This window comes from Benincasa hispida, chromosome 7 (genome assembly GCF_027475165.1).
Source record: "Benincasa hispida cultivar pf3 chromosome 7, pf3_genome.v1.1, whole genome shotgun sequence".
Taxonomy (NCBI): Eukaryota; Viridiplantae; Streptophyta; class Magnoliopsida; order Cucurbitales; family Cucurbitaceae; genus Benincasa; species Benincasa hispida.
Genome location: NC_143484.1, coordinates 51,760,375 through 51,831,810, shown reverse-complemented (window position 1 = coordinate 51,831,810; position 71,436 = coordinate 51,760,375). Strand labels below are relative to the sequence as shown.

At 32.4% G+C, this 71,436-nt stretch overlaps 5 protein-coding genes, 1 long non-coding RNA gene and 1 other non-coding gene across 29 annotated transcripts; 4 read left to right on the top strand and 3 right to left on the bottom strand.

Moving 5' to 3' along the window:
- Nucleotides 1–6,991: 6,991 nt before the first annotated feature.
- On the bottom strand, nt 6,992–19,697 carry LOC120081553 (uncharacterized). Of its 2 annotated transcripts, XR_016530915.1 has the most exons (4): nt 19,557–19,697; nt 19,320–19,388; nt 17,688–17,752; nt 6,992–7,109 (listed from the first exon to the last, which is right to left on the bottom strand). It is a non-coding gene; the product is annotated as an uncharacterized LOC120081553 (long non-coding RNA). The 2 variants fall into 2 exon arrangements; XR_016530914.1 differs by lacking the exon at nt 6,992–7,109 and having other exon boundaries at nt 17,619–17,752.
- On the top strand, nt 19,292–26,783 carry LOC120081552 (Phosphoribulokinase / Uridine kinase family). 3 transcript variants are annotated; one of them, XM_039036537.2, is made up of 12 exons: nt 19,292–19,631; nt 20,836–21,221; nt 21,902–22,016; nt 22,350–22,545; nt 22,616–22,729; nt 22,843–23,016; nt 24,039–24,233; nt 24,772–24,894; nt 24,961–25,082; nt 25,634–25,748; nt 25,861–26,133; nt 26,223–26,783. In XM_039036537.2, exons 2-12 carry the CDS (start codon nt 20,885–20,887, stop codon nt 26,445–26,447), a joined length of 1,989 nt encoding a protein of 662 aa, XP_038892465.1. In that variant the 5' UTR covers nt 19,292–19,631; nt 20,836–20,884; the 3' UTR covers nt 26,448–26,783. The 3 variants fall into 3 exon arrangements, with proteins under 3 accessions (XP_038892465.1, XP_038892467.1, XP_038892466.1); XM_039036539.2 differs by having other exon boundaries at nt 19,318–19,660; XM_039036538.2 differs by lacking the exon at nt 19,292–19,631 and adding an exon at nt 20,269–20,507.
- A 4,376-nt stretch (nt 26,784–31,159) lies between these two features.
- On the top strand, nt 31,160–33,230 carry LOC120081698 (F-box/RNI-like superfamily protein). Its single transcript, XM_039036789.2, has 4 exons — nt 31,160–31,378; nt 31,667–32,490; nt 32,616–32,774; nt 32,904–33,230. The coding sequence occupies exons 2-4, from the start codon at nt 31,687–31,689 to the stop codon at nt 33,195–33,197; spliced, it is 1,257 nt and encodes a 418-aa protein (XP_038892717.1). The 5' UTR covers nt 31,160–31,378; nt 31,667–31,686; the 3' UTR covers nt 33,198–33,230.
- Nucleotides 33,231–33,762: 532 nt separating this feature from the next.
- On the bottom strand, nt 33,763–37,435 carry LOC120081697 (protein CLAVATA3 INSENSITIVE RECEPTOR KINASE 5-like). 8 transcript variants are annotated; one of them, XM_039036787.2, is made up of 11 exons: nt 36,944–37,435; nt 36,730–36,859; nt 36,573–36,644; nt 36,311–36,454; nt 36,033–36,104; nt 35,867–35,926; nt 35,682–35,776; nt 35,298–35,447; nt 34,883–35,224; nt 34,419–34,798; nt 33,763–34,284 (listed from the first exon to the last, which is right to left on the bottom strand). In XM_039036787.2, the coding sequence occupies exons 1-11, from the start codon at nt 37,053–37,055 to the stop codon at nt 33,964–33,966; spliced, it is 1,878 nt and encodes a 625-aa protein (XP_038892715.1). In that variant the 5' UTR covers nt 37,056–37,435; the 3' UTR covers nt 33,763–33,963. The 8 variants fall into 8 exon arrangements, with proteins under 8 accessions (XP_038892715.1, XP_090171676.1, XP_090171678.1 ...); XM_090315550.1 differs by having other exon boundaries at nt 34,883–35,230; nt 35,867–35,941; nt 36,944–37,424; XM_090315552.1 differs by having other exon boundaries at nt 35,867–35,941; nt 36,944–37,424.
- Nucleotides 37,436–53,551: 16,116 nt separating this feature from the next.
- TRNAH-GUG (transfer RNA histidin (anticodon GUG)) lies at nt 53,552–53,623 on the bottom strand. The gene has a single exon. It is a non-coding gene; the product is annotated as a tRNA-His (tRNA).
- Nucleotides 53,624–53,696: 73 nt separating this feature from the next.
- LOC120081637 (choline/ethanolaminephosphotransferase 1-like) lies at nt 53,697–59,529 on the top strand. 13 transcript variants are annotated; one of them, XR_005482918.2, is made up of 21 exons: nt 53,708–53,825; nt 54,184–54,328; nt 54,656–54,665; nt 54,753–54,803; nt 55,093–55,170; nt 55,258–55,333; nt 55,438–55,460; nt 55,569–55,669; nt 55,932–56,026; nt 56,124–56,192; nt 56,604–56,673; nt 56,869–56,932; nt 57,050–57,090; nt 57,179–57,263; nt 57,567–57,629; nt 57,859–57,917; nt 58,020–58,072; nt 58,302–58,374; nt 58,757–58,801; nt 58,925–58,975; nt 59,242–59,529. XR_005482918.2 is itself a non-coding variant. In XM_039036675.2 (20 exons), exons 2-19 carry the CDS (start codon nt 54,192–54,194, stop codon nt 58,776–58,778), a joined length of 1,170 nt encoding a protein of 389 aa, XP_038892603.1. In that variant the 5' UTR covers nt 53,697–53,825; nt 54,150–54,191; the 3' UTR covers nt 58,779–58,801; nt 58,925–59,223. The 13 variants fall into 13 exon arrangements, 6 of the variants coding, with proteins under 6 accessions (XP_038892603.1, XP_038892602.1, XP_038892607.1 ...); XR_005482917.2 differs by having other exon boundaries at nt 59,221–59,529; XR_005482916.2 differs by having other exon boundaries at nt 58,925–59,053.
- A 9,731-nt stretch (nt 59,530–69,260) lies between these two features.
- LOC120081636 (micronuclear linker histone polyprotein-like protein) lies at nt 69,261–71,184 on the top strand. Its single transcript, XM_090315543.1, has 2 exons — nt 69,261–69,395; nt 69,623–71,184. Exon 2 carries the CDS (start codon nt 69,657–69,659, stop codon nt 70,815–70,817), a length of 1,161 nt encoding a protein of 386 aa, XP_090171669.1. The 5' UTR covers nt 69,261–69,395; nt 69,623–69,656; the 3' UTR covers nt 70,818–71,184.
- The last annotated feature ends 252 nt before the right edge of the window (nt 71,185–71,436 follow it).

The window sequence follows — 71,436 nt, the reverse complement described above, 5'->3', positions numbered from 1 at the left end:
GAGATTCCAATCTTTTAGGATTAGCCTCAAGCACATATGCTAGACAACCCCAGATTCTGAAATGACGTAAACTAGCTTTACGACCATTCCATAACTCCAAAAGTGTTTTGGTAACACTCTTGGATGGAACACAGTTCAAAATATATGCTACAGTCTCTACTGCATAACCCAAAAATGTGTCAAGTAAGGAAGCGTAACTCTTCACAGACCAAATCATGTCCAACAGGGTTTAATTTCTTCTTTCTGATACATCATTCTGCCGAGGTGTACCAAATGCTAAGAATTGGGATACAATTTCACGTTCTATCAAATAGTTTTGGAATGACAGATCCATAAACTCTTCACCTTGATCAAATCAAAATGTCTTTATTGTTTTACTTAATGCATTTTCAACTTCAACCTTGAATTCTTTGAATTTTTCAAAAGATTCAGGCTTATGTCACATTAAATAAATGTACCCATATCTTGAATAATCATCAGTAAAAATGATGAAATATTCATAACCTGTCACACCCCGCTCCAGATTACCCTTTTAACCTGGATGGAGGGGTGACTGCAGCAGTTACCAACCCTTTTGCTAGCACTTACTGCCTATCTAACCTATTAGATTTGCTTAAACTCTGAATACGTACATTTCATCAATATATTGAACAAATTAACTTAGAACTTAACACATTTACATTACAGGGTTTCATAGCATTGTTCATACATGAATATTACAACTTAGTGAGCTCTAGCTAGAATACTAGTCCCTATATAACAAACACATATGTACTAACTAATACAGGTCTTCAATTAAGCTTCCTTCAACCTGACTCTTTAAGTGGCAGAGTAGCAGCAGAGAAGTCTTTTGGGAACTGACCGCTACCTGAAAGGAAAACATTTGAAAACATGAGCTAGAAGTCCAGTGAGTGACTAACATATAAAGCATAACTTTCATACATAAATCTGATAGTAAAACTGAAAACATAAACTTGGCAACTATTATTCATGTTATCATTAACATCACATAACACTATTTTATGCTTTGCTGGACTCTGCCTTAGTCTATTAGTCTAGAGTAGCCCTTTTGCTCACTCTTTCATGCTTAACTGCATTACTACTAACTGAAAAGGAACCCTTTTATTCACTTCCTAAAAACATAATTTGCGTCCTTATTTGAGTTTACTCAATTCCTCAACGTCAATCCATAGTTAGTGTGGAGTGATCTCAACACTACCAATAACAACTTTTCTTACATACATGTGATTCTAGTTTAAGTACCGCCATACCTTAGGTACTACTGCTCAGATACCTTCTTTGTGTCCTTTGGTATCGAGTTGCTCGGATACCTTCTCCGTGTCCTTCAGTATCAAGCTATTCAAATCTAAGACTGAACTTCAGTACCTTCTCATTTAGTCCTTTAGTACTGAGCTACTCATGTTGAATTTGCATATTCCTTTCTCTTAATGACTTAGTTACCCAAAATAATATTGTACTAACGCATCCTCATGTTTATTAAAATCATAGCATAAACATAACATTAATGTGAGATGCGTTGCTTGGAAACTATTTGAGAATAGTTGTCATAAATAGCTTTCAGTAAACATGCATTGCTAAACATTCATAAGCATTAGCAGTTTACTTAAAACATTTAAAGCATTTAAAGTCACTCACAGTCTTTGGCAATCTTCTTCATGTACTTCTCCTTTTGATATCGAATCTTTCAATGTTGTGCTCACTGTGCATTGAACACTTAGCCAAATTCTTAGGCCTTAACTTGACTAGGCAACAACTTCTTCACTATGCATCCATGCCTTGCTTTAGGCATTCAAACCTCTTATGCGGCCAAGCTTTCAGCCCATGCCTACTACCCATCGCATGGCCCATCACATAGCAACCTTTGCACCCATCGTTTAGCTCATGCGCCCGTCTTATGGCACATCAACGCATGCCCCATGCGTTCGTCTGGTCACGCCCATAAACTTCAACGCAACCTTGCGTCTAATACCTTGTGTGCCTTCCTGCAGGATCCAACGCTCACATAGCACTTGCGCTTACAGCTTCAATATGCATTGCATGGTCTAATGCTTCTCATTGCGTCCTTGCGCCAATTCAGTCTCCGACGCATGCGCTCAGCATCATCGTCAAGCCCTTCAAGCTGCTTGCCTGTTCAACTCAAGCAGCTGCCTGCTTGTCCAAGATTCTAGATTTAACTTACAATTTAAATAACTATTTTTCCAGGCCTTTTCTAAAGAAAATTCCTTCTACAAACATTCTCTAAAATGTCTTAGCAAGCTTAACTTAAAATTTCAGCTTAGAATTCCTCATGGTTGAGCCAAAATCCTCATATTATCAAGACTAGCCCAAACTTAGCCAAGAATTCGACCTTCAATCGGATTCTTCATTCTCCAGCTCAATTTCGCTAGAATCTCCTCGACATTTCAACCTCAGTAACTAGAGGGTTTTAATGGCTCTGTAATTACTCCATTTTCTCGAGTGAATTTCTCAAACCCTCTCTTTGAAGTCGAGCTTCCCTTTTAAACTAGCAGCTGCATATTCTCCTTTTAACATCAAGCTGCCACCTCATCCTTAAACCTGAGTATGACAGCTGGCTTAGCTGATCAATCACTAAGATGATCCTTTCCTCTTGGGTAAAGATGCAAGGGTCAGCTCCCAAGCCAACACTTGCAACCACATGGCCGCATGCCTCTTCCACAATGCATTGCCCAATCTGGCTAACGCATAGCTCACTTAGAGACTATTGCGTCCCTCCTTTGATCACATACTCCTAAGCCAACGCATGTCCTAGCCCACGCATAGCTTAATCTTATCATATCAACCAAGCGTTAGACCTTCTTCGCTTCATAGCATAACTTCAGCGTGTATCGAGTTTCAACGCCTTGCGCACATCGCATACTCCATCATCTAGCACCCGGCGCCTATCGTGCAGCTCATCGTCTAGTGCCGATGCCGATCGTGCAGTGCTAATGCCCCATCACTTAACGCTATCGTCCAACGCATAGTGCTATCACTTAACTTCCACGCATTTGCTACACGATCGCCTACCTCATCGTGTAGTGCTGCTCATTTGCTTCACGATGGTTCAGTGCACGCATCTTCAACGCCTAGCGCCCATGATCGTGCACACTTGAGGCTGTTGCATGCTCACATAGCTTTTCTCTTGGCCACACTTTGGCTTTCTTCAACGCCTAAATAACCTCGTAGGCCCTTTGGCTACCACAACCTTATCAACGCATCATGCCTTTCAACTCATGCATTCATCCTTAGTTCCAACGCATAGTTTACCCTTATCTCCAACACTTAGCCTCTATAAGCCTTGGTTGCTACACACACAATCTCATGTGTTCACACTTCTCCATCAACGCATAGTTTACCCTTATCTCCAACACTCCTCAATAAGCCTTGGTTGCTACACACACAACCTCATGCGTTCACACTTCTCGATCAACGCATGCCTACACTTGGCTTCCATACTTAGCCAACTTTCACTTGTTATACTATCTAAAACTCACCCATGACTAAGTATTTCTAACACAGAATTTCCTTCCTCTATCTTCCTACTTTCTTTACCTCCTTTCACAATTTTACTTAACGTGCTTATTACTCACTTATGTAGGAAAAATGGAGTACGGGGTCTACATAACCTCTCCTAGCTTTTACACTCATCGGGCCATAGAGGTCTGAATGTACCAATCTAGAAGTTCTTTGGCCCTATGACCTTTTCCAATAAAAGGTCTTTTAATCATCTTACTTTCAAGGTGACTCATACACAGGTAAAGAATTTTCTTCCAACTCGCTTAGAAATCCATTTTTCACCAACCTCTCAATCCTATTGAGATTGATCTGTTTTAGTCTTAGGTGTCAAAGTTGGGCATTTTCTTTAGAAGAAATTTCAAGTCTTTTATATGAAGTTATCGCAGATTTAAACATTTCGGTGTTATGGAGTGCCTTAGTTGCTAACGGTCTTAGCATATAAAGGTTGTTTTCCAGTTTCGCAGAAAAAATATGAACACCATTTTTGGAAATAAACAATTTATTTACATTAAAGTTGATACTATAAGACCGTTCAAACAAACACTTTATAGAAATTAGGTTTCTTTTTAAACCAGGAACAATATATACCTTTTTTAGTAAAATGATTTTATTATGTAAAGTCAATTAGAGACCTTTCACTGCAACAACCGAGATAACGTGCCCAATTTCAACCCGCGTCATCATCTCACCAGCATCAAGTTGCCGCCAGAAATTAATTCCCTGAAATGAAGAACAAACGTGGTTAGTGGTGCCAGAATCTATAATCCAAGCAAAATCATCATTCTCCACTAAACATGTTTCCAAAACAAGTAAATCACATTTACCTTGCTTGGCTTTCTTCTTTTCTGCCAAGTACTTGGGATAGTTCTTCTTCCACTGTCCCTCTTGGTTGCAATGGAAACAGATTCCTTTACAACTTTGGCACTCTTTTAAGCAGTTGCTAGTGGGTTAGCTTTCCTCTTTCCACCTTTCTTCTTCTTCCACTTTTTTGGTGCTGGAGGAAGAAGGTACAGACTTTGTCCCAAAAGTTGAACCTCTGTGGAACTTCTTAGAGGATGAAGCAATAGTTGTTTTACCCTTCTGTCCCTTGCTTTTCATCAAGGACTGAAAGGTCTATAGCTTGTTGAGGAGGGTGGTTAGGTTGTACTTAATCCTGTTCAAAACAACATTGCTACTTCCAGGAAACTTTCAGGTAAAGATTCCAAAATGAAGCTAACCTAGTTGGCTTCATCGATGACGGGCTCATTCATCTTCGCCACATTGAAGTGGACTATCATGTTGAGAACATGTTTTCAACAGATGCCCCTTCTTACATACGGGCATTGAAGATGTCTTTGAGAGCATCATGCCTGATCTGTGTGGATGGTTGTCTGAACATTCCCTTCAGGGACTCCATGATCTCACGTGCTATGAGCATAGGCTCATGCTTCTTGGCCAATACTTTGGAAAAACTCGCCAAGATATACACTCGGGCCTTTTCGTTTGCTCGTGTCTAACACTCGTATGCTTCTCGAATATTTCGAGCAGTATTGGAGTTGGAATGGGAGGACAATCCTCCATCAGGACAAAACGAAGGTCATCAATTATAAGTATTATGTTGATCATGTTTTTCCAAGAAGCATAATTTCCGCCCGTTAATTTTTCAACAGGGAGTAGATTTAAAGTAGCGGTAGCCATTGAAATAAATTTGCTAAAAACATACAAATTATTTATATTAGTCTATTTGCATTAAGTCACTAAGACAACCAATCATTTTTAGCAAAACAGTCTAATGTACCCTAAATTACATCTATTTTGCAATGATTTTTTAGTGAGGCAGGACAAAAGTCATCGTAGGATGATCAAGTGTCCCTTTACTGAAATGACACATTCTCTTCCAATAGACAGAACAACAACTTGTTACTGTAACTATCAATCACCATTGTTCGGACCAGAATTTGTTAAACTTGCTTAACAATTTTTGTAAGTATAACCCTTCATTTTAGGTCCTAGAGCTCTGTCCCAATGAGCCAACCGTAGGAAAAAATTGATTGGAATATGAAACTAAAGCAACCCTATCCATGACTGGAGTTTGAATAATCCTTTAGGGGGACACCTACGGTGCCATGAGGCCATGCATGAAACTTTACTTTAAACTAATGAGAGAGACCGACGGATGTGTTGTCACATGTCCCACCCCCACTTACTATAAACACTCTCTCCATTCATCTTGATATTGATCTATACAAATGTCACCCGTAGGGGGACACCCATGGTGTCTTGAGGCCGAGTATAAATCTCACGGTGTGAATTTTAAGGAGAAACGTGAAGAAGATAAAATGAAGTATCATATACTACATTTTCCTCTCATTGAGTATTTTACCTAGGATTAATTAATTTAGGAAAATTCGGCTACTGATTTTAACTAAGTAATTTTTTAATTTGTCCAAAAACAAGATTTGTCTTTGAATAGTTAAACAATTTTGATTAATGTCTATTAAACTCTTTAATAAATTTTAATCAAACTTCATGCATGTAACAAATCTATTTAATTCACCTTTCCAGGTAAGTTCCCAGGTAAGGATGTTACGTTTCCGTCGACTTAAATACCCCAGCCTAGACAAAACTCGCCTTAGACAAAAGGTCCCTTATAGGTATATTTGTTACATTGTTAATCTTTTATGAAGATCAATTTATTCCTACTAAACCGATTAAAATATTAAACTTAAATCTCTAATCTCATTAGAAAAGTGATCTTAGATCTATGTGAATCATATTTTAAAACAATTTTAAAAGATGATTATTTACGTAAGGTTTGCATGCAACTCTTAATTATTGATTTTAATTATAATTTCATTTTGTTATAACAATTATAAACAAATGAAACAATTAAAACCAAACATTGTATGCTTTGACATTCTTTAGTAAATTAAAACATTTATAAATTTAACTTAAAGTGGTGTCATGCATCATGCAATGTCATTTCATTACTAACACATATATAACATTTATATAATAAAGTAATGAAACAAACAATAGCATACATTCATACATACATTGAACCATATATTATAATAATTATAATATAAATGATGTGTGAATATGGTATTAATGCATGCATGCATATATTATAACATTTATACTATATGATGCACGAGCATGCTATATTAATTAAATCATGCATATACATATGTTATAACACTTATAAATGATGCATGAAATTAAATGCATAACCTATGGTGGAATTTTATACTATATGACATACAATATGACATATATATATAAGATTAAATCATATATCACATGTATAAAATAAAAGCAATTAACAGACCGAGATTGGACTCCTAAAAACATAAATAAAAAACTACAAATAAATATCCATCCAGTTCGATATATGTGAACTGGGCCTTGAAATGCTCGAACTAGACTAGAAACTGGTCCAAATGAACCTAAAATGAACCGAACTTAACTAGTAAACCTCGAACCATGCGCGAACCGAAGCTGAATCGCATGCAATTTTCGTCTCATTTTCTCCATAATTTGGCCACGAAGCAATACGAATGACTCCAAAACTTTGAATACATACTTGATAGCTAAAAAAATTACACCAAAACATGGGCCTTTACAGATCAAAATTCACAACAGAAAGCCATAAATTCTAAACAGTCCAATCCCGAAATTATCCATTAACATAAACATTCATCATACGAACAGAATGCATCAAAAAATAAAATCTCACTAGTGCACTGTAAAAAAAAATCTGAAAAATTAAGAAAAAATTGGGATCAAAACCTAGATGCTCTGATACCAATTGAAGGTTCCTTGAGCGGAAATGAAGAATCGTCCCAATATTCCCAATTTTACAGAAATAGAAAGAACATATGCATTTAACCCAAAAAAATACAGCATGCATTAATAAAATTGTAGAAAATGTATTAGGATTATTGGAACCTTTACCTTTTGAAGAACGTTTCTTCTTCTCTATGAAAAACCCGTACGTAATCAAAATGGGCCAAAAGGACACAACCACTTTGGAACCTCAGTATTCTCAGGCAGAGAACCCAAGAGGAGAGGACTCTGACTATTTTGGATTTTTGTGAGGGAAGGGAAAAGGATTGAGAGAAGAGAGAAGAATGAGCAAGAGAATTTTTTCTTCTAAGAACACGAACTTTTTTGTGTTGCAAGAAGAACAAGAAGAAAACACCTAACTCCCACTCCCTTTGGAGATTATATATAAAAAATAACTAATTTATTATACATATATACATAACTATATGTTATATTACATATAACATATAACTTATAGTTTTTATGTTGTATCAAATACAATATAGCTTATAGTTTCAATCTTCTCTCACCAATGACTTTTGATATAAATCACATTTACATTAAATTTAATTATATGAATCCAATTCATATAATTAATACTTGAATCATATTCAAATATTTATTTCCTCTCATAATACTTAATATTATAATGTATCAAATACATTATAGTAATTATATCACATATAATTAAAATCTAATTAATTATATCATATATAATTAATTCCCTTAATTAATTTGAACAATTCAAATCAATCCAAAAACTGATTCTCATTTAATCTCGTTGAGCTACTGAGGGGACCTCATGGACCTGTAGTTTGAAGCTCAACCGATACGTAAATAACTAATTAAACTCTTTAATTAAATTATTCACCATTCGTTAACTGTCGGACACTCCACTAAAGACCGACAGTTGCACTCTTCACACTACATATATATTTTTGTGTTCATTGGATATAACCAATCACTAATACGATGACCCTTCACAAATTGCTCGTAAGTACAGCTGAGCCAAAATTACCGTTTTGCCCCTATAGTTACATCTAACTCCTTAAGTACCACTGATCCCTCTGATGAACAATAAATCATAGTTCAACTATGATCAAACCCTTCTCGGGCAAAGAGAAGGTGTTGTGCCACATTGTTCAAGCCACAGAATCAATCCTTAAAGGAGCAATTTATCTACTTGCCCCGACATTGGGGAATGAGTGAATTTCTTCTTGTGTGTGTTCCGAACTCCCTAATCAGACGAATCCCCAAAGTGGTAGGCTTGTTGAGTCGGTGATCTGGCCACTCTCACTCATACAAATCAAAGGAACGTCCTCATAGGCAGGAGTTCACAACTCACTCAAGATTCAGGTCATGTTACCTATGGTCATCTTAGTGAAATGTGAGTCTCTATTATGAACAACGTTATATAATGAGACTAAAAATTTCATGGTCCAGTCTTATACAAATTCCTTTATATAGAATATCCCCACTTACATGTCTCCACATGAATGATCAGGATCAGATCATTTGTAGCACTTTACAATAATTGTAACACCTACAAAGCGGGTCATACTTGTAGTATCACCAGAATAAGGTATCCAACTTTATCCATCTACTACAGATCATTTAGATTATCACTTAAACATGATCCACCCGTATGTCTCTACATGCATGTTTAAGCTACAAGATAACCTTGCATATTAGTTTATTGGTTTGTGGTTAATGCAACAAATTTTGAAATAAAACATCACATATTTTATTACATAAATAAAATGTTTATATATTACAATTACAAACTATAGGATCCTACAAGATTTAGGGCATCAATCCCAACACCTTATCGTACTATTTTTCCTATGAAATCTTTGTTTCCTATTGCTCCTAAGATCTTTGGTTGTGTTTGTTTTGTTCGAGATATTCGTCCAAGTCGTACCAAATCAGATCTGAAATCTTTAAAATGCATTTTCTTAGGTTATTCACGTGTTCAAAAGGGTTATCATTGTTATTGTCCTACTCTAAACAGGTTTATCATATCTTCTAATATTACATTTTTCGAGGATATACCTTTTAGCCCATCACCGTTGAGTCTGTGCCAAAGGGAGGATGATGATCTTTTATCTATGAGACTACATCTTCCACATCATCCTCTCCTCCACCTTCCTTTATGTCTCTTTCTTCTGACCCTTCGGTTACTCGAGTCTACTCTAGGCATCCTTTACAGCCACCTTTAGACCCATGTCCTCCACCACTGGCTTCTTCGACATCTGATCCGGACCGAGTGATGATCTTGCCATTGCCCTTTGAAAAGGTAAACACACTTGTACTTACCCTATTTCTTCGTTTGTTTCGTATAACTAGTTGTCTTCCCCCACTTATTCCTTTATTACATCTCTTGATTCCACCTCTATGCTTAACACTTTAATGAAGCTTTATCTCATCCCAGGTGGCGTAGTACAATGATTGAGGATGACTGTTTTAGATGATAATGGTACTTGGGATCTCGTTTCGCGTCCAGCTGGAAAGAAGGCTATTGGGTGTAAATGGGTGTTCGCTATAAAGGTCAACCCTGATGGAACAGTGGCTCGGTTGAAAGCTCATATTGTTGCCAAAGATTATGCCCAAATCTATGGGACTAATTATTTTGATACATTTTCTCTTATTGCTAAATTAATTTCCATTCGACTATTTATATCGATGGCTGCTCACAATTGGCATTTACATCAACTTGACATTAAGAATACTTTTCTTCATGGTGATCTTCAAGAAGAAGTCTATTTAGTGCAACCACCTGGGTTTGTTGCTCAAGGGGAGAATGATAACGTGTGTCGCCTTAAAAAATCTTTGTATGGACTAAAACAAAGTCCTCATGCATGGTTTGATAAGTTTAGTCAAGCACTCGAATGTTTTGGTATGAAAAAAAGTATGTCCGATCATTCTGTTTTCTATCGACGATCTGACAATAGTATTACTTTTTTTGTTGTCTATGTTGATGATGTCGTTATCAATGGAAATGATGTATTAGGTATATCCTCTCTCAAGACTTTTCTCCAGGGTCAATTTCATATCAAAGATTTGGGGTCATTGAAGTATTTCTTACGTATTGAAGTAATGAGAAGCAAGAAAGGTATTTACCTATCCCAACGAAAATACGTACTTGATTTGTTGTCTGAAACAGGTAAATTAGGAGTCAAACAATGTAGTACTCCATGTTGGGGTTAATGCCCTAAATCTTATAGGGTTCTATAGTTTGTATTTGTAATATACAAACATTTTATTTATATAATAAAATATGTGATATTTGATTTCATTTTTAGTTGCATTAACCACAAACGAATAAACTAAGATCCAAGGTTATCTTGTAGCTTAAATATGTATGTAGAGACATACGAGTGGATCATGTCTTAAGTGTTAACCTAAATGGTCTGTAGTAGATTGATAAGGCTGGATACCTTATCCTAGTGACACTACGAGTATGGCCCGCTTTATAGGTGTTACAATTGTTGTAAAGTGCTACAAATGATCTGATCTGGATTATTCATGTGGAGACATGTGAGCGAGGATATTTTATACAAAGGAGTATGTATAAGACCGAACCACGAAATGTTTAGTCTCATTATATAACGTCGTTCATAATTAGGACTTATATTTCACCAAGATGACTATAGGTAACAGACCTAAATCCTCAATGAGTTGTGAACTCCTACCTATAAAGGTGATCCTTTGATTTGTATGAGTGTGAGTGGCCAGATTGTTAACTCAACAAGCCTACCATTTTGGGGATTCGTCTAATTGGGGAGTTAGGAACACAGCTACACAAGAAGGAATTCACTCCTTCTCCGATGTCGGGATAAGTAGATAAATTGCTCCCTTAAGGGTTGATTCCGAGGCTTGAACGATGTGGCGCCATAGCCTCTCCTGACTCAAGAGAGGTTTAGTCATAGTTGAACTATGATTTATTGTTCATTAGAGGGTTAGTGGTACTTAAGGAGTTAAATGTAACTACTGGGAAAAAACGGTAATTTTGGCTCAGCTGTACTTACGAGCAATTTGTGAAGGGTCATTGTACTGTTGATTGGTTATATCTAATGGGCACAGAAATATATATGTAGTGCGAAGAGTGCAGCTGATGGTCTTTAGTGGAGTGTCCGTCAGTTAACGGATGGTGAATATTTTAATTGAAGGGTTTAATTAATTATTCACGTACCGTTGGAGCTTCAAGCATGTCCATGAGGTCCCCTCAGTAGCTTAACGAGAATAAATGAGAATCAGTTTTTGGGTTAATTTAAATTGTTCAAATTAATTGAGGAAATTAATTACATATGATATAATTAATTTAATTTTAATTATATATGATATAATTACTATAATGTATTTGATACATTATATTATTAAGTATATACGAGAGGAAATAAATATTTGAATATGATTCAAATATTAATTGTATGAATTGGATTTATATGTTAAATTTAATATAAATGTGATTTATATTAAAAGTCGTTGGTGAGAGAAAAGAAACTATAGGTTGGTTATATTGTATATGATACATTATTAAAACTATAGGTTATATGTTATATTTAATATAACATATAGTTTAATATATATATATATTATATGATAAAATAGTTATCATATGAATATATATTAAATTATTTATTTATTTATTTAATTAATTAATTAAATTTATTTGTTTATTTTGATTTTGAAAATTATTTTTGGGAGGGAGCTAACTCCCTCCCCCGTCTTTCTCTCCATAACATAAGGGGGATTGCATTTAGTTTTTTTAGGGAGGTCTTCTTCCTTTATCCAAAAAAACACATAATATTTCTCTGCTTTCTCCCTGCTCTCTCATATCTCTAAAATTTCTTCCATCACCAAAATAGCCAGAGCTCCACTCCTCCTAGATTCTCATCCAGAGAATATCAAGGTAGTCATTCGTGGTGGTGTTGTTCGAGGGAGTTTCACGTGAAGATTAGATCTTCAAAGGTTAGGGTTCTGAACCTTTCTTCTTTCTCTTTTTTATTTTTCCTAGCATGCTGCATTTTATTTGTTAGACGCATAACTTTGTTTATGTTTGCTGTATGTTTAATGGTCTGTGAAATTTGGGAAAATTAGGACGATCCGCTTCCGCTCAAAGACCCTTTATTGGATCCTTCACTCTAATGATACCAAATTTGCAATTTGCTAAGGAAGGATAATTGTTTAAAGATCCTGAGAGATATAGAAGATTAGTTGAAAAGTTGAACTATAACAGTGACACGACCTGGCATTGCTTATTTTATGAGTATTGTGAGTTAGTTTATGTCTTCCTTGACTATGGATCATTGGGCTGCAGTTGAACAAATCCTATGTTATCTTAAAGCTGCACCTGGACGTGAGATCGTATATAAAGATCATGGTCTACAAGAGTTGAATGTTTTTCACATGCTGATTGGGTTAGATCTCGAGAAGATAGGAGATCGACCTCTGGATTTTGTGTTTTTGTAGGAGGAAACTTGGTGTCGTGGAAAAGTAAGAAACAAAATGTAGTTTTTCGTTCGAGTGCTGAGTCAGAATATAGAGCTATGGCACAATCCGTATGTGAAATAGTGTGGATACATCAACTTTTGTCTGAGATGGACTTCGGTGTTACTATGTCAGCTAAATTATGGTGTGATAATCAAGCTACTCTCCATATTACATCCAACCCAATATTTTATGAACGAACTAAACATATTGAAGTGGACTGTCATTTTATTCACAAGAAAATACAAGAAGGGTGGATATCTATAGGATATGTAAAGACTAGAGAATAATTGGGAGATATCCTTACTAAAGCAGTAAACGGAGCAAGAATAAGCTATTTGTGCAACAAGTTGGGCATGATTGACATATTTGCTCCAGCTTGAGGGGGAGTGTTATAATATGTATTTATATTGTAATTATAATTAGTTGTCCTTTATTGTAATTTTATATCACTTACATTATGGTTTCTTAGTTGTCTATATATATATACGTATATATATACATATATACGTATATGTATATATATATATATATGTATGTATATATTTAGCCTGATTAATTGAATAAGATCATTAAGTGTCGAGATAGATGTTTCTCCCAACGGTAAAAAGTGGCGCGGGGAAAAAGTAGCTTTTCTTGACTCTTTTGAAAGCGATGGGAAAATTTTTGTCAGGAAAACGAAATTTCTTGTAGTGGTTGTATGTCCCTGTATTCGACCTCGGACATCTCCAAGACTATTCTATTTAGACTTGCACTTGGGTCTAAATAGGAAAACATTGCATTTAAAATAAACTATTCATCTCATTTAGAATTCAAAGCACACCATAAGGTTATCATTCATCGCATCAACTTGGAACGCAACATAGAGGCAGTCGGATCTGAGTGGGGACAATAACATTAGGAAGAAAGACAACTATCAAAACCCTTAGTTTATACCAATCATTTTAAAGAGTTTGATGCCCATAAATACATTGTCTATGCAAAGTAAAAACAAGCAACACACCTAGAAGGTACAAACAATATGTGTATTTGTAAGAGAGACGTTTATATTTTCTTTTGTTTGTTGGGGAGGAGATGGAGGAGAATGTGAAAGGGTTTGAGATGTCGGTTTAATTTATGGATTTGGGGTCATTGTGTGTGAAGATAGTGTAATTAAGTATAATTTGAAATGTTTTCATGTGTCTTCGTAATCCTAGAAAGTTTTTCATATTTTTCTAATTCATGGGTGGCAGAAAATCTTTGTTAATATTATTGCTTCACGTGTCTTCAAAATCCTAAATAAATGCTTGTTCGTTATTTGACCTCCAAAAGTACTAAATTACCATATGTTCTTCTTGTAGTTTTTTGGTCTCTAATTTTATTCCATATTCTATGTATTTGTTACTTTCATAGAGCAATATTTTATTTTTAAAATTTTGTATCTTGTGTATTTGTTACTGTCATAGAGAAGTGGAATGAGAGGGTGATTAATGTAGATTTGGGTGATGAACGCATGCTAATTCTTATTTTGGTTTTAAATTATCAGTACTGGGACTTATACCATAATTATTAATGTATTACATTGTATTTGTTGGATAGAGTTTTATTTTTATTTTTATTTTCATATTGACTAAATCTGTTTCTTCCCGGACATTGTATTTGGATAAACACGGTTTAGGGACAGTTTTTCGCTTTTATACAAAAATTTTCTTTTTCTTTTTTATAATTTTCAATTGGTTTTAAATTTAATATTTAGGGTAATTTTGAATTTCGATCACACATTTTCATTTTAGATATAGTTTAATTTTCTTGAATCTTAAGAAGGGTATGTCTGTCAATGTTTTAAAATAATTATCTTATATTTAAATTTATTTTTTAAAATGTTTAGACATTTTTAGTATAGAAACTTTATTAGATAATTTTTAAAATTTTATTTACAAATTAGATATTTATCGAGATGATCCAATATAATAAAGTAAAATTTAGATGACTTACCAAGCAAGTCCAAGTATTTGTCATTTAAACATTTTGTTATTTTTGTATTCTTAGATTGGAATAGGAAAACTGCGCCAAGTCAAATTTAATATTGCATGGAAAGTCAAAGTTTAATGAATATCTGAAGCTTGATGATGTTAAATGTTGTTTGACTTACATTAGTTTGGATTTGGAACAAAATTAAAATCAACATTTTCAACTTGAAAATTCAAAGCAAAAAAAATGGAAGTGGGGATATTTTAGTCCATGTTGCCTATGATTTTCTTTCATTTCTCTTTCTGAATCAGTAAAAACTCATTATAGCTTGGATGAAAATTCAACCTAAACAACCCCTCTAGTACCATCCATATTTCAAAAGAAGTTCAACCATCTGAAACTTTTAAACACCAACATACGTTAACAAGAATTATCCTAAGACTATAATAACTATTCTTACTATATTAAATACTATTTTGTAATCTCTAATTAGATACCGTTAACACTATTTCAAAACTCCCATTTGTTACAGCATTTACTATTTACTATGTTTTTACTATTTTATATTCATCATCTTTTTATTTTTTGTAACACTATTTACTATTTCATTCTCAAATTAAAATAGTTTACACCTCAAACACATACTATTATAACCCAAACACAAACTATTATATCCAAACTATAACCTAGAATTATAATAATCTAACTCCTTGCTCCAAACACACTAAGGAGCCTTTGGGGTAAGGACTATCCTAAAACTATAATAATCACCTCTTTCTACTATAAATATTATTTTATAGTCTCCAATTACCTACAGAAAACATTAGTTCAAAACTCTCATTTGCCACAATATTTACTATTTGCTACACTTTTTATTATTTTACATTCATCAACTTTTTATTCTTTGCTAAAGCGTTTACTATTTCCTTCTCAAACTAAAATGATTTATACCTCAAGCACATACTATTATAATCCAAACTAAAATAATCTATCTCAAACACAAACTATTATAACCTAACTATAATAACTTAGGACTATAATAACCATCTCCTTGTCCCAAACGCCCCTAATAAACTAGTTTAGCTTGATGATAGAGAGACTAAAACAAAATTGTTTGTTTTTTGTAAAGGACAAAATCGCTTTTAAATGGCGAAAATAAGGAAAATAAATACCATATATGAATTAAAATTTTTATTATTCGAGTACAATAATAGAGTAGGAGAGAATTTGAACCTTCGACTCAAAAAGAATTAATTTCTCATTAATTATTTGAAAATTTTTTCTTTCATTTAATAATCAATAGGTTTTGAATGCATACAACTTTTCTTTGAATAGAATAATGCTACTTATAATTAAATTAATCAAACAGTACAATTTATAAAATTGGAAGAAGACTAATTCCAAAGAAACATGATGTGGTTGTGACTTGTTGGGAGTATATTCTCTTCAATCCCCAAAAATGTCTAATTGTTAATTGATTCAATTGTAGCTTTCTCTTCACTCAAGTTTTGCAATTTACTTGTAGTAACAGAATTGCCCCTTGAATAATTAAAAAGTTGTTAGGTAAACAAACCAAAAAAAGTTGAATTCAAGGATGGATAATAGTTTAATTTTTCTTTTTTAAAACCAACTGTTATAGGATGGAATCCGAACATCGATATTAGAAAACAGTATCTCTTATCTATTAACTTAGAAAAATACTCATTTTTGTATATCTCATCTAAGTGTCTAACTACAAGTTGTCATGTCACAATTTTTTTAAAGAAAAAACTATTCTTTTTCCTTTGGTGATTGAGGGACATATATGTAGATAAGTTTAATTTGACCTACATCAAAGTATTATTCATTAATCTATGTTCAAATTGACCGATAATAGTTATAATTTTGAATCTAAATATGGTGAAGAAACCGTTTCTAATGAAACAAGAAATCCCTCAATTAATTGCATATGAGATAGAGTAGGAAATCTTTTTGTCTCTAATTAAATTATGGAAATATATATAAGGAAGAATACAATACCCTCCCTCAACTCTAGCTATGATATGACTCATATCCACTATCCTAAATTGTATGCATGTATATATAAAAGAAAGGACAATAATTAGGTGTAGCGCTTAGGCTGTAACTAATCCTCTACCTTCATTTTCTTTATACATCAAGAATAAAATGAAAAAAAAAAAAAAAAAAAATCTCAAAAAAGGTTTAGAAAAAGGTACTGACACTTTAGTTTGCATCTGTGTCTTTTTTTCTTTAAAAGCGTTATAGTTTCAAATTAGAACAAAGATATGATGAGGTTTGAATTTAATAGTATTTTGATTTCTAAATTTTTCAAACCTAATATTTTATCTCCTCGAGTTTGAGGTTGGAAAAAAATTGGTCAAATTTATCACATGTTTGAAAATGGAAACATGGTCACAGTCATGTAAGTTTAGGGTTTAAAGTTTTTTTTAAAGAATTCCTCTCTTCACTGTGGATGCAACAACCTCTTTAATTGTTTTTTTCTTCGTTTTTCTTTTCATGTTCTGTCACATTGTCTATGATTGAAAAAGTAACCTATGTTTCTAAATCACAACACTAAAAATTAATTAATAGCTAAAATCGCTTATTTATAATTTAGCTTGAGAACAAATATTTATTAGGAACATTAGCATAGTTTAATTGGTTTTTTTTTCTTTAATAACATGTGGTGTTAGAGAATCGAACATTTGACCAGTTTATGTCATTTAAACTATATTCTTGTTGAGTTAAGTTAACTAGTTAGGTATATATTTGTAGTGATTTAAATTTACTCATGACGGTGATCTTACTCCCATTTTCAAACCTAAACAATATGATAGATATAGATAGAGGTAAAATACTAAAACATCCCTACAAAAGTTGAAAATAGAGAGGACATCTCTAACCTCATGATCCAGTCCTTAGGTCATTTTCCATTTGAGTTAAATGTCAGTCCTTACTCCAAAGCTAGCTGTGGTCAATGGATAAAGTGTTGGAAATTAAATAAATAAATAATAATAAATAAATAAAATTAGGATTTAGGACTACAGCTTGTAAGTGGTTGGGAAGTCAATGTTTTGATTTTGGGTTTTGGAAAAAAAGAGCAAAGTTTCACAGTTTTTTCTTCCAATAAAAGGGGAAGCCAACAGAGGAGATTTTCCTCTTCTATTCTGCTCTTTCAATTTTTTAAAAAGGGTATTGAAATATCAATAACTTTTATGATTAAATTTCAAACCTCTAATGTCCACGTGGATAGTTACCTTTATAAATTTTGTCAGTTTTTTTAAGTAGATTTAAACCGCAAATCTCTTAATTAGGTTTTTTCTATTTTTGTTAAATGTTTTTTTAGGCCGATTAAATATTCTTATACTAAAGCATATTGTATAAAGATCGAACCTATTCTCATGAATTAGGATCATGTGAACCATTAAACAGATTTAGAAGACCTAACCAAATATTAATTTGAAATGTTTACAAATTTATTTATGAAAATAAATCACATGCTAACTAATGATTATAATGAATCATAATGGAAATTATGATAATTTAATATCGAATCTAAAGTTTGATGTTAATTTCAAAACATTGATGTAACAAAATGAATGGTTATTTTTAATTAGAGAAAAGGTTATTCATTAACCAAGTGAGTTCGAAATTTCAATTATACAAAAATTTACAAATAAAAACAAAACTCACAAATAAATAAAAATAATTAAAAAGTTTTAAAAAATGAATATAAAAAATATCTTAACCAGAACGTATCTGAACTCCTTGAATCACGTATGACTATTTTTCTTTTCCCAAAAGAAAATCAAATTTAATGATGGTAATTATGATTTGAGTAATTTTAAGAAAATAAATGAGAATATAAGCTTTTAATTTGAAATAGACAGAATGAGAGAGAAGCCGCATGAGAAAATGTGGATCCCGATCTAATTTAATTTATTATTATTACTATTATTACTATTTCTAGATTTTTACGAGCAAATGGATATCATTAATTAATTGCGAAAAACAAATACTAACTTTAAAATAATAATAACAGTAATAATTTGACTAATATTACCCAAGTATCAATTTAAATTTTAAACTAATAATGGTATCAATTTAAATTCTAAATTTTTAGTATTATTTCAATTTAAACATCAAATTAATAATTTTATTAATTTAAACAATGAACTTTCATAAGTAAATCGATTTAGATCTCCAACTTTCATAAATATAATAATTTAACCCTAAACTTTCGTAAGTATATCTAAATAAAACTTGAAGGGTTTAAGTTATACAATTGTGAAAGTTTAAGTTTGAATTGATACACTTATTAAATTTAGGGTTTAATTGACACATTATATTTGGGATTAAATTGGTAAAAATCCAAAATCCAAAATTTAAGATTTAAATTGATATAATTATTAGTTTATGATTTAAATTGATACAACATCCCAAGATCTGGATATAAATTAGGATTTAATCTAATAATTAAATTAAAGTTAACCAAAATATCAAAATCAAATTTATATATTAGAAAAGGAAATTACCCTTCTCCCAGTTTTCCTCTCCTCTGAAGTCCTTTTCTCGCTTTTCCTTGAAGAGCGTCTGCAGATTCTCTGGAATTTGCACTTCCCAAAACTCAAATAAAGAAGGAAGAAACTTTTTTTCCTAATTTTTGTATAGAAATAAAAAATCCCACAAATTGTATTTGTAGTTGCTTCTTCTTTCTATAATCTATAGGAAGAAAGAAAGTAAAAGCCAAAGCAAAACATTATATAACCGACCTTACAAGATGAAAATGGGTAGCCTTCTAAACTGCGGCTCTGCTCACTTGTGATCACGAAACTCACTCTCAACCGGTGAGTGTTTTCGAATCAAATGCCAAGCGGTATTGGCTTTTCACTGATCTTTTCCTTTTTGAGTAAATTCCATTCTGCTTTTGTTATCTTCGTTGTCGTGATTCATGGATACTGATTTGTTTTTCTAATCTTTTCCTTTCCTTTTTCCTTTTATCGTTTCTCGAGTCCGTTTCTTGGCTGGGTACATTCTGTCGTAGTCAAATGAGTGGTTGTAAGTTAATGCAGAGTCATTATGATTGGTTTTGCTCTTGTGTGATTTCGTTTTCTGGGACGTTTTTCTTTTCTTTTTGTTAATTTGCTTTCTGGGTGATTCTTATTTTGATTTCTTTGGAGGTATTTTTATCGTTGGAGTAGGGAAATTTTGTAATTTTTGTTTAATTCTTGTTATTGAAGGTGTTTGGTTGGATTTTACTTGATTGCATTTTGATTGCTCTGTTTCGTTTTAATGTGGTTCTGGAGAAGCAACTGCAGCTAAAGCTTTAACTTGACTTTTGTACATTTCTTAACTTTGTGAACTTGTTTTCAAGAGAATTATGCAATTCAATGACAACCGTGCATTTTATTTTAGAATTATGCAATTCAATGACAACCGTGCATTTTACTCTTCTTAACTTCAAGAAGATAAGTCGAATAAGTTGCCTTTCAACTTTTATGGAGGAATTTTTTATTCTAAGAAAGTATTAATGAAAAGAATTTTGTTCATCAATTATATCCTCTTGTGCCATGTATTTAGCTGCTTCATTTATTTTCTGGAAATTTTGTTAGATTGTCTGATCTTCGCCTTGATCATCTTTCCGTGGTTGGAAAATGTACTTCCATCAATAATGCTCAAGATTCCCCTGAAGAAAAAATTGAAATATTTCAAGATGATGAGAAGTATTTCCCTTTATTGAAGACGGTTTATTTATTATTATTATTTTTTGTTTTCCACTTTTCCCTGTTGCAATATTCTTTGCCCGAAGTGTCATTTTGCAGTTTAGCATATTGTTACTAAAAAAATTTGATACGCATAAACAAGCATGTAGCAGTACTCTATAATACAGTACTCTACTAATAATTTAAGGGGTGGATGTTGCAATTCTGTTTCATTCTCTCACTTTTCATAGAGATTGATTCTTTTGTGTTCTGGTACTCAATAATTCAGTCATTTTTTTGCATATGAAGTGTTTTTCATGATTGCTTTCTTGTTCTTGGTCATTCACAGATCTATTTATCTAGCTGCATTTTTGTGAGGAAAGTAGCATCCCAGTTTAATGGCTCAAGATCATTCTGGTTCTGAATCTCATCAGAAACGGGCTGGTCTTTTAAAAGATCAAGTGAGATTGGTTAAGAGAAAGGACTCTGATCGCTATGAAATTGTTTCAATCCTAGATCCTTTGTCATTTGAGAAAGGGTTCTTCATAGTTATTCGTGCCTGCCAGCTGCTAGCACAGAAGAATGATGGAATAATATTGGTTGGTTTAGCTGGTCCTTCTGGGGCTGGAAAAACAGTTTTTACAGAAAAGATAATGAATTTTATGCCGAGTATTGCCATCATATCAATGGATGATTATAATGATGCAAGTCGAATTGTTGATGGCAACTTTGATGGTAATCACCTTTAGTTTCTTCAGTATTTAGTGAACTATCCTGCAGATACCTCATTAATGATGTTCTGAGTAGCTCTTGACAAGGAAATCCAGTGTTTAATCAACACTGTTGAGAAATATGTTTATTAGTTTCGGTAGCTAAATGATTGAATTGAACATAGGTTTGTTGAATTCCGTTTAAAATGGATTATGGATAAATTCTTCTGTTGTAAAAAGGAAAGCTATTTGTGTGACTTCATGATTATGATATGACAAGGGCACCTAAAATGGAATCCTTGTGGAGTTAAAACAATTTTGAGAAAACAAATAAATCTTAGTGATTTTGGAATGAGTTTAGAGCTGGGAAATACTTCGCATGATTATTTTATGAATTATTCATATATTTGGTGAAGAGTATAAATGTTAGTGTTTATTGTAACTCCATCAAATGTTAACATGATATATGTTTTTTAATAAAAAAATTCATTATCCTTGCAAGTGGTTATATAGTGGTTTCCTAGAAAATTGCCATTTTATTTTTAGCACTAAGGTTAGATAGTGCTTGGGGAATATTAGGGTGATATCCTTACAACTAGACTCCCAATTTGAAATTACCATTTGGTTGACATTTTTTTTTTTTTTGTATCAATTTACTTGACATTGGTTACAACTTTAACTGGTTTCCATGTTGTTCTATTGCAGATCCACGTTTGACTGACTATGAAACCTTGCTCCAGAATGTCCAAGATCTAAAAGCAGGAAAGCAAGTCCAGGTCCCTATTTATGATTTCAAATCTAGTTCGAGAATTGGATACAGGTTGGTTGATCTTCTCGGTATACCAGCTTACATTTTAGTATTGAATGTAGCATACGATAGGTAATAAGTTTAAATGGAACTTATTGTGAAGAATTTGATCATTGCCTACGTAGTTATTATCTTCTTATGCATTGGTTCATGAAAGGTAGCCTGATTTTGCAAACTGACATAAAATGAGATCTCGTTGATAGATATTTGAGGCCTGAAATCTCTTTTCTTCTAATTCGTGGGCTAATTTTCAGTTTCTTTAAGATTCCCAAAAATCACAAAAGATAAAAGAAAAAACCCCAGATGCATTTTATGACATTTTGTCGCCCTTCGCTTTCACTACAGGACAGTTGACGTTCCAAGCTCAAGGATTGTGATCATCGAGGGAATTTATGCTTTAAGTGAAAGGTTGCGGCCCCTGTTGGACCTTCGAGTATCTGTTAGAGGTGGAGTGCACTTTGACCTTGTGAAACGGGTGTTACGTGACATCCAACGTGCTGGCCAAGAACCAGAAGAAATTATTCATCAAATTTCTGAAACAGTTTGTTCTCTCCTGCTGAGCATTTTATTATACTATCTCCAGAGTTATCATGTAAACTTTTTTCTCGCAGGTGTATCCAATGTACAAGGCTTTTATCGAACCAGATCTCGAAACTGCACATATAAAAATCATCAATAAGTTTAATCCCTTTACAGGATTTCAAAGTCCCACCTACATATTGAAGGTTATTCCTTTGGCCCTTATATTTTTTAGGTACTCGTAACAAGAATTACCAAAACGTCATTTTTCTTGGGAACTTTTTCTACATGACAACCCATTTACACTTTGTCTCTGTAGTCAGCGAGAAAGATAACAGTGGATCAAATTAAGGCTGTGTTATCTGAAGATCATACAGAACATAAGGAGCAAACATATGACATATATCTGTTGCCACCAGGTGAAGATCCGGAGTCTTGTCAATCATATCTAAGGATGCGCAATAAAGAAGGAAAATACAGTCTTATGTTTGAGGTTGTTCACTGAGTACTTTCTTGTGTTCTTGGCTTTTTCTTATTGTTTTTCACTTATTGTGACAAAGATGTTGGAAATTTGATGGAGCGTAAAAAACTTTCATAGGATATGTGATGCTTCCTCAACTACACATTGAAACATATAGCTTAAAGACTTTTTGGATTAGTTATTTAGTCTTCTGCTCGTTTTATGAGTAAAAAAAAAAAAGAGTCGTGTATGGAATTTTGCTATGGTTCCTGATATGATCTATGTCATAAATTTTCTGAAGTGGCTAATCTAATTAGTTGGTGTTTGCTTTCTAGGTTGTGTCAGGTATTGTTCATCTCTCCAAATTTGTTTGCTAATAGAATATCCATATTCAGGAGGCTGGCCTTAATTTTGAAATTGTACTAGTGATTCCTAATATGCCTTCCTCATGGTGTGCCACCATAAAATGTTTTAAAACCAAACCATTTGAATTAATTGGAAGATGTGACATGTTTTATTCTTTAACTAAAGAATTCTTTATTTCATCTGTTTACCTTCTACAGTTCAGACTGAACTTTTGCCTATATATGAAGCTCTTAGTATACTTCTTGGTTGGAGCCCTAAATAATGGGAAAAAAAATCTATATATGTATATGATGATCAGTAATTTGTTCTTGTAGGAGAAACTACATAGCCTTGCTCTTCTATAATTCTGCTTAGATTCCATATTGCATTTATGGTTTGGTAATTGTGGAATCTACAGATTCCATATTGCATTTATGGTTTGGTAATTGTGGAATCTACGGGATTATCATCTAAACCTGTGAATTAGCTTTGTACTGGTATGATGATTGATGTTCTGTAGACCGTTCTGTGTATGAACTAGTAGCTTAGATGTTGCTAAAACATAAAACGAAGGTTCTTATTAACCCAGAAGAGAGAAAATAAATCAGAACGTGTGTTATTTCAACTCTCATGTAATGTAATCAGTATTCTGTTTTGATGACAAATGAATTATTTTTTTTATAGAACTTTCAATTTATCCTCTCTTACAGGAATGGGTTACCGATAATCCATTTATCATTTCTCCAAGAATAACTTTTGAGGTCAGTGTGCGCCTTCTAGGTGGACTGATGGCCTTAGGATACACAATAGCCACAATTCTTAAAAGAAGCAGCCATGTATTCTCAGATCACAGAGTGTGTGTGAAAATCGATTGGCTGGAACAATTAAACCGCCAGAATGTTCAGGTACTTGAACAGTATTGTTGTTTTGTTGTGTGATTTTGTCCTTAATTCATATTTATTCCGGTTGATCATGTAGCTGTATACCTTTTTTTATTGTTCTGAGTCAATTAGTAACCTAGTATATAACGGTTGTTTGTGGCTATCAGATTCTTCCTTTTCTGGCATCCTGGGATGTCCATTTTTATTGATTCTATCGATATGATTATTGACACTTTGGATTGAATTATTTATATGTAGTTCTGCTCCTAGGATTAGGACTTCTTGTCAACTTTCTTACTGTACATATTTAGTCCTATAAACTTATAAAAAATAGATGGTAAATCTAGGTATAACTCCACAGGTGAAGGCACTAGAACCTTGGTCAAAAGGTCATACTCTTGAATCCCTAGTCCCACATATGGTCAAACTCGGAGAAAAAAAAAAAACTAATAAAATGATTTCGATGACATATATTAACAGATTTCCATTAATTGCTTGATGGCCTTACTGGATGGTGGCTTGTTATGTCAAGTATTGAACTTCTCACTTCTTGGTGAAACAGGTACAAGGAAAAGATCGTCTAGTTGTAAAATATGTTGCAGAGCAGCTGGGCTTGGATGGTTCCTACATTCCTCGTACCTATATTGAACAGATTCAACTGGAAAAACTTGTAAATGAAGTCATGGTATGAAATCTTCGTACACTGATTTATTTGTATTCAATTCTTTGTCATTTTCATATCATTCTGCAGGCCTTGCCAGATGACTTAAAGTCTAAACTCAGTCTAGACGAGGATCTAGTTTCAAGCCCCAAAGAAGCACTCTCTAGAGCCTCTGCTGATAGAGTTTCTTTGAGAAATAGGAATCTCAAAAGGTTAGACTTTTGTGGTTCAAGTGTTTTATAAACCATTTGAGGCATAAGGCTAATTGGTAAGCCTCTAGTCAAGACAGGAATTTCTAGCTTACATTTGAAAGTACCATCTTTAGCATGCTATATGTGCTGTTTTAGGCTTAAAAGCTCTTTCTTGGAGACTTACGGCTGAGTGGTGATTCAGTGTCCTAGATTATATTCTGTAGAAACATCAAGAGCTATTTTAAGCAATCATCTTGGGCTGCTGATTACTTTCGTTTTCCATTAAAATTGATTACATATTCATCAAATAAAATAAAACTGGATACAAGTTTGCCTTAACCACAAATTTGCATGAGAAAAAGATGAGCCGCATACGCTTAGGGTTGTTTTCCCCCTATCTTCTTCTTCTTCTACATCTTTCCTCAACTATATATAGATATATAATTATAGACTATGGTAGCGTTTGCAATTATTGTTCAGTCAAATGGTTCAAAATCCTGGAATCGTATCCTATTCCCATCCACAAAAATGTATACTGCTATGTCTAATTCGTCAAAACTTGTATTGAGCAGTGGGATATCTCAGTCATATACAACTCAAAGGGAGAAAAAGCTGTCAGGATATGCTTCTAACAACCAAAGATTTGTTGACAGAAACACCGAGTCTCCAGCAATGCTGGCAAACCAGGTAGATCTACATTCATGATACCCAATGTTGTTTGGCTTGTGAAAGATGGGTACTCAAAACATATTACCTGTTCAATTTTATCTTACTTTGGTTTCTTTAAACCATTCCATAGGGAGCCATTACTCAGCTTTCTGAACAAATTTCATCACTAAATGATCGGATGGATGAGTTTACAACTCGAATCGAGGAGTTGAATTCAAAGTTGAGCTTCAAGACGAATTCCCCCAGCCAACAGAACGTAAATCTCCAAGCCGAAACATGTAACGGCTCTGTGCCAACTTCTTATTTTGTCTCTGGATTGGGTAATGGTTCCTTGACTGGATCCATTATTCCCAATTCTTCATCTTTCTCCCAGTTGGCCAAGGATTCTCCTATAATGGATGAGGTAAATAACTCAGCTCACCTGTCATTCTGCAATTTCTATTCAGTAGGGATATGTTCATGACATTCCCTGGCTTGTTGATCTCCGATCAGATATCAGGAATCTCGAGGGGGCAACGGCAAGTCATGCACCAATTAGATTGCCTGAGCAATCTTCTCCGGGAACGTGACAGCGCAGGGGACAGATCCCGTCAAGTAAGAACAAAGAAGAAAACCATAATGCCTGATCCTGAACCTCTTACACTTCCTCTCTTGTTGACTCTAGCTGTGGGTGGTGTAGGAATTGTCTTGTACAAGAGCTTTTTAAGTCGTAACTGATTTCCTATCCCTCAACTAATTCACAGATTAGAAGTTTTTTTTCCTCTTTATTATTGTCCTCTGCTTTGGTTTCCACAAATTCTGTTGCAGTCATCACCCTTCGACACGGGAAAGGCAACAGATTGATTTTAATGATTGAGACTACTGGTATCGTTGAGAGATTCTGGAGGCAGAAAAAAGTTGAGCTTTCAAGGTTCTCTTTGAGTTTGAGTTCTAAGAAGGGTGTAATAAACTACTTCTTTCAGTTTGTGGAGATGCTCATTCATTTCAGTAGGTAAGGTAGACATCTTAATAACATTCATCTTTTAAGAATGGAAAGTCATTCTCTAGTTTCAATCTTTCTTTTTTACAATATGTGCACTGATAGATCAAACCTTGGTTCAGATCTCGATGTTAATAGTACTTATTCACGTCACTTGAGATAGTTGAGCTATGTTCATATTGACTTGAGTTAGTTGAACTATGTTTATGTTGACATTTTTTTTTTTTTTACTCATCATACACATTTCCCATTAGTTGGATAAATGGTTTTTGGTCAATATTCTTTGATCAGAAATCTTTGGTCTTTTTCTTGCTAATTCGAATTGGCAGCCTATTCTATGATTATGACAGTGGACTAGTATCATATATCTCAATATTGTTTTATGTTTGTCATGATTGATGTTCCTAAAATTATAGTAAACTTAATGGAATCATCAGATAATTAGTACTTCCTCATATCAATTTTATAGAATGTCTAACTATATACATATATATATATGTATAAATGATCTGATGGATAAAGTTGAATATGTGGAATTGAAAATATTATTTAGCTTTTTCTAGGCAGAAAATATTATATAGTTTTGGTAATAAAGATTAAAAAACAAAATTTTCTTTAATGTTATTATTTAAATCATAAGAATACCAAAGTATAATAAATGTGAAAGTTTTTCGCAAATTAATAAATAAATGTGATAGGCTACGTTTATCAAATCATAATAAATGTGATAGGCTACGTTTAAATAAATGAGATTTTATTGATGGATGAATCATCATTGACCTGAATCGCAATTGACTTATTGCAAATATAATTGGATTGCTTTTGATTGTGTTTATTTTAAATTATAAATCGTAATTTTTATTTACCATCCAAATTTCAAGTCGGGGTCCACTTTTTAAACATGGTCTTAGATGAATTTTTTCAAAAAAAAAAAAAAAAAAAAAAAAAAAAAACCAATTTAAACACAATCCGAGTACCTTTATTCTTATCCTTTTATAAGCTTGGTTTCTATTTCTTGTTAACAAAATTAAATTTTACTTTATTTTGCAAGTATTTTGAAGTCTCCTATTGTTTTCATGTGATAATTAGAAGGTTTAGATTTCCTTTTATTTCTTGAATTTTAAAGTTTTTTTTTTTATTCTTAGATTTTCGAATTAATTCTATTTTTTTAAGAAATAAAGTTTGATTTAATTTAATTCATAAATTTTTAAAAAAACATTTTGGTATTTAGTAGGTTACTTTCATACCATAAATTCAATCTTGTCCAAAATTTCTCTCTAAATCATTTGGCTTGAAATCATATTACTCTAATACACATACTCGGATGTACGTTATTAATTTGTTGAAGTTAAAATAAATGTAATAACTTCAATATTTATTCATTATTTTAAAAAAAAAAATGCACCATCTTAACTCTGTTGAGGCCGAATTATAACAAACTTAACTAAAATAAAAATTTTAAGAACATATATACTAAAATAGAATAAACATAAGTTAGCATAACATTTTAGTCTCTGTTCTTTAGAAATTGTTTAAATTTAATTCATCTACATTTAAATATCCAATTTTATTACATGTACTATTTTTAATCAATTTTAAATTTTAGTTATTCAATATTAATTTTTATCGAAATTGATTAAATAATAACAATAATTTTCATGTAATAAAATATCAATGTGAATATCTCTTCAAAATTCATACTGAAAAAACTAAAAGTTTAAAAACAAAACAAAGGTTTTAGAAAAACCACAACTAACGACTAAATTTTAAGATTTTTTAAATGTATAAAAACTAAAATTGGATATTTGTAAATACAAAAACTAAAATTGAGTTGAACCTAAAAATGTTATTTTAATCTAAATGCTCGACAAGATTTTCGAAAAAATTTAGTGGCTGGAATTTGAACTTTATATTCGTATTAATTTCAATATAGTGAGTACAATTTCTAGTACATAATCTTTTAATGCTTTCTTATAGGTCTTATATGGGCTTAGATCCCGTTGCTATTGGGCTCAAATATTGGACTTAAGTACAATATTTAATTGGGGAATTGGAGTGTATAGCAAAATTTAATATTTCATTCTGAAAAATGGTAAAATCGTCTAAGAATAAGATTTATGGCAAGTCACATGACATGCACATGACCACAAATTTCTAAATGCCTGATATGTCCTTGTCTAGTTCGTAATTATTGTTATTGATGAAACTACAAATACCAGGTAATTGTAGAATAAAACACAAGATCTAGTTATTGATGTTCCTCAATAGCTGTCTAATAAAACACAAGGTCTATGTTACTGATTTTGCTCATGTAATTAACATAATCTCCATATTTTATTATTAGTTTAGATTCTATTTAACCACTTTTCGAATTGATTTCACTTAAATTGAATATCTAGATTTTTCTAACATATATTTTAAATATTCATATCTTATCAAAATTTATTTTATCTAATCAAATTTCAAATTTATTCAAATATTTGAATGGTTTTTCATTATTTTTTACCTAATTCAAATGTTTAAATTGTTTTTTCATAATTTTGTACATATATTCTTAATAAATTAGATGTATTTTTTTAATATCCTTGGAGGATTAAATTGTTTTATATACTATTTTTTCTATTATTTTAACAATTTTCATAATTTTATACCCATATTCTTAATAAATTAGGTATATTTCTCCTATCCTGACATTTTTTATGGAGTGATATTTCTTTTTTTCAAATCGTTAAAATATTCTTCAATTTTTTTTTTTTTATCAATGTTATCACTTATCATATTATTGTGGTTATGTTTATAAAAGATTTCACCAATTAACTAACATATAGTTATATATACTAATATGAAACTATGAGATTTAATTTTTTTATATTTACACATACAAAGGTAATTGTATATAAACTTATGAGATTTTAACCATAATTTTTTTGATTCGTTATTATAACAAAATTTTGTATATTCCTGATTTTTCTCCACGATTATCTATCTCAATCTATTTTTTGTCATCAAATTTGATTTTATCTTATTCATTGTCGATTTATTTATACATTTTATTCTCAAATTTGGTTTTAATTTATTCTTTTTTAATTTATTTATACATTTTTTTATCAAATTCAATTTTTTTTTTGTTATCTTCTTTTTTCAAATAGATTCAGTTTTATCTAATTTTTTTTCAATTTTTTAAAATATATTTAGAGATTTGTATTCTTATCACGATTTAACTCTTTTTTTTATTTCATATATTTTTTATATTATTATTATTTATATAATTTATTTTTTTAAATGTAATATAATAATATAATAATATAATAATATATCATTGGTATATAAACTGTAATATTCCGAAATCTTGTGAATTTAAATTAATTATCTCAAATTATTAGATTTTGTTTCTATTTAATTTTGTATTTTAGTGTCAAAACTAAAAATAATTGATAAGATAATCCATTTAAATTTATTTGATACGAGATTTGAAAATTTTGCATTTAAATTGATAAAAGATTTAGAATTTGTAAATTGTAAATTTAAGAGAGAAAAGTATAAGATTCGACCTTACTTGAAATTATATATATATAGATTTCATTTTTTAACAACACAATAAATTTTAGTCGTGTTTGAAAGGTCTAGATTTTGTTTTAAGATTCAATTTAATATAATTCAAATCAATAAAAAAAAATGAATAAAAGGGAAAAAATATATAACTCTACTGCCACAACTTTGTGTTTTTTTTTTTTTCTCATTTCACTTTTTTTTGTTCAATTTGTAATCAATACAATTCCAATTTTTTATTTTTTTCTTCCTTTGTTTCTTATTCTCTTTTTTTCTTCAATTGTTTCTTATTCTCTGTTATAGTGTGTATTGTGATCCCCGACGAAAAGGAAAACTGAAGAAAGAGGTGTTGTGGTTGCATGAAGAAATTTTCTAATTTTTTTATTTTTATTTTTTTTTATTTGAGGTTTTGGTTTTAATTATTTTTTATTTTCTATGAATACTCATAGAATTGTAGTAATCATATCATGTAGGTATTGATTGGACTTTTGGTAGACTACATTGGTTATCATGGTACAGTGTATTTGAAGTTTTTATGCTTCAACTTATGAACATTAGCTAAGTATTTGTAAGTGAGGGTAATTCTGACAATTTATCATTATTATTTTTATTATTTAATTCGATTTTACCATTTTCACAATTTTAAAATTTTTTTGCTATTTTTCTAAATAAAACCTCTAAATTTGGTCAACCTTCACCATGCGCTTGAATTGAATTGCGACTTTAATTACTTCGATCCATTTTAGAATTTCTACCATAGGCCGATGCTTTTATTGTGATGACTTAGTAAAATTTAATTGGTAGAAAATTTCCGTTCAACCCCAGGTTTGAAAACGGTAACAAAAAAAGTTTACTAATTTCATTTTCAATTAAAAGAAAATAAAAAGCTGAATTTCGTCAAGAAAAAAAAAAAATTGAATTTCGAGTTGCAACCTACACCGAACGGGGTCCCTTTCACTCAACAGAAACCCCTGCCACTGCCCATTCCCTAACAAAACTTTTTCGTATGTTTTCCATTTTCTTCTTCAATTCTCTGTTTACACCCTCGTTTCTCCGATCCTTCTCCCACTCAGAGCTGCAGACCACCGCACCGCCGCTTTTCCGGCTCCTCTATCATCGGGTTTGTTCTCTTCTGATCTCCCTGATGGGTTTTATCAATTCTACTCCAAACTGCATTCTTTCGTCTGATTTCGGAACTAGTCTGTTTGTTCCTTTCAACTTTTTACCCTCTCGTTTTGAACCCCCTTATCGAGTTGTTTCTTGATTTTATGAAATGGGTCTGTAATTTGTGTATCGCTTGTTGAAAGATCTTTGGTTTTGTTTCATGTGATTTTAGTTTCTTGTTTTTCCCAAATGCCCGGGTATAATACCAGGTTTTTATCGTGTTTTCTTTTTGCCATAATTGCAGATAGAGAACGAAATTTACAAATGGGTGACGTTTTGGGTGTGGATCATTTGAGCGATCTGCCTCAGAGTATTATAGAATGCATTCTCACTAGGTTACCAATTAGAGATGCCATTAGAACAAGTATTTTATCTAGGAGATGGAGATACAAGTGGACTACCCTTACTCAACTTGTATTTGATGATGATTGTGTTGCCATGTCCAATGATGGAATTTATGAAGACCTTATATATTTTATCACTCATGTTCTTTTTCTTCATGAAGGTCCAATTCACAAGTTTCATCTTTCTGCTACTTACTTGCAGAATACCCCAGATTTAGATCAGTGGATGCTTTTCCTTTCAAGGAAAGGCATCAGGGAATTGATTATTGAATTGGGAGATGGGGAGTGGTTTAGGGTGCATTCTTGTCTTTTTAACTGTAGCAAGTTGACCCTATTGGAGTTGTATCGTTGTGAATTGGATCCACCTCCTACCTTTAAGGGTTTTTTATGTTTGAAAAGCCTAAAACTTCATCAAGTTTTGATTGCACCTGAAGACATTGAAAGTCTTATTTCTAATTGTCCACTTCTTGAGAGTCTGGCGCTTTCCTACTTCGATAGTCTAGTGCTTAATATCTGTGCTCCAAATCTCAAGTACCTCTATCTTGAAGGTGAGTTTAGAGATATATGTCTTCAAAACACGCCACTCTTGGTTGCAATTTCAGTTGCCTTATATATGAATGATGAAACGGAGCCCTTTGGCGATATTTCTGATTGCAATTATGAGAAGTTTCTTGGTGGGGTGCCTTATCTTGAGAAACTTACAGGGCATGTTTATTTCACGAAGGTAAGATAGTTTGCTCTAATATATTTACTCATTTTATGATTAGTGCTTCTGTTGTAGAGCTTTATTTTTATTGGTTTAAGTAATTAAATGTGATTCTCATATTCCACCCCCCTCCCCCTTAAAAGTATCTGAGTATAGGTAATAGTGCAAGAAGTCTACCGGTTTCATACATCTACTTAAGGAGTATTGAACTGCACCAAGTCAGTTTTGAAGATATGAATGAGATACTTGTTGTGCTTCGTTTGATTACCAGCTCCCCGAATTTGGAGGAGCTTCAAATTTCGGTAATTGGTTTTCTTTGTTCCTCCCATTTTTCTGTGTGGCTCTGTTCTTGAACCAGTGTGAATGTACAAGTCATATTTTGATTAACATGAGAATGGTAACATCGTTTTCTACTTATTGCTTTCAAACAGGGCTCCTCAAACCCTGTGGCTGCTTCAGAAGCACCTGACTTGGACTTTTGGGTGAATGAATGTCCCTTGAACTGCACATTTGGTAAACTTAGAGTTGTGAAAGCGACAGATATGTCTGGTGTACCACATGAGATGGAATTTATTAAATATTTGCTTAGGAATTGTCCAGTGCTTGAGACAATGAGTATCAGACCTTGTGTTTATGTTACAGATCGACGATTGAATATGTTGATTGAATTGTTAAAATTTAGGAGGGCTTCACCTGAAGCAGAAATTTTGTTCATCCAAGAATAGTTAATGTAGTCATAAAGTTCCTTTTTCATTTTATACCTGTGTTTATAATGTTCTTCGGTAAATAGGTAGCTTTATAGCCGCTTTAATTGATATCATTTGTTGTGAAATCAAGAACGAATGGTATGGCCAACTTCTGTTATAAGATATGTGAAATTTCTTCTCTTGTCATTCTGTCATATCAGCTGCAAGAGTTCTTTAAGAAACATCATTATCAACTTTATATTGAAGCGTGTTTAATGGCAGTCCCTTAGTTTCTCACGAGGTTGAGTTGAGTATCCCATTTGAATATTTTTAGAAACTACCTTATAACATTGTATTTTATGGGTGACAGCAGAAAAAATTCACAAATATTGAATCAGTAGAGAAACCCACGAATGGATTTTCAGTTTTTTTTTCTTATAAACGTCTGCAGGATGATCCTTGAACTAGCCGGAATATTTATGGAGCAAACTGTTTTAAATAATTACTTCTGTTTGTTTGATGATTCTTACTACCGAATCAAAGTCAGGTGTCTGAATAATTTATGTTAACTATGGTCTTCCTTAGAGATTGAATCACCAGAAAATGCAAGAGCAAAATTCAATCCAGTATTACTATTATGAGCACGAGAACTCGGACTGTACAATTATGAGTTATCTCCACTAACACAGGAGCCTCAGCATGAGGCTGACATATGACAGACTCACTTTGATTATGTCTCATTCTGTAGGAAAATACAAGCTGGGATTCTTTGTATGGAAGAAAAAAAGGAAAAACTGTATAATCATCATCTTGGTCCAGAAAGCTCCATGGCTTGTGCAAGCAGGGAAGAATCGTCTGTAAGATCAGAATATCTCTCCGACGAGGAGAACTCATTTATTCTGTACCTGTTTGCATCTGCCCTCTGCGAAGCTTCCCATTTCTCCGCAAGTCCATCCCCTTCAAGCATTCTGACCACTTCAGACATCTTAGGTCTGGTGGTTGGAAGATACTGTGTGCATAAGAGAGCTACTTGAACCATTTCTTCAAGCTCAATCCGGTCGTAATTGCTCCGTAGATCCTTGTCAACTAGTATTTCAAGCTTCTTTTCTTGATGAATTTTCTTGACCTGCAATAACGGGAAAAAACATTACAGTTTATATGAACTGAGTCGAATGATGAGACCAATATTAGAGTTGATATTTGACATCTCTTTCATGTATATAATGCAGTAAGTTATTTCAGGTACTATTTCTGGCTCACCCAATCAAGCATGGCTCCTTTCTGATTAGCAGCTTTTCCAAACTCAAGAGCTCTCTGTCCAGTGATCAACTCAAGAAGAAGAATTCCATATCCAAAGACGTCAGTTTTCTCAGAAGATTGGCCAGTGGAGAGATACTCAGGAGCTATATGGCCAACAGTTCCTCGTACAGCAGTTGTAACATGTGAATCTCTGTGATCCAACAACTTTGCCAGTCCAAAATCTCCCACTACAGCCTCGCAATAATCATCAAGCAATATATTTGCAGCCTTGACATCTCTGTGTATGATCTTAGGATCACACTGCTCATGCAAATACAGTAACCCTCTTGCTGCACCCAATGCAATTCTTTTCCTGGTGCTCCAATCCAGAGCTGGCTTCGCTGTTAAATGGAGAAAAATCAGTAGCCATTGTTAAAACCTCAAAACAATTACGTCTTTAATGTTTTATCTGTTCCATTTTGTACCTTTGAGACGAGATGCAACACTGCCATTAGACATATAGGGGTAAACCAACAGTCTTTCTGTGGTTGTCATACAGAACCCGTAGAGACGGAGGAGGTTCCGATGCACGGCTAAGCTGATCATCTCGACTTCAGTCTGGAATTGGATTTCTCCTCTCATTGCATTTCCATCTTTTAACCTCTTCACGGCTATAACTGTACCATCTTGAAGGTAGCCTTTGTATACATTCCCAAATCCACCTTTTCCCACCAAGTTTTTGCTGCTGAAGTTGTGTGTAGCAGCTTGAAGCTCTCTGAACTGGAAAATCCTTAGGTTCCCAAGGCAAACTTCTTCAAATCTTTGGTCTGAAACTTTAATGAACATTCATTAATATTAAAATATCATTGATTATTGGGCTAATTAAATTCAGTTGCATACCATTAACATCAAAGAAAATCTGCTGGTTGTGTCGTTGCCTCCACCAAATAAAGAAGCCAAAGCCAATAGTTAACAGAAAAACACATCCAAGGCTTGAGCCAAAAGCTAAGGCTAATTTGTGGCTCTTGGATCTCCTAGAAGGTTGTGGATCTAGATCATAAACAGGAAAAAGAAAAGATGAATTAGATTAAATGGTAATTTAAGAAAGTGGCTATATTTGATACCAAACAGCTTAAAGAAGAAAATAAAAGCCATCATGAAATTAAAGTTCAGTCAAAAAGTTGGTGCTTGGACATTGTGAATCTTAACATAACTTATCTACAGGAAAGAAAAAAGCCATGATTTTCAAGTTTGAAACAGGAAGAGAGCGGGAAATTTGATTACTTTGAGATGTATTGACTGCAAATGAGAGAGGTGGAGCAGTTCCATTGCAACTATGCTCTGACCCAGGTGAGCAAATGAGGGAATTCCCAGCAAGGCTATGTAAATTCAAACATAAAATCAATAATCTAAGAACAAAAAAGCTTTAATAAACCAGCAAATTTTTTAGTTGAACAGTAACTTCTTACTTATAGGTTTTAGCTAGCAATCTGGGCAATGGGCCACTCAGATTATTAAAAGACAGATCCCTGTAACAAGATATACTATAATCATCAATCAATTAACCCCATGAAAGATATGGTCCATTTTCAAAATCTTTTTCAAAAGCAAAAGCTTGAAGAAATAAGTACTTACAACAATGCCAGCTGAGTCATGTTGGCCAAAGATGAAGGAATAACCCCAGAAAGACTGTTGTTATTTAGCCTCCTAATCACAAACAACAAAGTTAGTCAGTTTGCATCCGTTGAAGTATTGATATAATTAAACTTATCCTGACCTATTAACTTAGATTTTTTATTTCATTAGTGATTTAATATAGTATCAGAGCAATAGGCCACGGATGTCAATCTCTTTGTAATGTGTTGAAGTTTTGATATAATTAAATTTATCTCAACCAATCGACCTAAACTTACAGGTATTGAAGACTCTTGAGATGGGAAAGAGAAGTGGGAATTTGTCCATGGAAGTCATTGCTTGAAAGATCAAGAGTGTCAAGGCTAGGCATATTCCCAAGCTCCATTGGAATTGCTCCTGATATATTGTTGTCCTGTAGAAGCCTAAAAACAATAACAAAAAAAAAAAGAAAAGAAAAGAAAAAGGAAAAATTGTCTTTTTAAAGATATAATAAAGAAGAGAGGTTTTTTCATGGAGTTGATGAAGAAGATGACTACTCACACAGACTGAAGATTTGTCAAATTTCCGATGCTCGGCGACAGGCTACCGGACAAGTTCTGACTTGGAGCTCCTCTGCAGTGAATTATTATGGATTTATTCATAAGAACAAAACAATAAGTAATTTAATTTTGTTTCTTTTTTGAATCTTTGTTCTTACAAGCTAATGACAAATTTCTCTGAAGAACAAGTAATCATGCTCCAACTACATGGATCCACAGCGTTTTCATCCCAATTAAGAACAGAATGTGGGTCATTCAAAGCAGCTTTAATAGCCATCAAAGCTTGAACTGAAAAATGGTTTTAAAAAAATGATCTTTAAATGAACAAGAATAAGAGACAAGAACACAATTAAAGATTTCCATTAACAATACCTTCATAATTGACACCTTTTGCAGTAAGCAAACCATTTACAGAAGAATTCCATAACAAGAAGAAGAAGAAGAAGAAAATGGGAACTTTTATTCTAATTCCCATTAGAACCATATTCTTGAAATGATATTGAAGATGAGAGTTTGGTTTTGGTTTTATGAAAGAAGCAAGTTGAGAGCAGGTTTAGGAGATGATCTGAAGTGCTCTAACACAACCAACTTTCAACTGATCATTTGTTGTTGGTATGTTTTTTTTTTATATGACTTTTGGTAAAATTGGAAAAGAAATGGGTTTTGGTAGTAAAAAGAGAAGCCAACATGCCAGCCAGTGGCCTCAGAAAAGTGGAGAAAAGAATATGGAAAAGTTAAGGGCAAGGTTAACCAATTTGAACATACTTTTAAAGGAAAAAAAAATTCCCCTTCAATCATGCATGAGTCTAGAGAGGGTTGTGTGTGGGAATTCCCCCAAATTTAAACTATTCTTCTTCCCAAACTTTCATCCTTATTTCATTTTCATCCTTTTAAATTTTAGGGCACATTTCCATTTATACCATGTTGTATCAATTTAAACCCTAAATCAATACTTGTATCCATTTAAACTCTGAATTTTTATAACTTTATCAATTTTAAACCCCAAACTATTAAGTGTAACAATTTAAACCCTAAATTTTCATAGGTGTATCAATTTAAACTCTTCATTGTGTTTTATTTGGATATGCTTATGAAAATTCAAAGTTTAAATTAATATACTCTTGAAAGTTTAAGGTTTAAATTGATATACTTATGAAAACTCAAGGTTTTAGTTGATACAATAATTATTAGTTCGAGGTTTAAATTGATACAATTATTAATTCAACCTTTAAATCGATACAACCTCAAAAGTTTAGAGGTATAAATTAATATTTACCCTAAATTCTAAAATTACTATGCTTGGTTTGACATTATTTTATCCTTTAATATTTACTTATCAGACATTCTTCTTAACTAACTAACCTATATGGTTCTCATATATGGCTATATGAACTTGTTGACACTAGCTTAGCCTCATTGATTAAAAGAGCCCTTTTTCCCCCAAGTTTTGGCTTGGATTTTGGATATATATAAAATAAAGATATGAAAATAATATTTATAAGTTTAATTTTTAAAAACAAAAACTTTAAACTAAGAAGGCTTAAAACACTTTTTTGTTACATAAAAACGGTTATTTAAGCATTTCAAAAAATCTAAATTATTATCAAATTGGCCATAAGTTATTCAATTATTAAAAAGTAAAATAAAGATTAAGAAGAAGTTTTTCCAAAAAAAAGTTTAATACTAAAATTGATACGGTCAAATTTTATGGATTAAAGTAGAACAAACTTGAAAGAATAAATTGACATAATTGTTTTAAATTTAGGGACCAAAATAAAATAAATTTAGAAATATAAGGATTAAAATGAAATTTAAATTAATATAAAGTGTATGGAAGCAAAGTAAAAGAGATGAGATGAGAGGGTGAGATTCTACCATTATATTTTTGGATATGTGAAAGTGTTTTGTCCAGATTTACTTTGTGGGTCAGACCTTTCCTTTTTGTTGTCTGATGGAGTGTTGGAATTGCTTTTGTTTTTGCACTGTGGACTTTGGTTATCAAACATTCTCTCTGACTATTTCACATTTGGCTACCAAAATTTTCACTATTTAAATAAAAAAAAAATCAATTTTTTGCATTTTTATTTTTATTTTCACTTTTCTAATAAAAAAAATATATCATTTATTTCAATTGGGGTTTGCGATGTAGATATTAATGTCTATTAGTGATATATCGCTGATATAAACTGATATTTTGCAATATTTGAAAATATTCAAGAATTTTGCTATTTAAAGCAATTACCTTAAATTTTAAATTTAATTCCTACACTTTTTTCCTTGAATTTTCTTAGGTCCTGGTAACCATTTGGTTTTTTATTTTTAGTTTTTAGAAATTAAGGTTATAAACACTCATTCCACTTCTAAATTTCTTGCATTGTTATTTATATTTTACCATTTTTTTTCGAAAATCAAGTTAAATTTTGAAAACTAAAAAAATAGTTTTTGAAAACTTCGTCTTGTCCTTTAAAAATTCAAAAAATAATAATAATAAAAAAATATTAAAATTATTTTATCTATTTGACATAAATTTGATTTTTAAGTCTAATAAAATTCTAAGCTTTCAATTTTACGTATGGTAAAATTCATAAATTTTAAATTCCTGAAAGTTCAAAAACTAAAGATCACGTCCGGTAACAATTTTTTTTTTTTTAGTTTTTAGTTTTTAAAACTTTTGGTTAGTTTTTCATAAATTCCATACCATGATTTTCATATTCTTGGAAGAAACACTCAAATTTTTGGTCAAATTTTAAACATAAAAACATTGTTTTCAAAATTTTGCTTGATTTTTTTTTAACAATGATGGAAAGTGAATAGCAAAACCAAAAAAAAAAATATAGATAGGAAGTAATGTTTATAAATTTAATTTCTTTTCTTTAAAAGAAAAAATTAAAGGGTGTTTGGGTCACAACTCTATAGCCGATCCAATATTTAGGGTTCCAAATTATTCCAACTATTATAATTTATTTTGCTATATAGTGTTTATTACGCTCTAATTCATCTTTATTAGGGGGTTTACTATTTTTTATCGAATCTAAAATAGATTAGACTTTATAATTCACAAACAATCCACACAGTACCGCTAAACACTTCTAAATAATTATGGTTTAAATTTATAGTGGAAGTGGATTCTAATGCACTCAAGCGGTCTATATATCCATTGTACTGTCTATTCCATAAACAATCTAAAAGCACTCTACTTTTAAAAGCAACTCTCCCCCTCTCCCTTTCTTTTAGATGAATAAATTAAAATTTTTTGAATGTGGGTCCTGAATTTGTGAAGGACAATTTCAGTTGTCATAAAAAGCAGTGTGATCAAGATCAGACGGCTCAAGTTGATCCTAGGAATTATTCCCAAATCTTTTGCCATTCAGAAACATTGGTTTAAAAGGTTTTTGACCAAAGTCAACTAAATAAGAAAGTATGTTGCTATAACTTTTGATACCATATTACGTATTTTTTGGAAAAAGACACTTTTCGCTTTAATTTAAATTTTAAACTATCCAACTAAACCATAACACTCCACCTTGCTTCTCTGTCACATATATCATGTTAATTCAAACACAAATTTGAGTGGGGTTAATTAAATATCATTTGTCTCTATATTTTAGAATGGTTTAATTTTGATTGGGTTAATTAAATATCTAGTTTCTTTTAAATAATAGAAATCATAAAATAAAAGAGATCGACACAAAGATTTACATATTTTAATAATAGTGTGTTAGTTACGTTCACGAAATAAGGGTAAACAGTTTTATTAGAGAGAATAATATAAAATTGAGATGCCTCTATGATTAAAAAGTATATATATTAGTGCATTTCTCTAAACTCTAAGGTTATAAATATAAATAATTTAAGTTTTAACATATCTAATTGGTCAAAAAAGCCATATACCTGGCATTCCAATATATATAATTATAGTTTTTGTACTTTTAATAAATTTTAAATTTAATCATTTGATCAAAGTTAATTTTTATCAAAATTAGTTTAATATTAATAATAATTTTCATGCATAAAATACCGTATGTGAATATTCTTCCAAAATTTATAGTGGAGATGTTAATAGTTTATAAAAGTTTTTGAAAAAACCAACGATAAATCAACATTAAAGACTGAACTTAAGATATGTTGAATGTACAAAGACTAAAATTGGACATTCGATAAATATAGACTAAAATTGAAAAACTCTCACGTAGATGAATGGTATTTTAACTTCTTCTTCTTCTTATTATTATTATTATTATTGCAAGTGGTGTTAGTGATCATGTCTAAATAGTAGTAGTATAGTTTAAACTTTCGAATTGTAGTTATTTCTTAATTAAGAAATTTGAGAAGACATATTACCAAAATTGTAATTTGATCTTAAAAAATGGAGTGATTTGATTGCTAAATGACTAACAAGTGCAATGCAAATCTTATTTCTACAAAAAGGGGAAAAAAAGGTGCTATGAAAGTTCCACTAATTGTATGGTATTTTTTTATGGCTATGCTCAAATTTTAGGACCTACTTAATATTCTTTTAAGTGTAGTAACCTCTTACAAAATATATAGTTTTTTAAAATTAAGAGATCTGTTAGATAAAAATATGAAAATTTAGGCTTCATTTGGTAACCATTTTATTTTTAGTTTTTGTTTTTGAAAATTAAGTTTATGTACACTACTTCCACATTCAAATTTCTTAATTTGTTATTTACTTTTCACTAATAGTTTAAAAAATCAAGCTAAAAATTTTGAGAACTAAAAAAAGTAGCTTTCAAAAAGTTGTTTTTATTTTTTAAATTTGGCTAAAAATTCAATAATTGTACTTAAGAATGATGAAAATCATTGTAAAAAATGTAGATGAATTAGGCTTAATCTTAAAAAACAAAAATAAAAAATCAAATGGTTACCAAAAGGGGTATTAGAGACTAGATCTTTAATTTATTCTTAATTTGGTTTACATGAAATTTACCTAATAATCATAGTATTCAATTAAATAAAAATTTAATTTTCATTTTTATTTCCTCTTCAATCCAACAACTTATGGGGTAGGGATTCAAACTTTCACTATTTGGTCAAGGACATGTATCTCAACCAATGCTAATCGAGCGATATCATTGTAACAAAAAATGGTTTTAGCGATGAAATTACAACGACGATCAACTTTTGTGACGAATTGCTTTTTCATCGTTTAAATCTTGTGACAAAGAGAAAATTCATTGCAAAGCTAGCAATAGAATTTTTTTTCCGCTTAAATCTTGCAACAATATTTTATTTTCGTCGTAGTTTGTGACGAATTAAACATGCGAAGGAAAAAATGTTTTAATTTTGACCCTTTCACCACTCACCTTCTTTAAACTCCATTTAAGGTTTTCATTTTTCCTGGACATTTAGAGGTTGATTTTGAAGGTTTAGGGTGCAAATTCTTCCATTTCGCATGGAGAGAAGTTCTTCCAAGAATGAAGGTAGTTCTTCTGATTTTTAGAAAGGGGTGTGAGTTTTCTTCGATTTTTAGAAAGGGGTGTGTGTTTTCTTCGATTTTGAGCTTCTTTTAGTTTTTGTGTTCAAAGGTATTTCTTCAATTTCAACTAATTTGTTTCATTTTATTTGGGATTTTCTCTCATTTTTAAGGTTTTTTGTTTCCTTTTTATCTAGAGATGTTCGAGCTTGAATTGTTTTTTGGTTAAGTATTTGAAGGTATGTAAAATTTTGCATTATGTTTTTTTAGCTTAAACTTTGTTTTTGAGAAATATTTGTCTAATTAGTCTATTTATGCAATTGAAATTTGATTTAGAGCTTATTATTGGATGAAAGTATGATTTTTTTAGTTTATTGTGTGTCCATTAAAAGTATAATTATGAAGGTTATTGTAGGATTAGAACTTTGTTATTGAGCCTCTTCAAGTTTAATATTTGATTTTAGTGTATTATGATTTGATTCATGACTTAAGTCGAAAATTATATATATATCATGATTGTGACAATGGAATTTGAAAAAGTTTACTTATATTTAAGTAACTTAAAAATATTGTTACTGTGATAATAGGTCATTCATGATTGATAAATGTGACTTTGCTCATGTTTGAAAGGGGAGAGTTGTTTAGTTTTTAAGTTTGTGATAGCAACAAACTGTTATGCTTATGGTATTGATTTGTTCCGATAGTAAAGTACAATGACTCTACTCATTGTATTTTTCTTATTTATTATTTTGCAAAGTTGCCCAACTCTACATTTTGGTGTCTAAACCTCAGGTAGGTAATATTATTACTAAGACATTTTCTTATGTGTTTTTTCTATATGTGAAATTGCAAGTAGTAAGCCTTCAACATGTTTATCTTGAATATATTTTGTATATTGGAGAAAATGTGTATGATTAAAGTGTTATTTGAATGTTATTTATATGATTGAAGTTTGTTTCAAAGTTTATTGTTTGCTTGAATTGCGACTTTGAATCTATTGTGCATTCAATAGTTTCATTTGAAAGTTATTTATGTGATTAAAGTTTGATTTAGAGTTTATTTATTTGACTTGAAGCATGGTTTGTGTGACTAAATTGTAATAAGCCGAAATGTGTGATTAGTAATTTTGAGTCTCTTGTGTGTGATTAAAATTTGATTCTAGTCTTATTGTGCAATTTGATTTAGATCCTATTTTGTGATTTTTATCCTATTGAATCCATTGAACATTAAAATTTTACATTTTACATCTTGATCTTGTTCTATTAGTTGAATTTTATCACTCATAATTTTAGGTGGGAGAATGGTAAGTTCTTTTTAACTATAATGGTAAGTTATTTTTAACTATAATTATGATTTTGTTCTCTTAGTAGACTCCTTACATCTTTGTAGATAGAACATTTAGTAATGTTATTTATTTATTTTGTAGACATTATAGCTTAAGCATTATATTCGTTCAATTATTTTGTAATTTCAAAATTTTACACAAAAAATTGCTACATGTATATATTAACTTTCAACCTTTATATAAACATATTTTGTCTTATATTATTTTATTTGATTATTTGTATATACAAAATGTTTATTAGACTTGAAATACAAAATATAGGAAAAGAAGCAAGAAATGTCATTATCATAAATTGAATGAATATATATTTTTAATAAATTCAAGCTTTTGCGACTAAATATATTTTTGTAGCAAAAATGTTTGCGACAGAAAAACGTTTTGTCGTAAATAATTTCCGACGAAAACTGCTTTTGTTACAATTTGTGACATTTCTAAAAGAACGTTGCATAAAAGATATTTACCAACAAGGTTTTAGTGACGTTTCATTCGATGTTAATATTTACGTCGCTGAAGGTTTTTACAACAAATCTGTGCCTATTAGCAACGTTTCAATTTCGTTGCTAAAAACTGTCTTTCTTACAGTGTATTCAAGTTAGTTGTTTTTTTCTTCATAATTATTTCTCTCTTAAAATAATTACAATAATCTATAAGAGATATTTAGTAATTGAATAAATAAATCATGTATATTAATCATATATCTTATAAAAATGACGAGATTCCTTGATTTTTTTTCCAATGTTAGATCTCACCGTTCAAGGAATATTTAAAATGACCCTGTTGTAAAATGTGAAAGACAAATCAAAACCCTTCAAATTATCTAGTCTCTTGGTTTGTTTATTGGAACAAAAGAATTAATCAACAGTAGATTTAAGAATATCTATCATTTAGAAGTTGAGTTGTAATAATCAAGAACTTAGACATTTGTCTCAGAAAAACAATCATTGCATTAATTCAATGATGTCATAAATGCAAAATCATAAAATCATTCAATGATTTAGGATGTCTCTTGTGATTATGATTGGTAGAGTTGATTGGGCATTTGGATAACAAAATTTATCAAGTTTAACTAGTACTTCAATTACAAAAAGAATATGGTAAAAAACCTTAATTTTCTTATATTTAACAATTCAATTCGGTATTTATCATTAAAATTGTTTCATTATATTTAACAAAAAAAAAAATATATTGAAACAAAACACTGAAAACACAGAAGGGACGACTCAAATTTACCTATTATTTGAACAAAATAAAACTGTATTCACCGACTTTTGCCAAATTCACCACATCTTTCAATTTTAAAGCTAAATCCTCCAAAAAAAAAAAAAAAAATTCATTAATTACAACAACAACAAATTTTATACAAAATAATTGGATTAAGTCCATTCACAATGTCAATCATAGAACAATAATCTTTCAGTTTTAAAGTAAAGGTTGCAGTATGTATTAAAGTTATCAAAATTTGAGTCAGTAAACTTTTTTTTTCCCTTAAATGATGATCAAACCACTAACATCTTCACCAATAAAATATATCATAATCAATTGAGTAATATTTAAATTACCCGTTAATGGTAAAAGCTTTATATAAACATACACACCTTGATAGATGTCTATCAATATCTATTAGTGATAGACAATGATATTTTGCTATATTTTTAAATAAATTGACTTATTTTTCTATATTTAAAAACAACCCTTTATATATATATATATATAATTACTTAATTTAATTTTATTAAATTGAAAGTTGATGATAAAAATCGATACACCTAGTGAAAGTTTTAAACACAAATTATGTTCATAACTGAAGTAACATCTAACAATGAAGATGGAGAATTAGGTAGATTAAAGAGAAGATGATGAAAGTAAAAAACCAAGTATCTTAGGTGAATTTGGAATACATTTTCAAGTGTTTATTTTAAAATATAAGTCATTTTAGAAGAAATTGAAGTGTATGACAACTACTCAATAACTTTCATATGTATTTTAATCCGTTTTTATAAAAAAATAAATAAATAAAAATGAACTTTTTAAAAAACATTTTTGTCCCGAATCAACTCAAACGGAGCTTAAAAACAAAGTCAGAAACGATCAAGAATAAAATACAAGGTAAACTAAATAATAAAGTCAGAATAATTAAAATGAAAAGGGATATATGAAGCTCCAAATTATTGAAATGACACAAACATAATTGAATAAATTAGAAAAGTAGTCCAAATGTCAAACACCAAACAGTGGACTTGCTCTTCATGTTCTAAGTGTTCTAAATACACCACCAAAGTGGATTCAAGGGGTCCACTATTTGGATAACTTTTATTTTCTTGAAAGCCCCATGTCCAAATTAACTTCATTTTCCAAAGTCTTTATAAAGTTTAAATAACTTGTTTAAGTTGCTTCTATACTTTTTAAATATTATATTTTCATACCAACATGAATCTAGTTCATTTGACATATATTGATATTATTGATCTCAAAATTATAATTAGTTTGTTCAAGTTTCGATAAGGACTAGTCGAATACATTAAAAATGTATTGACTTTTATTATATTTAGTATATTGTGTTAATTGTAGAAATAATACATGGATAGATATACACAGAGAATCATCATAAAAGGAAAGTATATTGATATTCTAATTAATAGAAGATTTTAATTAGCCTAAATCAGGCAAATGACATAAAATATGTTAACACACCCTCCTTCAAATTCAAGATGGTAGGGTAGAGACTAACTTGAGTTTTGCGAAGTAATTGAGTGAAACGAGAAGGAGATAGTGCTTTGGTGAAGATATCTGTTGATTGTTTGGTAGTGGATATGGATTGTAGACGTTTGGAAGATGATGTCGAAAGCATAATTGAAAAAAAAAATAGGTAAATGACTTTAAAATAAGTTAACAAAATGAATGAATAAGGAATCAAATTTCTCCACTATTTTTAACCATCATCGTTACATATGATGACACTTGAAAAGAATGGTAGTTATCGAAGTTGTCAATCATATATGTATAATATATGTATAATAATTTTGGTTTAGGATTATCAACAAAAGACCATATTTGTCGTAGGTTATTTTCAGCTTAATGTCTATCTGGTTTTTAAAATCTTTAAATAATGAATACTTGAAATTCTAAGTTTTTAGAAATCAAATTGACGTACTTTAATAATTTCTACCATCAATTTCAGTACAAATTAATTTTGAGAGATTAAATTTAAGATTTATTAAAAATATAGAAACTAATAAAATTGTACAATTAAAAATACATGAACTAAAATTAAACAAATTTCAAAGTATGAAAATTAAAATAACATTTTAATCTAAATATAACGTAGATTTAGAAGATTGATTGTATTGAAATAATTAGGCTAGAAAAAGATACTTTACTTAATTAATATCTTAAATAAATAAGTCTCTTCATCACCACAAAAATGCTAATGTCATAGTTCCAACTAAAGTTATGCAATATATATCATATAATGTCATCGAAGATCACTAAAAGTACATGTTAATTGCATTGATTTTTTTTTTTTTTTGCAAAATAAGCATAACTTAATTGACATACGAATATACTAGTAATCATGAAATTTATTATGCAAATTTTTTCCCCTCCAATTGTACTAAAAAAATCGCATTGATTCTTTTAATTTGAATCATTCATCAGATATATTTATGCGACTTTCTAATTTAGAGATCAAATCTACCTCTTAAAGGAGTGTTCAAAAAAATCAATGACTCGAAAAAATCGATCAACCCACCCAATCCGTGTGGTTTGAGTTGGGTTGAATTCAAATAAATGAAACTTATATATGTTGGATTGGTTCATGGGTTCACCTAAAAGAACCCGAATCAATCCGAATTTATTATAAAATTTAAAATGTATACTTTTTTACTTATGATACAATTTGATATACATATATTTAATTTAGTTTTATTTAATTTCATTAGTTTTTTTTTTTTTTTTTTTTGTAATATATTCTCCAACAACTCTTAAAAATAGTTTTTTTAGTATTTACAGATTTCATATTATATATATTGAAATTGAGTTGTTAATCTTAATTCAATATATGAAAATAATTAAATCAATTTTTTACCTATTAACATTTTACTTTCTTTTAGAACAAAAATTTAAATAAATGATCCCAGTAACCCGAACTAATCTAATCCAAACATTTCATGACTGAGAGGATTATTTTGATTGAATAAATTGACAACCGAAACAATTAGATTGGATCTAAAAAAATTCTTCAATCCAATCCAACTCAACCCGAACATCCCTAACCTCTAGAATTTGATGATTTAGATATCAATCTGTTTTTTTTTTTTTTTTTTTCCTTAGGGTTTTGAAGTTGGTATTGCTTTACTTCCACCCACTTCTTGCTTTGCAACAGCTGAGAGTAAGACATGCAAACCAAAAGGAAATGAAAGAGTCAAAAAGAAAGCCAACTCCTTTTTCAAAGACACTTATGCATGCAATGAACCCAACTCCCAAATCACTGCTCAATTATTGTTTCCTTTTCATTTCAAATTATCACTCTTTTCTCATTAACAGTTTCTACAAAACCCTAACGATTTTTTTTTTTAATATCACAAAATAAATCATTTCTCTTTTTTCCCCCACCAACTTTTTATTTTGTTTTATTTTTGTATGGGTGTACTAAATATATGTACATAAGTTGTGGGATTTTGGGTCTAAGATTCTTTCCATGTACATTTTTAATGCCTTTATTACTATTATTATTATTATCATTATCATCATATTATTATTTATTAAGGTAAATATCACTTTACGTGTTATATCGATTTAAACTACAAACTAATAATTGTATCAATTTAAACTCCAAATTAATAATTGTATCAATTTAAACCTTGAATTTTTATAACTGTATTAATTTAAATCCTGAACTTTTATAATTGTATCAACTTAAACTCTCTATTATGTTTTATTTAGATACACATATGAATGTTCAGGGTTTAAATTGATATAATTATGAAAGTTCATGATTTAACTTGATATAATTATTAATTTGGAGTTTAAATTGATACAAATCTTAAAGTTCATGGTTTAAATTGATACAATCCCTAAAATTTAAGGTTTAAATTGATACAGTGATCAAAGTTATCCTTATTATTATTATAATTCATTTTCGACAAAACTACGAGACAATCACGTCCCTATTTTCAGACTAAAATGTCCTTTGGATCTTAGTGGAAATTAAGGACAAGAATGAGACACCACAAAGAGGAAAAAGAAATATATAATTAAAAAAAATGTTTTGGGATTCTCAAATTTACCATGATTTATTCGAGATGAGTGGGAGAATAAAATTTCATGTAAGAATAATTCATTATATAAAAATAATTTAATGTAACATAGGACAAATTTTTATTACATATGCACCACTAGCTCATTGGTAGGTACAAACCCATAGAATATATTTTTCAAAGTATAGCTTGGTCTTAATTTGAATTTTTGGTGTAAAATAGCTTTCTTGATTAATCTCTAAGGAATGTTTTCTTTTAAAGAAAAATAACCTCATTAATTTAAAACAGAGAGAAAATATAATCAGATTTTTTTTTTTTTTTTTTGTTAAAGTTGTTAAAAGTTTGAAAGCTATTTATTCATTACTCATCAAGACATTTATGGTTGTTAAATTAGAGCTTAACAAATTAAAGCTTGAATATTGCTACAATAATCATATAAACAAATAAAATAAAATATAAATATGCATTAAATAATGATGGATTAAAATGATAATTTAACAGACAAGAAATTATTATTATTTGTTTAAATACTATTTTGGTCTTTATATTTTTGTTTTGGTTTAAACTTTAAATTCTATTTTCGTCCTTAAACTTTAAATTTTGTTCTATTTTGATCCATAAACTTTAAAAAACGTTCATTCTAATCTTTAAAACTTTTAAAAATTACCTGCTTTGGCCCATGCTATTAAAATTTTATTAACTCTTAAATAGAATAGTGAGATGGCTTGTATATTTAGATGACTAAATTATCAAATAAGTTAGCGACGCCAAAAAATCTAGGGTTTCAAATTTAAATTAGGCATTGAAGTGATTTTTATAGGATTTCAAAAGTCATTTTAAGTTCGAGATTTTGACCATTTCACTTTTTGGGTGCATTGGTCATTGGTATTATAAATGTCCATAGGGCAAGGCAGGATCGGGGATGGCGTTCCCGCGATCCATTTCATCCCCCATCCACACAAAATTTCCCATGGAAAATTTGTGGGGATCAGGTTCCTCGGGGAATTTTTCTCCGTTTGGATTTTTTTACAAAAAAAAAAAGGAACTATTAACTTAAATCACTATATCAATTTTTTATATTTAAATAGTTAAATATCTCATTCATATGTGAGAAATATAGGATTAAAATGTTTAATTTTCATAAATTTCAACAATATATCTTAAGCTCTACTTAATAAGGGGGGTGGGTGCGCGTGCGCGTGCGTGCGTGTCCGTCCGTCCGTCCGTCCGTGCGCGCGCGTGTGTTAAAACATTATATAAAAATTAGATATGTAACCGAGAGATGGAGTCGGGAATATATTTTCTTCCCATTTCCTCCACCATTCCCAGTCTAATCAAGGATTCCCCAACCCATTTGAGGTGGGGTCCCACGGGGCCTCAGCCCCGTAAGTTAAATACACGTCTCTAGTTGACATCTTAGATACAATTTCATCTGTAAACAGATTTCATCCTTAAAAGTTAATAGAATTTTAACAGTAAGATTCGAAATAGACATTTTTTAGAAGTTTAGGGACTAAAGCATACATTTTTAAAGTTTAGGACCAAAGTAAATCAAAATTCAAAGCTTAGGGACCAAAATAATGTTTAAACCTTTTGTTTTATTTTTGTTGTTGTTTATTTTGGCACTTGAATCTCCAAAATAAATCAAACTTTAAAATTTAAGGTCTAAAATAAATATTTTAAAATTCCATAGATCGAAATCAAACTTGAAAATATAAAGACTAAAATTAAAAAAAAAAAAAAAAAACCATGAAAAAAAAGTGGAAAATAATTAATATGGGTTGTGCTATTGTAGTCCTATCAAAACTAAAGGGATGAAAAGAAGGACACAGCCTAGCTGCCTTTTAAATCCTTTTGTTGAGACGTGACAAAAGTTAGAACTTTGCTTTGGAATTTAAAAGCAAAATAAAATAAAATAAAATAAAATCACATTTTCTCACACATCAAATTCGAATAAATAATTCGCATTATTTACATCTCTCTCCCTTTCCAAGACAATGTTTCCACATACATTTTCTCATAATAATTTGATTTAACGTTGCATCAAAAAAAGTTAAATTGGAAAGAGAAAAAGAAATTAATTAAAGCTAAAAATTATTTCGACTCTAAAAAGATTGAGACTTCGAAGATCTGCTTGTCTATCTAAATCCTAATGATTTGAAGTTAATTAATGGAACCTTTATTTTTGATTAGCCTACAATTAAACAGTAATCAAAATATACCCTGGATTCCATTTTTTGCATTAGAAAATATAGAATTATAAATTAGGTAAACAAAGAGGATCTAAATATAAACTATTCTTGAACTAGAAAAATACTTATATTGACTATTTGGGTTAAAATTAGGCCAAACTTGCTATCTTGAATCATTATAAATTAGCTACAACAAATAGTTACTAAAGATTATGTAAAATATGTATCATCATGCATAGACAATATATACATTTTAATTAATCGATTTTTTAGTTCCATTTTAATCTTTTTTTTTTTTTTTTTTTTTTTTTTTTTTTTTTTTATCATAAATGGGATAATTGAGAGTACGAACTTTATACTAGTTGAGTTATGTTCACATTAACATTTATTTTTCTTCTTTTAAATTCAGATCAATTTTAATCGAATTTGTTTAAAAAACACTTTGGGTCCCTGAACGTTTAGGGAAGTTACATTCAGTTCCTAAACTATAGTGGATAAAATTTAATTCATGTACTTTCAAATTTATTACATTTTAGTCCTCATCATGAAAAATTTCATCAAAATTAATTATCAATTTTTATTACGAGTAATGAATACATGTTGCACGCGTAGAATGTTGATTTTATTTTTATTTTTTAAAAGAAATGAATACTTTTATTAAACCTCTAGGACATAGTTTGAAATGAATACTTTTATTAAACCTTCAAGACATAGTTTGAACCAGAATCATTTACAGCTGGATTTTGAATCTACGTAGCCTAAGAATCCATTCAAATATCATTAATACGTAACCATCACTGTTACACGTAAAATGCTGAAGTTTTAATTTAAATTTTAAAACTAGTATTTAATTTATATATATATAAATAGATAATATCTAAACTTAGTTTTTATGATCACAAAACTTTTAATAGTAGCAAAATAGATTATCTTTTACTTTATAGAAGGTTAGACACTAACGTATTTTATTAAAAAAAAGCTTTAAAATGAAATTGATCGTATATGTCTATGAATACTTTTCATCTACCATAAAATTTCAGGTCTCATATCACTAAATTCTCTATAAAATTTGCTCATAAATTTTTTTATTATTTCAAATTCATTCTTTACTCTCGATAACATTTTTCTGTTAAAGTTTTTGTATCATTCTAACTTATTTCTCTCCAGGATTGCTCCCTTTCTCTAATTATGTTTCTCTCTAAATTCTTTATTCTTTTCTTACTAAATTAAATGTCTTTCTAAAACTTTGTTTTCATTGTGTCATCTCTTATTAACTTTTGTGTATACCTTTCCAAAATATCATCAAAATTTGGATTGATTTACAACATTTTAACAAACTTTTTTTTTCTTCTAATATTCCAATATTAGTCTCAAAATATACTTAAGAAAACCTAGATGAGATAAATAAATTTTTGTCATGGACTAGAATTTGAGGGAAGTTAAAGAACATACTTGTGAAGAATTTTTAAAATTTTCTTATGTTTTGATGAATTTCAAAAGAACTTGAAAACCGTTTTTGGGAATATAACAATAACGGGTCATAATATAATACTGCCATAGAACTTCAGTACTCCACAACAAAGCATATTGTTATAATTTTTAGGTTACAAGCAATTAAGCAAAAATGAAGCCAAACATTTCTTTAAAAAAAAAAAAAAAAAAACCAAATATCAAAAGGGAAGAGGTTCATGAAAACTTGCGGAAGAGCATCAATGACTCAATCATTCCAAGTGATTTAGTTTACATATTTTATATAGACATTTTTGGAAGTTTTCAAAATTTATGGTATTTCAAATTTTCATATAACTTTTGTAAATTTATACATGGATCATATCCATACATGAATGGATACACCGGTTCGGCGTATAACCACCCCACCTAAATAAACATATCTCATCAACATCAAGTGCACCTATTGGACTTAAAAGAGACTTAAATTTGAACAATTGCGTGCCATCATTGAAGTGCAAAATAACTTAAAAGACATGTATATTCAAACAGTCACATCCCACCAACAAATAAAAAAATAGACTTGATGTGGGCGAAAAAGAAAAGGAGAGATTCTCCCTTTGTAGCCTCTTCTATATATAGTATAGATGAAAAAAAATCTGATCTCAAATCAATTTATATCACTACATGCACGTATATATATATATTTTTAATTTTATAAAAACTTTCACGATATGACTAAATGTTTAACAATTATAAAGTATATGGACTAAATTATCACTTATTAAAGTTTATGGACTAAATTGTTACAAATAAAATCAAGAGAACAAAAGTGTTTCTTAGAATTTTGGGTAAATTACAAAAACCCTACTAAAGTACGGTGGTAGTTGCAATTATAACTTTTGTATAAGTTTGAGGGTTCAATTTTATGATTTATGGGTCCAATTTTTACAATTATTGTAACTTTGAAGGTCTAATTTTAACAAGTTTAGAAGTTTAAGAGTCTAATTCTTATAATTAAAAGTTTAAGGGTGTAATTACAACTACCACCGTATTTTATGGGTGATTTTGCAATTTACCCAATCATTTTTAAAAAGTCAAAAGGTATACTTTTCTGATTAGGCTTATTTTTCTTCATGAACAGGTCTTAGTAAGTGCAAAATGGGCCTTCTGCTCCACGACAAAATGAAATGCCCAAAGATTTGTTATATTTCAATTTGGGCTTTTGACAAGCAAGTATGGGCCTGATGCTGCTCAAACTGGGCATTTACATTTTCGTTTAAAAGATAAAAAAAATTCACTAATTGTGGCTGCTGGGATTCGAGCCCAGGTCTCTACGGCCACAACGTAGAATTCTTACCACTAAACTACAGCCACTTTGTTGTCGCTAAATTTTAATAATTTTTATTCAATAATGCAACGATGACGTTTTATATGTGAAAAAAGACGAAAAATGGAGTCGGTTACCCTGGCTTCAAGCTTCAGGGCGGGAGGGAAGACAGCGAAACGTCTGGCTCGAACCAGTTGGCGCCCTCGAATATTCTCCATCAGATCATTCAACCATTCTTTTCGATTCTCGGTGAGTTACTTCAACGGTCGCATGTTATTTTGAGAATTCTTGTTCAAGCTTTTGGCTGGAAAATCAAAGTTTCTATCAATACCTTTGTTATTTTCGTTGGACTCTGTTGATTTCAAGGCTGTAAGTCGTTTGCTTTACTTTGCGAATTCTCTCTCAATCTATGCTTTTCAGTTGTCACTCTAGTCGGAGTGTTCTTTAATCTTTGAAAACGCCTACTAAATGGATACTGAGTTTTCGCCATCAATACAAAGAAAACGGAAGTGAAGCAAACAATTGCACCGCATATCTGCTTGTTATCGAGTTTTATACTTTTGTTATTGGTAGGTAGTCTTTGGAGTGATTTGAGTTTCTTAAACAGTGAAAGAGATGGGCTATATCGGAGCACATGGCGTGGCGGCTCTCCGAAGATACAAGTACCGTGGTGAGGATAACTCTTTTATGGCGAAATATGTCTTGCAACCCTTCTGGAGCCGTTTCGTGAATTTCTTTCCTCTTTGGATGCCGTAAGTGTTTCATCTTTTAGGTTATATGAGTTTTCGAAGTTATTTTAGTTTACGCGACTGAATTTTATGGCGTGTTGCTCCATGTTTTCCTTTACAAACTCAAGTTAGTTGCTAGCTTTAGATAAATCTTTGGCATATAAATCCAGGCTCTGAAGTTTCTAATTTTGTTTATTCTGGATCTCATTTAGCTTTAAATAAGTCTTTAGCACATAAATTGTTTTTTCTTTCTATATTAATGATTTTTTTTCGTGAATTTTGGAAATGGTTCTTTCCTCGGAATTACACCGACTTCTTCTTCTCTCTGTTTCTCTCTGAGGACGTCTTCAGCCCAAACATGGTGAATTGATCTTACATCTGGCACTGACTTGTCATTTCTACCTCATATTTGTTGGAATTGCTCTTCTTATATGTCCTTTTATGTCAGATAACTTTTGCTGGATTCATTTTTTTGGTCACATCTGCACTGCTTGGCTATGTGAGTGTCAATCAATCTGACCATACATTTTTTTTTAACGTATTTATCAATTCAACCTTTTTCTTACTGTAGGTAGCTTGTCTATATAGATTTTAGCATTTAGTTAAACTTTTTTGTTCAAACCAAACACAGCAAGTAAAATGTGGATTCTGGAACTTTATTTCCTGGTTCATTTGCATGTGACTGAAAAATGATTTGTTGTGGAATCGTTTTTGCTAGAAGCTACCGATAAATACTATATTGAAAATCTCTCACTTTTCACGTATTATCTATTTTTTTTCTGTTTAAGGTGTATTCGCCTCATCTAGATTCAGCTCCACCAAGATGGGTTCATTTTGCCCATGGGTTACTCCTTTTCTTATACCAGGTTCGTTTGATTTTTATTCATTGTCTAGACGGTTCCCCTTTGCTTTGCTTTAATATAGAAATTGTTCAACTCTATCCTGTGTGCTAGACTTTTGATGCTGTTGATGGAAAACAAGCAAGAAGAACCAATTCCTCAAGTCCATTGGGGGAACTTTTTGACCATGGTGACCTGCTTTTTCATATGTATATTTTTTTTTCTCAATTCTGTTGATTATGTGTGATAGATATTGACAGATGTGCTCTCTCCTTTCCATGTATCCCTTCTTAGGATGTGATGCACTTGCATGCGCGGTTGGTACCTTCTTCCTTAGTCTTCAACTCATAATTTTAGAGTCTTCAATTCATAATTTTGAAGTATCTACCTTGCCATTTTCTGAAAGTTCTTATAATTCTTTTCAGTTCGAATCCTTAGCTTTTGGAAGCACTGCTATGTGTGGAAGGAATACTTTTTGGTTATGGGTTATTGCAGCCATTCCATTTTATGGTGCTACATGGGAACAGTAAGTCGTTAGTAATCACAGTAATTATTCGTACTTTTTTTTAACCCTTGCATACCTTATTTGATATGGGTTTGTTAGTTATTGGTAGCAATTTGATATGGGCTTGTTAGTTATTTGTTGAATGCTAGGAAATCAACTAATAATCTAGTACAAATGATAATCTCTCTCTCTCTTTCTTCAATGTCAAGTTCGTACAGATTTGCAGACAATTGATTTCTTTTTTCTTTTTTCCATTCTGTTTATTCTACCCCTTTCTATGCAGTTATTTCACCAATACTCTAATTCTTCCAACTATAAATGGACCCACAGAGGGTCTTATGCTGATCTATCTATCTCACTTTTTTACAGCATTTGTTGGTAAAGTCCTACTTCTCTTTCTATCTCCACTTTGCGTATGATTAGCGTCCTTCATCTCTGTAAGAAGTAACTATGATTTAGTTCCTTAACTTTCTAGGTGCTGAATGGTGGGCTCAACCTCTTGGAAAATCCATACCATTTTTAAGCTGGGTTCCGTTGCTTCCTGGTAACTCTAACTCTATGGTTAATGTCATCATCATTTTCCTTGCCCATACTCTGTTACATTTAATGCACACTGAATCTACTCTTAAATATATATGCTTAAAGCAACATATATTAAAATGTTTTGATGCATTGTTCTTATTTTATTTCCATAGCCACCTACTTGCCAATAGTTTTGTTAACATTGTCCGAGTCTAATGTCATTTGGGTAGATTTATTGAGATTTTAAATTTGAACATGTTTGTAAAATTTGTAAAAATTTTTGGTATCATTGTAAGTCTGTTTTTATTGATACTGTAACGAATTGTTGGTTTGCTTGACCTGCAGTATATGCTCTGCTGGATTACTGCCAATGTTTTCAATTCCTTTTAGTTAACTGTGGCCAAAGCCTAATATTTATTCTTTTGAACGTTAGATGTTGCGATGAGCAGTGCTGTGATGTTACTAATGACAGCTTTTGGTGTTATTCCCACGGTTGCATTTAAGTAAGCACACAAACTAGTAATATTGTTAGCAATAATATGCTACTGAATGCTAGATAATATATCTGGAAAGGTGGTTTAGTGGGCTTGTAGATATTAGAACTAAAAAATTACGTGAAGCCTATTCCCACATTCAGCTTATAATTATTGGTGAAATAAAGTTAGGTTTAATTTACAATATGTTGTGCTTTTGTGCAGTGTTTTCAATGTCTATAAAGTTGTTCGGGCTAGAAAAGGAAGTATGTTACTGGCTTTAGCAATGGTAATAGCTCAAAAGGGGCAATTTGACAATTCTATTTTGCCAAGTTTCTTCCTTACTATATATTCTCTCAGTTTGTTGGTTGTTTGGTAAATCAACTCTGTAATTCTTTTATGTCAGCTGTGCCCATTTGCTGTACTCCTTGGTGGAGTCCTGGCATGGTACGATTTTGGGATATTGGACATCAAACTTTTCTTTTCCTATATGTATCTCTTGTTCCTTCCGTGAATGACTTTCATTCTCGTGTAGGGATTACTTATCTCCTTCAGACCTCATAAAGAATTATCCACATTTGGTTGTAACCGGAAGCGGCCTTGCCTTTGGATTCTTAGTGGTAAGATATTCATGTTGGGTGTGAATGTTTAGATAATAGTATATCAGCCACCTGGCCGGATTAATTGGAAATTTTATCCCACCCATACAAATTCTGTTTTAACTCAATTAGAGAACATATTTTAAAAGGAAAAAAAAAAAAAAAAAAGAGGAAAGAAAGAATCAGCTAATTGTTTCCATCAAGTTTACTATTTGCTCTTTTTCCTTGGTTGGCATATCAAAGTTCCCCCCCCCCCACCCCAAATTATTGGTGTATTCTTAACATCTGATATTAATGGCTTGTAATAAAATCCATCTTTTGTAGGGAAGAATGATTCTTGCTCATTTGTGCGATGAACCTAAGGGCTTGAAAACTGGAATGTGCATGGTATTCTTCACCACTTATATTGTTAGGAACTGTTTGTAGTTGAGCTTTATACATAGTTCCTAGCTGATGTTTATTGCATACTGTGTTACATTGTCTTTGTGCACATGTCCCCCGAGATATTGTATAATAATATTAATAATAAATAAAGGTATCTTTGGTGTCTGTTGAGTCGTTGACAGTCCATTGTAGAATAATATCTGATATTGAAGTTCTCATTCATACTTTGCAGTCACTTTTCTATCTCCCATTTGCGATTGGGAATGCACTGACGGCAAGACTTAGTGGAGGGTATATCTATCATCCTATTTCAATTAATTAATGGAAATGACATACTAGGTGTCGATATTGGACCTCGCTTAACTGATGAACCATATGAATTAACTGTTTCAGGGTTCCTGTGTTTGGTGAGGGATTGGTTCTGGTTGGTTACTTCATCTACACAGGTTCATCAATTTTCTTGATAACAAAAATGTGATATCATGGGTTCCTCTGTCGTTTGTGTTGGTTGTTCATGTAGTCTTCAATGATTATTAGTTATTGAGCTCCTTTTAGGAAATCATGTTTCCCTTAAGTTCAATTCAGCAGTTAAATTTCTGTAGGCTGTGAGAAGATTTTGATGCTTTGGTGCTACTCTACTTTATCATATTTACTCTCATCTTTCTTCGCATTCAGGTGCTCTCTATTTGCACTTTGCCACATCAGTTATTGAAGAAATGAAAAGTTCTTTGGGAATCCACTGCTTCAGGTGAGAGAGAACTAGCCACGTGAAATAAATTTCTACCAGTTAACAAATTGGAAAAATACTAGCGGATTCTCTCATTTATTGGCTGGTTCAGACAATAATCAGTTTTGGAGAGATTTTGTTATTGACAATTCGGTTTATGGACATTACTTGTACATGGTTATCAATTCACTTCCACCATGAGTCGAAAGTTTATCTTATGCTTGGTATCACTGGAGCTTGAATGTATCATCCAAGATATGCACTTGGCATGTACTCGATGAGAGCCAAAAAGGAATCGATTTCTCTCTTCTTTTGGAAGGGACTTCTGATTTCATCGTCTATTTCAATAATTTTACATGGAGAAAGCCTGTGTCTGATTGATTGTACTTTCTTTGACTAACAGGATAATGAAGAAAGAAAGTTGAAATCTGCTGGTTTTTCTGTAATGGTATGCCCTTGCTTCCATTTCTTATTGACTTGTTAAGAGCCAAGGTGTTCATAAAGCTAATCATATAATGTTCTTAGATAATTTTGAACTCTGACAGAATATCGGCTCCATTTGCTATTTCAGAATCTCGGTTACCTTCATGTAGATTGTACATCGTAGCTAAATCACAGTAAGGTATCCATCAACAATATTCCTCTCTCTGTAGATTGTAGATGGAATCCTTGAGCAGAATTTCTGCACGTATCATACTGGGTGTGTAAAGTTTCAGAATTCATTCAGAAGTTGTAGTTTCCTTCTTGTAAACACATTAAGCAGCTAAATTATGTTATATATCTATATTTGTGCTTATTATTTTGTATGATTTGGAACGTCCAAATCCAATCACTAAAGTCTGATTAAATGATGAAAATGTGATTCAGCCATCTGATCTATGATCACAGAGAATTGGGAAGCATCCAATGGAAATGGAGCACGTCAGACAACAAAGGTATATTTCTTAGAGCATGTAATGTAAGCTGGGGTATGTTGGTTTTGAAATTAATCATGAGCCCATTCAAATTAAATGAAAAGTAAGGCATAATCTTTGTTGTTTTATCAAGACAGGATATGCTCATAATCATGCATAAATATTGAAAGTGACAATCCCATTAACTCCTTGGTTAAAGCTTATAAGTTACATAAACAATAGCAAAATTATTAATTAAGGGAAGTCCATAGGGACATCATCATTACCAAATGCCAACTATATTACAACTTAACTGGGGGTTAGCTTTTTTATAATATTAAATTAATGTTTTTTTGTCGAACTGTTGGTTTTGTGTATTTCAATAATGTAAAATGCTCGCGCGTGTATGGAGCGTGCGACTTTTACTATTATGATCCCTACCTTCTACCTTTTTTTCTCTGCTCCAAAGTACCATCCTCGGAGTATGTTGTATGATGCGAATTTTCAATAATGCATGATATAATTTATATGTGGCAAGCGAAATATTTGAGGTCCTACTTATTTATTGCCTTTGTAAACAATTTATTGATATTATTTTGTATAACACGTACATGAGAGATGTTTTGAAATACATTTGTGGGGCTGATCTTTTACTCATGGATTTTAGAAATTCGTCTTTAAAAAAAAAATAAAAAAGAAAAACATTGTTTCGGACTATTCTAAATCTTTTAATATTTTCCACTCATTTTTTTATATCTTAAAATTTTTTAATCCTAAATCTTAATAGCTTTTGCATTATGCAAAGAGTTCAACTTTATATTTGGTGGTTGGGTTCGGTGAGGTATAAATTTCTTTTTAAATTAAGGTTTATTTATTTATTTGGTTTTTGTCTCTAAATATTCAATATCATGTTTTAATTCCTGAATTTTATATTAAAAAAAGCTTTGTTTCAGCATGTCTTATAAATTGTTTACATGACATATGTTGGTGCGTGTATCTCGCTTTGGGCTCTTCAGTCTCTCTTCTGATGCACTCCTTTGGTTCAGATGTGTTACTAGAGTTGGAGTCTACCTGCAAGAGTACTTGCACTGGTGTTGTAAGACCCTAATTTTAAATCCAGGGTAGTGGGTTACTAAGAGAGGAAGAAATTTTAAGTAGTAAATGTTAAAGAAATATTACTAAAAGAAATATATATTGGATCAAGACAAAATGGTAAGTGTTGTTTATGCATTAGTGCTAAGTTTCTAGAGGTTGTGTGGAAATGGAGAGGATCAAAAGGTGGCCAAGTGAAACAAATGTTTTCACTATGGACAGCGCATGTGAGGGCCTAAGTTGCACTGAACGCAAGAGATGCGTGAATGGCTGGCCTTAAGGAAGCGTGGATGGCTGGCCTTACGGATGCGAGGGTGGTTGGCTCCAAGTTTCGCTGATCATTGGACGCAAGGGGTGTGTGGACAACGATCGTAGGCTTGCATGCGTGAGTAGTTGACGCAAGGGCGTGCACTGATTCTAAGGCACGTAGGCATGCGAGGGTGTACGGGGTAAACTAGGATGCGGGGCAAGGCAGGCGTTGGAGGGTGGCATGCGTCGATGCCCAGCGCCCATGCTAAGTGCCCATGCGTCGATGCCAACGCCCATGCCAAGCATCCATGCGTCGACGCGGCCGAGTGAGCCATGGTAAGTCGATGCGGCCAAGCGCTTAAGCGTCAATACGGACCAAGGCATGCGACGAAGGGGCTTGCGACAATGGAAGTATGCGTTGATAGTCGAAGGCATGCGTCTATGATGCATGACAAAGCTATAGCATATGACAAGGCTATGCGTCGATGGCATGGGCCCATTGCTTAATAGTGGACGCCGAAGAACATGCAATGGTTAGGGCCACACTATGTGATAGTAGTAGATATGTGGACGCATGGACAAAAGAAAAGCTGTATGACGGAGGTCAATGTTGCGTTGACAAAAATCTCAAGAGAAGGAGGCACCATTTAAGTGATGCGTCCATGGGCATATTAAGTATTATGGATAAACATTCTTAGGCACTAAGTAAATGAGGTGGCGGTAGAATATTTCATGCAAAAGTGACTCTTATCAATTTAAGCAGGAGGTGGAAGATGGAGATTACATGCAAAGTAAATAATTTTGCTAGCAAATCAAGGTTATTACAACTCAAAGCATTGCTGGAAGGGATTTTGTGTTGGCAGCTAAAAGAGGAAACACCTGTAGGTTGAGGTGTCATAAGGGGAGAGCTCAGGGCAGCTATAAATAGAAGGGTCGGACGTAAACAGTCCACTCGTGCCATTTCCAAAATCTCAGTTTTAAGAGTCTATTTAGAGTATTAAGCTTAGGGACTCAGACTGCCAAAATAATTAGAGTTTGAAGGAGTCACAATTGCGTCGATAAACTTGGAGATCCGGGCGGACACATAAGCTCGCCCAGCCCAACGCATCCATCGTAACACTATGGCCAACCGTGCAACACAGCGTGCGCCTCACACCAATCCAACACGTCGACCGTGACGCTGCGTTCATCCGTGCAATACAGCATGCGCTAGCCCAATGCTGCAGCCATTCGTGCAACACAGCGAGTGCCAGCCCAACGCTGCGGCCAAACGTGTAACGCAGCACGCGCGCCTCCTGCACAAAGCCGGACGCCTCAGCTGCATGCTAGCATCCTTACACTCACGAGCCACGGTTAAAATAACCTCTTAAGGGCTTATTGTGAGGTTTTGACAAAATTTTTGAGTAAGGTAAGCTGGTGCTTTTAATATAAAGAGGTATTTTGACTATTTTGACATTATTTAGTGATATAACAGTATTAATTTGGATTTTTCATTGAAATGGAGGAAATCTCAGGGAAATACTCTCCAAGTAAGTTCTAGTAGGAAATCTTGCAAACGGTGAGTGGTTATTAAGATTTATGCATTGCTGTATGTATAAATGCATAGGTATGAACAAGATGCATGATTGTAATGTTATTATGCTTGCCATAATATTGTCTGTATAATTACTATGGAAATTAAGATTATACCCGGAATATATAGTTAGCATGCTTAAAAGGGTACTTGGCGGGAAAAATATAGTCGGCTTCGATCGGCGAGGAAATGATAGTCGGTGACGATCAGCGGGAAATATAGTCAAGTTACCTAAGCATAGCTAGCGGGAAATAGTTGTCGATGTGCACATTGGCGGGAAAACGGGATATAGAAAAGTTTCCATGAAAAGTTATTATCATTATTATGTTCATAATATGGACATGCCAAGAATAGCATGTGAGTGGAAAATGCTTGATTAAGGTTATAAATGTGTATGCATAGGTTATAATGTGATTGTAGTTTATGTTATGATTTCCCAAAAAATATGTTTTTAAAGTTATTGTTATTTTAAAAAGGCACCACTCACTGGGCTTCTCAGCATTTTATCTACAACCAATCACATATAAATTAAACATACATTATCAACAAAACATACTACTTTTATTTATATACACAGTTTATAAACCTATTTACATCACTAGCTAACTTTAGTCTTCACAGTTTTCTATCTACTTCCTGTAACGTAGATATAGTTTTTCAAAGTTAATTCGCATTCGCTCGTCTCTCCTCGAGTATCTTTCTTGCACATGGCCAATTTCTTTGTAGAAAATACAAAACTTGTAAGATTCTACATTGTTGGATTCAAGTGCAGGTTGTTCCTCGACTTCTATTACTATTTGCCGAGGAATATCCTTTTTAGCCACTTGTTCCTATTCTTGATCTACTGTCAGTTCTGGAAATACATTGTTGCTTCCAGAGCTTGAGCCTCCAACCATCTCCTGCTGGAATTGCTCCTGGATCTCTTTGGTTTTTTTCTGAAAAACATTACAATTCTTATGAATATGGCCGTACCTACCACATCCGTAACAAATTTTGGTCCCCATCAAGCATTAACCGCTATGATTCTTGCCACATCTTGGACATCCCTTATTATTTCGGGATTCCAGTAAGTTTGTATTAGTCAAGGAAGTAGGGTGTTCGATATTATTGTTCACACTGTGTTCAGACCTCTCAAGGATTTCCCTTGAGTTAGCGCCGTGGTTTTCTTCTCGCGTCCAGGAGTCGTACCACCATCAGGTCTTTTGCTCGGATCCATTTCCTACAGTGGACATTATTTAGGTTACAATCTACTAATCTTTTTATTCCTTTTTCTTTTCCTCGAGATTTCCTATGTCCACCTACTATCCTTTACTTCTTTTCCTAACCCTACCTAATCCTTTGTTATTCATTTCAGATTTTCCTACTGTACATCATTATATTTATCTTTTTTAGGTTCCGACCTAGACCAATTTCTAGTACTACCCGACTTCCATATCCTAGGTAAGCCTTTTTTCCTAATGCCGCTTTGGTTTTAAATTACCCCTTTTTCCTTTTTCCTTTCTCTAGTTTCAATTTATACTTATGCTAGACTCAACTTCCCAGGTTTTACATAAACCTTGGCTCTGATACCAAAATGTCACACCCCCTCCTTAGTCTTAAACCAAGACTTAGAAGAGAGCATGAAGACATATCAATATAACTCTAAAACAATTTTTAACATTTACCCTTTATCTATTTAAGATTAGAAACCTTGACATGTCTACAATAACCACACAAATTTTTATACATATAGTTTGATTTTTCTACACTTTTCTTATTACACAATCCGAGCCATGCCTTGAAAGATTACCAAGTCCTGGTGTTTGGTGGTTGAATGACTCTTTCTTGAACGCTCCGCTTCGCAACTTGGGGGGAGGGAATCAAGGAAAACATTTGGAAAAATGTGAGCTAATAAGCTCAGTGAGTGGTGCCTTTAAAATAACAATAGCTTTAAAATATATTTTTGGGGAAATCATAACATAAACAACAATCACATTATAACCTATGCATACACATTTATAACCTTAATCAAGCATTTTCCACCAACCACATGTTATTCTTGGTATGTCCATATTATGAACATAATATTGATAATAACTTTTCATGGAAACTTTTCTATATCCCGTTTTCCCGCCAATGTGCACATCGACAACTATTTCCCACTAACTATGCTTAGGTAACTTGACTATATTTCCCGCCGGTCGTCATCGACTATCATTTCCTCGCCGACCGAAGCCGACTATATTTTTCCCGCCAAGTACCTTTTTAAGCATGCTAACTATATATTCTGGGCATAATCTTAGTTTCCATAGTAATTATACAAACAATATTATGGCAAGCATAATAATGTTACAATCATGCATCTTGTTCACACCTATGCATTTATACATACAGCAATGCATAAATCTTAATAACCATTCACCGTTTGCAAGATTTCCTACTGGAACTTACTTGGAGAGTATTTCCCTGAGATTTCCTCCATTTCAATGAAAATTCCCAATTAATACTGTTATATCACTAAATAATGTCAAAATAGTCAAAATACCTCTTTATATTAAAAGCACCAGCTTACCCTACTCAAAAATTGTCAAAACCTCACAATAAGCCCTTAAGATGTTATTTTAACTATGGCTCGTGCGTGCAAGGATGCTAGCAGGCAGCTGAGGCGTCCGACCTTATGCAAGAGGCACGCGTGCTGCGTTGCACGGTTGGCGGCACCGTTGGGCTGGTGCGCGCTGTGTTGCACGGATGGCCGCAACGTTGGACTGGCGTGCGCTGTGTTGCATGAATGAACGCATCGTCATGGTCGAAGCGTTGGACTGGTGTGAGGCGCACGCTGTATTGTACGGTTGACCACAGTGTTACGATTGATGCGTTGGGCTGGACGAGCTTATGCGTCCGCCCGAATCTCCAAGTTTATCGACGCAACTGTGACTTCTTCAAACTCTAATTATTTTGGCAGCCTGAGTACCTAAGCTTAATACTCTAAATAGACTCTTAAAACTAAGATTTTGGAAATGACACGAGTGGATTGTTCACGTCCGGCCCTTCTATTTATAGCTGCTCTGAGCTCTCCCCCTTGTGACACCTCAACCTACAGGTGTCTCCTCTTTTAACTGCCAACACAAAATCCCTTCCAACGATGCTTTGAGTTGTAATAACCTTGATTTGCTAGCAAAATTATTTACTTTGCATGTAATCTCCATCTTCCACCTCCTGCTTAAATTGATAAGAGTCACTTTTGCATGAAATATTCTTCCGCCACCTCATTTACTTAGTGCCTAAGAATGTTTATCCATAATACTTAATATGCCCATGGACGCATCACTTGAATGGTGCCTCCTTCTCTTTAGGTTTTTGTCAACGCAACCTTGGCTTCCATCATACACCTTTTCTTTTGTCCATGCGTCCACACATCTACTACTATCACATAGTGTGGCCCTAACCATTGCATGTTCTTGGCCGTCCACTAATAAGTAATAGGCCCATGCTATCGACGCATAGCCTTGTCATATACTATAGCTTTTCCGTGCATCGTAGACGCATGCCTTCGACCATCGGCGCATACTTCCATTGCCGCAAGCCCCTTCGCCACATGCCTTGGTCCGTATTGATGCTTAAGGGCTTGGCCGCATCGACTTACCATGGCTCACTTGGCCACATCGATGCATAGACGCTTGGCATGGGCGCTGGCGTCGACGCATGGGCGCTGGGCATCGACGCATGCCACCCTCTAGTGCCTACCTTGCCCCGCGTCCTAGTTTACCCCGCGCACCCTCGCATGCCGCGTGCCTTTGCGTCAGTGCACGTCCTTGCGTCAACTACTCGCACATTCAAGCCTACGGCCATTGCCCACACACCCCTTGCATCCAACGATTAGCGAAACTTGGAGCCAGCCACCCTCGCATCCTTAGTGTCAGCTATCCACGCATCTCTAGTCTCGTGTTGCTCCAAGCTGACCTACATAAGAAATATTCGCACTGGTTTGGTGTTGCGCTTATCCCACTTTGGTATCTAAGTTAATATAGGGAGTGTATAGTTTAGTTAAGCATACAATAAGGTCAAGACTCTCATTTAGAAATTACTTATCCTTCTCCCAGAGAGTGGTCGATGAGGCTATTTATAGGCTCTTTTGACACTCATGTTACGTGTAACACCGACGATGTTATGAATATTTTTGGTACTCAAGATTGGAAGGTATTAGATTGGGTGCAATTTAGCTTAAACTCGGAGAGACGTTAACATTTTCTTTTTGGGACGTATGATCCCTCCCTCCAGACCCTATGGACTTGAATCTACTCGTAGGACTTGGATCTTGTCTTGAACAATCCATAACATAAATTTGTATGATGTATTTTCATTTTTGTTTTCGTTAGGAACCAATATAGAAGTTTAGAATGTGAGATCATAGTAATGCAGTAATAAATTTGATGAGGGTTTTATATTTATTTCGAGGGCAACGGCAGGGAGAATATAGAATGTGATCATGCATAGCATGTGAAGGGAGGGAGGGACCCAGAGTGGATGGAGGTAATTGAATTTTCTAAATTTTCCACAAATTGTTCACGACACGTCAAATGTCATATCCTGCACTCGCCCACGATTTCCATCTCCATTTTCCCAGTTGGAAACCGAAGAGTCCTCGGGTATGATCACCACCGTTGGTTTGAATTATCCTTGGAGTACGATGGGGATGAATTTGTGACACGTGGCGAAATCTAGTGGGGATGACAACGTATGGGTCATGTCTCAAAGTGCAATGATTGTGTATAGAAAAAGTTGCATGCCTCCTCCCACCTTAGCCGGTTAGCCCTCAAATATCTACATTTTCCTTTCACATGCATCTTCCTTTCGTTTCAATTCTTATGATTGATTAAAGTTTAATGCAATAGTCATATGTCATTAGTGAGAAATAATGAAAATTTTAGGTTAAATTATAAATTTAGTCCATAAGATTTTAGAAGCTCAAAAATAATCTCTATGATTTGATAATATTTTTATAAATAGTCTCTACATTTTATCAAACTATATATGATATGTTTGGGGTACTAAGACTATAATAACCACATCTTGCTAGAGTAAATACTATTTCATATGCTCTAATTAGTTACCGTCAACATTATTTCAAAATTCTCCTTTACTATAATATTTAATATTGATTATAGTTTTTACTATTTTATATTTATCAATATTTTATTTTTTGCTACCGTGTTTGCTATTTTATTCCCAAACTAAAATAGTTTACACCACAAACACATACTATTATAACTCAAACTAAAATAATCTATGTCTCATACACAAACCATTACAATCTAACTATAATAATCTAGGATTATAATAATCAACACTCTGTCCAAACATCTTCATAAGGATTAATTTCTAATATAAATTATATGGGTTGAATTCTATCTTTCTTCAAACTATATGGACCAGATTTGTAATTTAATAAAAAATGTTATGTAAACAGTTTATAAGTTTGGATCTTCTTTAAGCATGATACGACATTTTTCGTTAGCATGTCAAGTGTATAAGATTTTGATTCTTTCAAATGAAACAAACTGAAATCAAAAGCCGTGGATATAGCTTTGGACTTTCTAATTTTTGTTTAGTCAAAGCTTTGAGATTTAACTGTTTTGTTAAAGTTTTTTTTTTTTCCCTTTATTCGTCATTCTCTATTTTTTTTTTCACGAATGTCTTACTTTAGAACTAACAAGTCTCTTTAAGTATGTGAATGGTGGACTAAATAATATTGATCTTTATCTCACAAAAAAATTGTTTCTTAGATGTAAGGTGCGTTAGCTTAATCTTTCAAATATTTTTAAGCATTTATAAAGTAAAATAAAATTTTATTTTCTAGAATACTACAGTTTATTAGGACTTGTTTGGTTCGCAATCCAGATTTTGTTTTATGTTTTCAGATTGACTGAATTCAGTAAATATGGGTTTGACAGACAATCCGAATTTTGTTTCTAAAAACTGTTTTTGGACTTCGTGATCCAAACCGTGTAAATTTTGAAAACAATATTTTTACATTTTCATTGTAACCAGAATTTGAATTTTAAAACTTAAAATGCATCATTATATTAAATGATGTTAAAAAATCTAGAAATATAATATATGTCATGTTATAAACTCAATTCAAAATTTTTAAAAATTAAAATATTTATTATGTAATATATTATAAATTAGATCAAAATTCAAATTTAATCCTTATGGTTAGGATAAAGTTAAAAGTTAGTTTATATGGTTAAAAATTTAGATCTTAGTTCCTATGGTTTGATTGAATTTCACATATAATCTCTATGGTTTGTTAAATCTTTTTAAATAATCTCTATCATAAGGACTATTTATGAAGCTTTTATCAAACCATAGAAAAGAAGTTCAAATTAATCATAAGACTCCAATTTTAACTCCTTCCAAACTATAGGAATAGAAATCACGTTCATAAATAAATTAACAATAATTTATTATTAATTGATATTTAATAGATAACTATTAAACATGAGATACAACTGATATTTTCATTTAATCTATTATTTTCAAATTATTCTCTACCAAACATACTATTATTTTTCTATTCATTTAATTCGTGTGGCCCAATATCTCGTGAACTTCAAACGGCTGTATCCTCGAAGAAAATGGAAAAAGAAAGAAAGAAAAGAAAAACAAACGGCTGGATATTAATTGTAAAAATATAATCTGAGAGTGATTTTTAAAGAAAATTAACGGCAAAGTGTTTCAATTTAACCGATCGTGACACTTGAAACTTAATCCTGTTCTGACATTGTAATCAAACACTCCCAACAGGTTACATAATAAAACCTTAAAACCATCCCTGATTTCATTAACTCCACTCCCACTTAGCTTTTAATTTTTCACGTGGAAGGTTTATCCAACACGCAAAGTTTGATAGCGATGGAGGATCACGGCCACGGCGGCAGCAACGAGAGTGAGACTTGATGCACGCCCAGCTCGAATGATTGATGGATCTCGGCCGTACAATATGGGGACTTTGTTCCCACTAGGACTCGGGTGCAGGATAAAGTACTGAACCCTGCAGCAGAGTAGCAGACCCCAGAAGCGCCAGCAACAGCAAACAAACCTTCTTATTATGAAGATTGTTCAAATTGAAGGAGGCATTCACTTCCCCTGCAGGAAAGCAATAATGGACTGCACAAAATAGTGCTTCCTTTTCGTCACTCTACTCTCTGTTTGTTTCCTTCTTCTGCTCCTTCACTGTCGTGTGCCTACAAAACGTGATATTTACGTCTCTCTCGCTCTAGAAAGTTTTCTTTCTTTTGCTCCCAAAGTCAAAACTTTTTCAATCCCTGTTTTTCTTCTTCTTTTTCCCTTTCCCCTTTTCAGCTGTGGAGCATTCTGACCAAGTTTTCCTTTTTTTTCTTTCTTTTCCATGAATCCCAGTTGAATCAGGCTAATATTTTCTTCCCTCTGTTCTTGAAAGGAAGTTTGTCTCTTTTCTCAGGACCGTCTATTTGCCCATCAAGAAAGCTGTGGCCATGAGGGAGAGAGGCAAAGCTTTGGAAGTTTACAGCAACGACATGGATTTCTATTCCTCTGCTTCGGAGTTTCCATGTAAGAAACATCCTTCTTCTTCCTCTGTTGGTATCTGTGCTGATTGTTTGAAAGATCGGTTGATCAAGCTGGTTTGTTCCGACTGTGGAGAGCAGAGGCTCTCCTCTTGCTCCTGCTCTGAGATCTCATCCAATCGAAATTCTTGTACTGTGGAAGTGGGAAGTGTTGGAAGAGTTTCGTTTTTGATTGAGAATGAGAGAAATGGCGTTTCGTTGTTGGGTCCGATGAAGCCTAAGATGGAGAAAAGGGAAGAGGTTGTTCTTCTGGAGAGAAGTAGTAGTAGCTGTGTGGAGATTAAGAAGAGTGGGTTTTGGAGGATCGGGAAATTTTTCAGGAAGAAGAGGGAGAAGGGATGTGAGAGATCAAGCGTTTGTGGGTTCGATGAAAAGAGCGATATTTGTATGGTTGATTACATGGGTGTATCGAGGTCGAGATCTCTCTGTAGCTTTCGTGGTGGTGGGTATTTTGGGTCGGAGGACGGCGGAGACATGGTGGCTTCTGGTGGCCGGAGCTCGATTTCAGGTGCTAGAACTTCGAGTGTCAATGGAGGACTCGTCTGTGATTCCGCCAGAAGAAGTGGATTCAGTGAAACAGAGCCTAGAAAAAGTGGTTTCGAGAGCGATCACAGAGAATGTGGGAATTATGAAAGCGATCAGAATGGGTTTAGCTTAGCTAATAGACGCGTTTTTTCTTTGAAAGAAAGTGATTTCAATGGAATGGATGAATCAGGGTTCATAGATTTCAAGTTGGATTTCACATCAGAATCAAAATCAGATATCTCTGTTCCCAAAATGGGTATGGGTATGGGTCTGGGCCTTCTCTCAAACCCCAACTCTGCTTTTGGAAGCACCAGAGCGTTTGAGATGGCGGCGCATGACTGCAGCAGAGGGCTTTACGGTGGTGCCGCCGGCGAGGGAATCATCGGAGGAGGCGGCGGCGGAGGTTCCTGTAGGATAACAGTTAGTGACAGAGGGATAAAGAAGGGGAGGAAAAGCTTGAAAGCATGGAAATGGATATTCAAGCATCCGCCAAACTGGGCAAATGCAAGTGCGAGGAAGAAAGAAGACTTAATGTCCAAAACTTGAATTTAATAAGAACAAGTGAAAGTTTCTCTTCTTTTCTTATTTGATGTGTAGGTCCGTACAAATATTGATCTGTATTTCTGTCATGTTTCCGAATATAGTTGGTAATTGTTTTACAACTTTAAAGCCACTCGTGTACTCTGCTCAAAATCTTTTTTGTTTGGTTTGGGAGTATGTGTATGTCTATTTCCAATAGTTGGCCATTGGGCAAAGGGACTGTTTGGTTTAAACATTGCATAGACAAAGACAAGGAATGGAAGAGAGAATGTCTCATCAGTGACAGTTGAAAAAAAAGAGAGAGAGAATTAATTTCTTTTTATAAAGTTGTAATTTTTTTTTTAATTAAATAAACATGTTACTTACAGTTGCACTGGACTGAGTTTGACTTTCTAAATCTAAGAATTTCAACCGCTTTTTCTTTTTTCATATGAATAACTCTACGGGTTAATTTCATTGACATCCTCTTCCAGGTCTTTTTTGGTCTGAAAAACTTTTGATACTTTTTCCAGTTATTGAATCTCATTTTTTAAAAAAATAAAAGAAAAAACTATGAAAAAGATCAAGATTTTTTTTTTCCATCTGAGAAAGCAAAATATTTGTCCATTAGTTCAAGGGCGTGTTT

Coding starts and splice junctions, on each gene's coding strand:
- LOC120081636 (XM_090315543.1), top strand. CDS start 69,657: ATGAGGGAGAGAGGCAAAGCTTTGGAAGTTTACAGCAACGACATGGAT.
- LOC120081637 (XM_039036675.2), top strand. CDS start 54,192: ATGGGCTATATCGGAGCACATGGCGTGGCGGCTCTCCGAAGATACAAG. Junction 56,193..56,603: donor CTGGGTTCCGTTGCTTCCTG/GTAACTCTAACT, acceptor TTTGAACGTTAG/ATGTTGCGATGAGCAGTGCT. Junction 57,630..57,858: donor TGAAAACTGGAATGTGCATG/GTATTCTTCACC, acceptor CATACTTTGCAG/TCACTTTTCTATCTCCCATT.
- LOC120081552 (XM_039036537.2), top strand. CDS start 20,885: ATGGCTCAAGATCATTCTGGTTCTGAATCTCATCAGAAACGGGCTGGT. Junction 25,083..25,633: donor AGAAATAGGAATCTCAAAAG/GTTAGACTTTTG, acceptor TGTATTGAGCAG/TGGGATATCTCAGTCATATA. Junction 25,749..25,860: donor CAGCAATGCTGGCAAACCAG/GTAGATCTACAT, acceptor ACCATTCCATAG/GGAGCCATTACTCAGCTTTC.
- LOC120081697 (XM_090315550.1), bottom strand. CDS start 37,055: ATGGTTCTAATGGGAATTAGAATAAAAGTTCCCATTTTCTTCTTCTTC. Junction 36,455..36,572: donor TTGACAAATCTTCAGTCTGT/GTGAGTAGTCAT, acceptor TATTGTTTTTAG/GCTTCTACAGGACAACAATA. Junction 35,448..35,681: donor TGCAGTCAATACATCTCAAA/GTAATCAAATTT, acceptor TTTATGATCTAG/ATCCACAACCTTCTAGGAGA.
- LOC120081698 (XM_039036789.2), top strand. CDS start 31,687: ATGGGTGACGTTTTGGGTGTGGATCATTTGAGCGATCTGCCTCAGAGT. Junction 32,491..32,615: donor GGCATGTTTATTTCACGAAG/GTAAGATAGTTT, acceptor CCCCCTTAAAAG/TATCTGAGTATAGGTAATAG. Junction 32,775..32,903: donor TGGAGGAGCTTCAAATTTCG/GTAATTGGTTTT, acceptor GCTTTCAAACAG/GGCTCCTCAAACCCTGTGGC.